Genomic DNA, 60948 nt, shown 5'->3' with positions numbered 1-60948 from the left:
GTTTCATTAATTTCTGCCCCTTAACATGCTCAGTTTGGGGTGAGTTACTCTTCGTTTTCTTGTGTCTTAAGATGAAAGGTTAGGTTAGTGACTAGAAATCATTCTTTTTAAAAATATAAGTACTTGCTGCTTGTACTTTCCTCCTAAACACATTAGCTGCATCCCACAAAGTTTTGAATGCTGTTTTCATTTTCATTCAGTTCAAAATAATTTCCAATTCTCCTCAAGTTCCTCCTTGACCCACAAATTATTTAGACGAGTGTTAATTTCTAAACAACTGAAGATTTCCCAGATTATCTTTCTAGCAATAGATTTTTTAAAAATATTTTATTTATTGATAGAGACACAGAGAGAGAGAGAGAAAGGCAGAGACACAGGCAGAGGGAGAAGCAGGCTCCATGCAGGGAGCCTGACATGGGACTCGATCCCTGGTCTCCAGGATCACACCCCAGGCTGCAGGCGGTGCTAAACCGCTGCACCACGGGGGCTGCCCTAATAATAGATTTTTTTAAAAGATTTTATTTATTTATTCATGAGAGACAGAGATTAGAGAGAATTAGAGAGAAAAATAATTAGATAAATTAGAGATAAATTAGAAAACATTGTTATTTTTATTTAAAATATTAGCTGATAGTTGTATAGATATTCAACAAAACTAAATGCAAAGCCACAATGTTTTCTTTTTTTAAATATTTTTTTAAAGATTTTATTTATTTATTTATTCATGAGAGATACAGAGAGAGAGAGGCAGAGGGAGAAGCAGGCTCCATGCAGGGAGCCCCATGTGGGACTCGATCCCGGGTCTCCAGGATCACGCCCTGGGCTGAAGGCAGGTGATAAACCACTGAGCCACCCGGGCTGCCCTAGTAATAGATTTTAATGTAAATTCCATTAGGTTCTGGAAAGAAGTGATGTAGGATATTAATTCTTTTGAATGTGTTAAGCTTTGTTTTGTAACCAAGGATACAAGCTATCTTGGCCAATAATCCATGTGCACTTGAAAAGACTGTATTTTGCTGTTGGTTGGGTGCTCTCTGTGTGTCAATTAGGTCAAGTTGGTAGATAGTGTAGTTAAGGTTTTCTATATCCTTGCTGATTTACTATCTATTTGCTCTATCGTTTACCAAGAGAGGAGTGTTAAAGTCCGTGACCATAACTGTTTACCTATTTGTCCTTTCATTTCTGACAGTTTTTGCTTTATGTATTTTGAAGCTCTGTGGTTTTGTACATACACATTTAGGAATACCATGTCTTTTTGATGAATTGACCTTTTTATTCCCAATAACTTTCTTATTCAAAAACCTACTTGATCTGGTATCTTTTACTGTATGGTCTTGGACAGTATGGCCACTGTGGTAGATGGAAAGCTGCTGCTACCTCCCAATTCCCAAAGGTGTCAATGCCCTAATCCGTGAAACCTGTGAGCATGTTACCTTACAAGCTAAGGGGACTTTGTAAATGTGACTAAAGTAAGTACCTTGAGATGGGAACATTACCCTTATTATTTGGGTGAACCCAGTGTATTCAGAGTCTTCTTATTAGAGGGGGCCAAAGGATCAGAGTCAATGGAAGGGGAGGTGAAGACAGAATCAAGAGGCTGCAGTGATGGAAGGAAGGAGTAGGGAGCCATATGCCGCATGCAGTCTCTGGAAGCTGAAAAGGCAAGGAAACACATTCTCACTGCAGAGCTACCAAAAGCAAGCAGCCTTACTGATGCCTCGGTGTCAACCCAGTGATTTTGTACTTGTGACCTCAAGAACTGTAAGACAATACATCTTTGTTGTTGAGTCACCAAGTTTATGGTAATTTGTTACACCAACCATAGGAAATTAACACAGCCACTTAAGCTTCCTTTTGATTGATGTTTGCAAAATATATTCTTTTTAAATTTTATATGAGATTTATTTTTTTTTACATTTTTAAAATGTAAATTCAATTTGCCAACATATAACACTAAGTACCTTTACCTCCTGTAGACTGCACAGAGTTGGGTCTTGGTGGTAGTAATCCAGTCCTATAATCTCTGCCATTTAATTGTGCTTTCCCTATTTACATTGTGTAATTACTGATATAAGATTGATTTTACATTTACCATCTTATTGTTTACTTTCTGTTTGTCTCCCTCTTACTTATCGTTTGTTTTTCACTTTTCCCTCTCCTGCCGTCTTTTGGATTTCTAGAATATTTCTAAGTATTCCATTTTAACTTCTTTTGGAGGGGGAGGGTGGAGGGAGGGGCAGAGGGAGAAGGAGAGAGAGCATCTGAAGCAGGCTCCATGCACAGTGCAGAGCCCAACACAGGGCTCGATCTCATGACCCTGAGATCATGACCTGGGCCAAAATCAAGAGCTGGAGGCTTAACTGACTGAGTTTCCCAGGTGCCCTTATCTATTGGTGTTTTAACTATAACTCTTTGTATATTGTTTTTAAAGTGGCCACTGTAGGTATTATACATACCTAATTTCAGAGTCTACATAGAGTTAATATTTCACCGCTTTCAGAAGAAATAGAAGCCTTACAAGTGTATAGGGCCTTCAACCTCACCCCCTTATGTTGCCGATGTCCTATGTGTTACCTCTACATACATTCAAACCCCACCAGAGCTTATTGGTTTTGCTTTCAATAGTCATACATGTTAATGAATGTAAGAGGACAGAAGTATACTATTACATTTATCTAGATATTTACCTTTTTTCTTCCCAGTTTCCCTCCAGAATTAATTCCTTTCTGCCTGAAGACTTACCTTATCATCTCTTGTACAGCAGAGCTGCTGGCAACACATTCTCCCTGTGCTTCTTCCTCTAAGAATGATTTTATTTTGCTTCCATTCCTGAACAATATATCCAGAAGAATTCTAGGTTGGTTCTCAGAACTTTAAAGTTGATGATTTCTGACATTAAATCTGTTATCACTCAAATCATTTTCCATCTTTATGTAATGTGGCATTTTCTCTACTTTCTTTTTTTTTTTTTTTTGGTTTTGACTAGTTTATGTGTGTGGGTGGCTTTTGAAAGCTTATCCTATTTTGCATTTGCTGAGCATCTTGGACATGTAAATGTATGACTTTCAACAAATCTGTGAAATGGACAGTTATTTATTTCTTCAAACTTTTTTCTTTATTGATATCATTTTCCTTTTGCTGGCAGATCAATTATATAAGTTATCTCACAAATCCCTGAATCTGTGTTCATTTTTTGAAATCTTTTTTTTCTCTACTGTTCAGATTGTATTTCCCTTGTTCTGTTTTCAAGTTCGTTGATTGCCTTTGTCATCTTCATTCTGTCATTAGACACAAGGAATTTATTTCAGTTACTGAATTTTTCAGTTCTAAAATTTTCTTTTTTTTCTCCCTCTTATTTCTTTGCTGAGAGAATTCTATTTTTTCCATTTATTTCGATAGTGTTTGCACTTATTTTATGAAGCTCGATTATAAAAATGGCTTTAGGGCCACCTGGTGGCTTGGTTGGTTCAGCATTTGACTCTTGATTTTGGCTCAGGTCATGATCTCACGGTCATGAGATAGACCCCTCATCAGGCTCTGCGCTCAGTGGGGAGTCTGCTGGAGATTCTCTCTCTCTCTCTCTCCCTCTGACCCTCACCCCGCTCTCTCTCCAATAGATAAATCAATCAATCTTTTAAAAATTGGCTTTAAATTGTTGGTTAACTCAGAGTTGGTGTCTGTTATTTTTCCTTTGAGTATCATTACTGAGACTTTCCTGTTTCTTTGAAAATTAATTACGTTAGAAGGCACTGGGTTCTGATAAAATCTTCTGGGGAATGTGGATTTTTGTTTCTTTGAGCAGGTTATCAGTCTGGCTAGGTACTGACATTTTGACCTGCTTTCGAGGATGCAGTTCCCAGTAAGTTTGGCTGTCACAGCCCATGCTGACCATTTCTCTGGTTTCATTTCCAAAATAACCCTTAACAACAATATCTGATTACTGCCACTTTATTATTCTCTCATTTCCTCCACTAAAATGAAGGACAAATGTGTCTTAGGACCTAGTTATTCTATTTTCCATGTGTCAGATTATATCCTTTTGGTTTCTATTTTTATGATATTCAGTTCCATTCTGGGATAATTCCTGAATTTCATTTTAAAAATCCATTTTTCAATTCCAATTTTATGATCAGCTATCTAATATCTATTATGGAATAGATCTTTGGAATCCTATTCAACTAATGAGTTTTTATTTATGACATTTCTTAGCATCTTTTTTCCCACTAAATCCTTCTTGTATCATGAATGTCACAACTTCCTTTAACTGCTTGAGGATTTATTTTTATTATTTTTTTTTAAATTTTATTTATTTATGATAGTCACAGAGAGAGAGAGAGAGAGGCAGAGACACAGGCAGAGGGAGAAGCAGGCTCCATGCACCGGGAGCCTGACGTGGGATTCGATCCCAGGTCTCCAGGATCGCGCCCTGGGCCAAAGGCAGGCGCCAAACCACTGCGCCACCCAGGGATCCCCTGCTTGAGGATTTAAAGCATGCTTATTTTTAAGTCTCTTCCCAATTTTCAATTTATCTCCCTTGCCTTCATTGGGAATTCCCACACTGACTGGATCTGTACTCTATTTTTCATGGCATAGTTGATCATATATACCTGGTCATTTTGCCACTGAGCTAACCCTTCACAGAAGTCATTATCCCATTTTCCTGCACTATGAAGTTCTAAACAAGTGGTCACCTTGCAACTGCTTCAGATTTATGATTTGCAGGTGTTCCAAACACAGGATTCTAGCAATGCATGGATTATTTAAAACTGAGCTCCATACTACAGTGATACCTGCCCATATTGTACTGGATATTTTTTGCTCATACCTGGAGAAAGGAGCTGAATTCTGAGCATGACCTCAGATCACTGAGTGGAGATACTGCAGCCCCCATTTAGACAGGCAGCAGAGTCAGAGCTCCCGGCTTCATACCAGGAATTCTGTTTCCTATGGGGCTTTGCCACCTGTCTCCGTAGGTACACAGCAAACCAGGTCCTAGGTCCCATCCGTGGGACCCATCACCAAGCCTATTCAGCATTGGTTTCTAGTTATGTCTAGGGATTCACTCTACATTTTGGGGGCTTTAGTTATTCTAGTTTGACTGTGGCCACATATCTTACAAACCTTTATCTGGCATTTATATGTGTTTGCAGTGAATGTTGGCTATGGCCTTCAATCTGCCCCATGATATTAACTCTGACACTGCAGTCATCTCAATGCCTACAAGTTACACATGAAACTACCCCGGCTGGAGCCCCTCCATGTCTCAGGCACCACAGCAATCCTGAGAGGAGAGGCCACTATTTCGTCACTATGAAGAACAGAAGACTCAGAAAGGGTAAGTATCTGCTAAAGATTGACAGTAGTATTTTAGCTCTAACTTTAATTAAACCTCTGAATTACCTCTAACTCGTGCTCTTACCCTGTGCCTGGAGAAGTAATTCCCAGTATGGGATGGAGAGCCCTGCCCAGGGGAAGATAGAGCCCTGAGGAGGCAGAAATGACTCAGGTTTAGGAGTGATGAAGAGAAAGATGGTGCTGACTTACAGAAATAAGGAAGTCAGTGAAGGGAAGTGTGGGGTACAAAGAAAATCCACAATCCCAGGGTAGGAGGAAGGGTCATGCTTCCTTCTGAGAAATGATGATCTGTCTTCAAATCACCTCCCAGTCCCTGCCTTTTCCTGGATCATCCTCCTGGGATGGCCCCACTGGCTCCTCCAGGCACCAGACAGAGAGTCTCTGGATACACACCACCATGCCTCTTGAGACCTTCTTAAAAATGTCCAACCCATCGCAAGACTCAAGAAGTCTGTGTGCGTCAGCAGGTCAGCCTCCCCACTGCTCCTCCAAGCAGGCCCCCCTCTCCCCATTGCATTCCTCTCACCACCTCTAGATTAGAAGACCCTACTAATCACCAGGCTGGGCTCATCCTGTGGGATGCTCAAAACCCTCCCACACTCTCCTTCAGAAAGATATAAGTTGCACTATCTCATCTTTAAGGCTGTGACCATCAGGCCAGAGCTAAACCCACTAGCCCCAGCAAACACAACTCCCCTCTCACCCAAATACCTTCCCAAGCAACACACACTGAGCTACTCAACAATTCCATGCCTTTTCTCGGGCTGTCTCCTTAGCCAATCTGAACCTGGCCAACTCCTCCCCAACCTGCCAGATGGAGAAGCCATCCTGGCTCGTTCTGCTCAACTGTACATGTGTTTTGTATGATAGGTTCATGTGAGGCTTAAATACTGATCAGCACAACCCAGAGACCACATGAATGCTGGAATTTTACTACTAATTGTCAGTATTTCTTACAGTGTTAGTCTTTTCCAGACAGAAATTTGTTTGACTCTCTGCTGGTTAAAATCTTCCCATTGCCTTAAAGTAGAAATCCCAAATGCTTACTTGGGGCTCAAAATCCTGCGTGACAAGGTCCTGGCCTCCTGATCACTCTCGGTTCTGAGAACAGCTCAAGATCTTTCTGGTTGAGGATGTCCCCTACTCTCATCTCTGCATACCCCTGGCTTGTGCTTTCCATCATTCCATCCCCTAGAAGGACCTCTCATGACCAGGACCCAGGTTGTATGACATCTACATGTTACCGAATCTCATGGTTCCCTGTTTTCTTTTTTCTTCCAACTTGGAAGACTCTTATTAGACCATAGTAGAATTGTTTTCTCCCCTAAATATTTGTATTGTCTGTTGGTCACTAATCACAGCACATGAGTCCAGGGAAGGAGTGTGTCACCTCAACAATGAATCTCCAGTGCTGGGGACCATGACTGGATGTGATGACTTCTCACTAAACATGCTTGATTGCCAGCCTCGTAGAAGGAAGGAAAAAATTTGCATTTACAGAAACTCAGGAAAGGGAAGTGTCTCAGCCCGGGTCACACAGCCTCTGTGACAGGCAGGGGCAGAACTGGAACTGACATTGGACTGGCTCCCAGGCCCTGCCCTACCTCCCCAGTCTGGAGACCTGGTACGATGGCCACTCTCTGGACATGGGATCTGTGAGGAAAAGGTAGAGGGAATGGGGTCTGGGGAGACTCACATCTGGTCTGCAAGGTCCCAGGGATTTCTGCTGTGGGGCCACCCTTCAGGGAGAGCAAAGCAAGGCCCTAGGCAGGGCTGTGAGGCTGCTCATGAGAGACCCGTGATGGGGAACACAGGGCCTAGGCCCTGTCACCCCCTGAGTATCTGTCCATCTTGTAGGCTCTGAGGACTTTATAAGCTGTCTGCACCTCTGGGGACCATGGGAAGCAGCACCAGCACCCTGAACCTCACTGTCCTTCTCTACCTCGGTAAGATCTTTGGAAAACAGAAGGGATGGGGTTGTCTTCTCCCTACTCCCAAGTCCTGGTCCCTGGGAGACCCCAGGTTGGGGAGGATCGGAGGGGGCAGAACTTCTGGAGGAGAAGTGTACTGAGCCCCAAAGTGACCCCAGTGCCCAGGGGCCCACCCAGGCCTGGAGCAACTACGTGTGGGTGGAAGGACCCATTACAGGCACTCTCTTCCAGGGCTGTGTTGGGGACCATGGGACCAGGCGCAGGCAGGTGAGTCCTCCCCAGATATCCTGCTTCTGCCCATAACCCCAGGACAGCTGGGGGCAGAGGGTCAAGAATGATGATGACCAGTGTGGGAGGGGCCTTGGGGTGGCAGGGGGGAAAATAAGGCATGAAAGGCACCTTTGCAACTATGCATCTGATTCCTTTCCAGGGACCCTCCCCAAGCCCTCTATCTGGGCTGACCCAGGCCTCATGGCCACCAAGGGGAGCTCTGTGACCCTCTGGTGTCAGACGTCTCTGCAGGCTGATGCTTACTATCTGTTTAAAGAGAGGGTCTCTGGGCATTTTTACATGGAGATCTCCCAGGATTCCAAAACCAAAGCCAGTTACTCCATTGAATCCATGAGCACACATGAGGCAGGGCGATACCAGTGTGCATATCAGAGCAGGAAGAGCTGGTCACAGCGGAGTGACCTCCTGACCCTGGTGGTGACAGGTAAGGGCAGGTGCTGACCCGACCTCTGGGGCCCCTCCTCCAGGCTGAAGAGAATGGAATGTGGTCTCAGGGGACCCCTTGCTCACAGCACAGAGTACATGGAGTACATGGGTTGACTGCCCGCTGTAACATAGCTCCCTCCTTCTCTCTCAGGAGTATTTGGGGCACCCACCCTCTCAGCTAACCCAGGCCCTGTGGTGGCCTCAGGAGTGAACATGTCCCTCTCCTGTAGTTCACGTTACCCATGGTACTCATTCCATCTGCTGAAGGAGCAGGGAGCTGATGTGCCCCAACACCTGGATTTGACGATCCTTCGTGAGAGGTACCGGGCACTCTTCCCTGTGGGCCCTGTGAACACCTCCCATGGGGGCACCTACAGATGCTACATTTCTCAACAGTCGTACCCGTATTCATGGTCACACCCCAGTGACCCCCTGCACCTTCAGGTCACAGGTGAGGCAGTCCCTGCTGCACCCCATCTTTCTCCTGGGCCCATATGACTGACCTAAGCCATATGCCCAATAGAGCCCTGGGAGTGATGCAGGGTGGGTGACACTGGCCTCCTAGGGCCAGAACTACAGGTTGGAGGCTTTGGGAGGACCCACGGTAGCTTCATGTAGCCTTGGGCCCAATGTGGGTCTGGGTCCCCTCAGTGCCACTGTGCCCTTCCATGCAGGTGCCTACAGGGAGCCTTCACTCATGGCCCAGCCGGGCTCACTGGTTCATTCTGGAGACAACCTGACCCTGCAGTGTCGCTCAGAAGCTGGCTTTGATAGATTCGCTCTGACCAAGGATGAGGAGCTCAGACCTGCCCAGCATTTGGATGGTCAACCCAGCCCCGACTTCCCCCTGGACCCTGTGAGCCGCACCCACGGGGGCCGGTACAGGTGCTACAGTGGACACAACCTCTCCTCCACGTGGTCAGCACCCAGTGCCCCTCTGGACATCCTGATCACAGGTGAGGAGCCCCCTGCCCCATGTCCTGTCTGCTGAAGACTCAGGGGCCACTGTCACCCCTGGGTGATGGGGTCCGGGGAGAGGGTCAGGAGCACAGGCTGAGATGGGGCCATGTTCTAGGGACAGGGGCTGAAAAATGGCCGGTGAGGGTCATGGGGATGAAGGACATCCACTCAGAGAGACAAGAGGAGCTGAGAGGGGGTCCCACACAGAGTCTCTGGAGAGACGAAGGTGGTCCCCCAGCTGGGTCAAGGGCGTATGTGGAGAGGCAGGCCTCTACACATCACGACCTTCCTTTTCCCCAGGAATATACCCAAAACCATCCCTCTCAGCCCAGCCTGGGCCTTCAGTATCCTGGGGAGAGAATGTGACCCTGCAGTGTCGCTCTGAGATCTGGTTCAATACCTTCCACCTGTCCAAGGAGGGGTCCCTTGCTCCTCCCCAGCACCTTCATCTGCAGGATACAGCTATACCGTATGAGGTCAACTTCACCCTGAATCCTGTGACCTCAGACCACCAGGGGACCTACAGGTGCTACAGCTCACACAACTCCTCCCCCTACCTGTTGTCAAGTCCCAGTGACTCCCTGGAGCTCTTGGTCTCAGGTGAGGGGGCCCTGACCCTCTCCCTCTGTGTCCTCATGGTCAGCTCGGGGACCTGCCCATAGGGCAGTGCTAGCCTGGGATGGGAGTGAGGGGTCACAGAATTAGGAGATCATCCAGAGGGGACCTCAGCTCTCAGGGGGATAGTTAGGACAACACCATCCCTGACTTCTCCCCTTCCCCTGAGGCCCTGTAGTGACAGGGGAGTGATGTAGACTGGAGAGGACTCAGGGCTGACAGAAGGGAAGAAGGCCAGAGGCCCTTCCCGCTCATTCTCCTCCAGTCTCCAGTCCTAGGAGCCGCTCCTCCGGAGACACCAACACCAGAGTGTGTGACCAGCAGAGGCTGGACCCCTGGAGGGACCAAGGTCACCCTCTCTGGCATGGCTTGTGTCTGGCGTGACCACAGGGCTCTGGGGTCTCTTAGCCTGGGCCAGATGGCAGGTGGAGTGAGGGCAGAGAGAGAGGATGGGGCCCAATTGGGGAGAAGCCCTGCTCCTCCCACCCTGTCCAGGTCCCCAGGAGGCTCTGAGGATGCACCCCTCTTCCCACACGGGGTAAGCCAGGTCGCTGTCAGGAGGTGGTGGGTGGGAGGAGCTCAGCCTTGGCTTGCCTCAGTCACTTCCTGAGATTACACCCCAGAGAAGTTGCTTGTCACTGGGACAATCCCTCTGATAGCAAACGTGACTGCAAAGTGCAAGAAGGTGGTTTCATCACTGTGTGGGACCAGGGGCGGGGTGGGTGAGCGGGCACACACACAGGGGGAGTCTGACTTCTCCTTCACAGATGGCAAGGGGGGCTCAGCCTGAGAGTGGCTGTGGAGTCTGGGCAAGAACAAGGCTTGGAAGTCACACCCCCAGGTTCAGCCCTCAGCTCTGCTACTTCCCAGCTGCAGGATCCTGGACAAGTCACGTCCCTCTCCCAGGCCCAGGCCCAGGCTCACAATCTGCACAACAGGGCTCTCACCACCTCCCTCAGGGCTGCTGTGAGATTTTGGTGAAAGCCATCAGCCCCCCACAGGTGCACACACTCCAGGTCCCCACAGGTTCCTCTGGGGGTGTCAGGCTGTGCAGTGCAGGAGACAGGCCTGGGCTTGGGTTTGGTGGGCAGGTCTCCACTTCAGTGTTCTGCCCAGAGGGTAAGGGGACAGCATGAAGAACCCCAAAATCCCACAAGGGAACCCTCATCCCTGGTTCCAATCCCAGCCCTGCCACCTCCACGCTGTGCAACCTGAAACATGTGATTGACCTCTCTGTGCCTGTTTCTGTGGAGCAGATGGGAGGAACAGCAATCCCCTGCTGCATTGCATGATGGTTGTCAGAGTCAGAGGGGAGTGTAGAGAGCCCAGCATGTGACTGGCACACAGTAGACGCTCAGTTAAATGGCATCACTGACTCATTCATGCTGTAGCTCCTGCTCAAGCCTCAGACCAGTACCTGTACATCCTTGTTGGGGCCTTAGTGGCCTTCGTCCTGCTGCTCTGCCTCCTCGTCCTCTTCCTGGTCCGACAGAGGCATCGAGGCAAAGGCAGGAAGCCGGGTAAGAAGGAGCTGAAGGGCCCCAGGGATAGTGGTGCCCCATGGGCTGACCGAGGGTGAGCTCAGGGCAGTGGCCAGAGGGAACCCAGAGAGGTGGGAAGGCCAGCGTAGGACTCCAGGATCTCCCAATGAGAAACCCAGAAAGAGGGGTCCATGTGAATATACTTGTGAATATTTCTTTTGCCTTTTCAAGCTTATGAAATGTTTGAACACACATACAAGCTTTGTTTATTTAGAACCCTTTCCTCTTGAATTCTACTTGGTGATGGGCAGGGAATATGTAGAGCCTCAGCTTAAGGTGGCCCCAGGGGGGTTCTGGGATGGGGGGGCCTGAGGCTGATTTCCCACTTTCTGCAGCAGCGGCAGCAGCAGTGCCTGAGGACAGAGGCCTGCCCAGGAGGTAAGACCTGTCCCAGACCCCGCTTCCGCTGGCTAGTGGCCCACTCACCGCCCCTAACACCCTCTCTCCTCCCCAGCTCCAGTCCTGCTGCCACCACCCAGGAGGAGAACTTGTGTAAGGGGAAGTGTGGAGCTGCCCGGGGCTGGGGGTAGGGGGGCCCAGAGATGTGGGGGGTGGTCAGTGGAGGCAGGGATTGGCGGGAAATGGATCTGATCTGGTGTGGTTCAGCATCTGATTCTGTGTGGCTTTGTAACATCACTGACCCTCTCTGGGCTCCTGCCATGTGAGATCTCAGGGCATCCTAGTAAGAGGGGCCACCTTGTTCTGTCCTCACCAGATGCCGTCATAAAAGACACGCAGCCTGAGGACAGCCAGCAGGACAGCCAGGTGAGCTCCCTGTGCTCCTGACCAGGGCACCCCCTGCCTCCCTGTGCATGCTCCACCCCACAGTGGGCCTTCCCTTCTGGAAGCACCGCGGTCTGTGGTGCTGCGACCCCACTCCCCCTGGCCTCCTCTGATCTCCAGCTGTTGGGACACTTGGGTGGAGTGGGCAGAACTGGAGGTGAGGACTGAACAGCCTGTGCGCTGTCCCCACAACCTATGGGCTGGCTCACACAGCTCACACTGGTCAGTGGGCTGAACCCCCTTGCCGGGGTGCCAGGGTCTGTCCATCCCTCCAACTGATGGCCTACTGCAATCCCTTCCTCCAGATTCCCACGGCCAACCACCCATGTCTGCACCACAGGCATTTCAACTTTGTACCCTGCCTCCCCAGATACCCTGACTGCAGGAGGGCAGGAGTGGGCTCAGGGCCCTCAGACCCCCAGAGAGCACATCCTCTTCTCAGCCACGTGCCTTTCCTCTCCCCCTGCTCCAGGTGGCTATATCTGAGGACCAGCAAGATGTGATCTATATCCAACTGAACCATCTGACCCTCCGACAGGAAACAAGTGCATCCTCTCCCTCCCAATCAGAGGAGCCCCCAGAGGAGCCCAGTGTGTATGCTGCTCTGGCCTTCTACTAGCCCAGAAGGACCCAGACCCCACACTCCAGAGGTCTTAAGACTCCCTACAGGGACCCCGGAAGGCACAGGAGCTGCTCACAGCAGGTACCACTCGACCCCCGCCAGCCTGGAGGCAGGACAAGGACCACCAGGAACTTCCTGGGGTCTTATGAGAGTCGATTGCTTCCAGAATTCCCATCAGTACACAGCTCATCTTAGTTTCTGTAAGATGCCAAGGAAATGCTAACATCATTTATTACCACATGGTAACCTTGTGGCGTGGGGGAACCCAGCACTAAGCTGGAAGGACTGGGGACCTCCTGCAGGCTCCATGGCAGCCTGGCAGCGTCCCAGGCCATCACTGACCTCAGAGCTCAGCAGTGCCACAGCCCATGAGGGGTTGCTCAATGCCAAGGGCTTTGTGTTTCCTGAGACCAAGCCCCTTCCTCCTCTGCCTGATCCAACTTCTCAGCAAGACAGAGAAAATGGAAGCCAGTCTTCTTCCTGACTCACTGGGTTCACAAACTCCAGATGCAGGGGGGATGGAGCAGGGTGCCTCAGCCATTTTCCCCACACCGAAATAAGCTTTGAAACTGGCCTGTCCTTCCTGTCCAATGCTCCCCAGCAAAACCCAATTAAACTGTTTCATTCCCACTTGTAACCCAAGGTTCAGCGCTCAGTTGCCAACCTGAACCCGACTTCTTTTTGCCAAGGCTAGAAGGGCTGGGTTGACCATGACAACCAACCTCCACCCACACTTCCCCTGCTCCCTCGCTCACCACCATGCAAATAGGTGGCTTGAGAACTTCCCCCTAGCACAGCTGGCATCCCCACTGAAATAAGGAAGTGGTGTGTTTGTGTTGCTCAGGAGTGTACCAGATTATACCCATGCCCCAAGGAACAAGGAACAAGGACCACCTGCTGGGAGGGTCCTGGTTGGAGGACCCAGCCATCATCTTTTCCCACCACAGGGAGCTGTATGTTCAGAACAGGGAGACACACCAATAAACCAATAAACGATTCCAAAACACTGTTTTATTATTGGCCTAGAAAACTAGATAATCCACGGGCCTGAAAGGGATGGAAGGGTGGGTTCAGTCCTCCTCTTCGTCATCACCGGCTCCAGCCCCACCCTGGCCCTTCTTGGCATTCTTCCTCTTCACGCGGCCTGGGCGGCCACCCCCATACGGAGAACGGAGGGAGAAGTCGATGTGCTTCTGGGAGTCCAGGCGGACAATGAAGGACGGGATGTTCACTACCTGCTTTCGGACCCTGGAGGGGGGATGGCAGGTGAGGGAATGAGAGGTCAGCCTCTCCCCTCTGGTGTTCTTCCCCTCTAGCACCTGTGTGTTCTGTAGAGTTTTATTTTTATTTTAAAGATTTTATTTATTTATTCATGATAGTCACACAGAGAGAGAGAGGCAGAGACATAGGCAGAGGGAGAAGCAGGCTCCATGCAGGGAGCCCGATGTGGGATTCGATCCCGGGTCTTCAGGATCGCGCCCTGGGCCAAAGGCAGGCGCCAAACCGCTGCGCCACCCAGGGATCCCAAGTTTTAGAATATCACTGAACTCAAACGTGTGGAGCTTCTGGTTTGCATTGTGGATGCATTCAGGAGGAACTCAAGACCACAAAGGAAGGAGGGGAGCCAGTGGCAGCCAGTAATTCCAGGGTCTGATTTTCAAAGTGAAGTGTGCCAGACACTGGGCTTTACTATCTATCTAAGGAGCAGCCTTACTGTCCTTCACCTCAGACTCCAGTCTACAAAATCTGACAAAGGTCAAACTGAGCACCCAGATAAAAGACCCATCTGCCCTGTCTTCTTGAGCCAGCCAGACTCCCACAGGCCCCAGCACTTGACCATCAGACCATGGACTGTGGTCAACTCACCAACACGGACAGTGTGTCAGGACACGATAACCACCAGGCTCCTGAATGATTCCACAAGTGGGCCCAACTGAACCCACACACCCACCCAAACCAGTAGAGATCCAATGACTTCTCTGTTCACCAGGCACACCAGGAACGGTTACCTGTCTGGCTGCATGCATGCCTGTAGAAGCCTTCGCAAGGTGTACGGCTTAGGCCGCAGTGACCCTTGCGCTGGGCTACGGGGCAGGGGATGAGGCTCTCCCCAGCAACCCATGAGCACTTTGCAGGTGTCAATCTGTACCCTCAAGGTGTGTTCACACCTTTGTCACCTCCGAGGGCTGCATAGGGGATAAGGACAGCAAGCTTAGTGAGGGCAACCACCAAGGAGGATGGAGAAGATAGACCCCTAGATGTGTTACCTGATATGGCGCTGGCGGATCAGCACACGGGCATGGTGGATGGACTTGGCCAAGCCCAGCTTAAAGACCTGGGTCTGCAGGCGTCTCTCTAAGAAATCCTCGATCTTCAGGCCCAGAATGTAATCCAACTTCATTTTGCCCTCATCCAGCACCCCGATGCGTACAAGTCGCCGCAGTAGGGCATTACCTGATAGGAGGGGAAGGAAGCACTGATCACTTTAGACATCTTGGATTCAAACCCACCTCTTGAGGAGCTCCATTATCATGGAGCTGTGATACGAGCAGAAGTTAAGAACCAATTCTGATAAAAGATTTTAACATAGCAGCCACTGTGTAACCTCTGCAGTCCTCACACAATCCAAAGGCAAATCATAATGATCATACCCATCTTACCAAGGAGGGCAGGTGACCACACACACCTCTGCTCTCATCTGAAAAAGGAGTAGAACCTTCCCTGGAATTGTCAGGAGAGAAATGACACAATCCCTGCAAAAGGACTTAGTAACCCCTGTAAAACTCTGCTGCTGTTGCTAAACCATTACTCACAGTGACACATAATGGTCAAGGGCTAACCCGCTGCAGTCAAGAAAGCCCTACTAGTCAGATCTGAGGCTAAACACCACCCTCCTTAGCAATAATACTAGACTGTCAGTACCTAGTTTCTAGGCCTGAGAAAAATCCCAAACTGGCCACGTGTTTGAGTATCTGTTACTCGATTTACTATTTTACCTGTGGTTTTCCACTAAAAAATTATCGTGTGGTTTTAACAATGCATGGCAAGAAGTGACCCAGCAGCCCCAGGCACAGGAGGCCCTGCTATGTGTCCATGGCTCCAGATGGCTCCATGGGGGACTGCCCTTAGGACCCTGGGGGCAAACCCTGGCCCAGAGCTCATACTCACTGGGATTACCACAGACTCATAGCAAATCAACACCTTGTCATGGGGTAAAGGCCCAACCCTTTCCCCCCTGCTTTCCCTTAAAGAGGATGTTATGAAGTAACCATTATTTCTATTCAAGCAAGCTCCATATTATTGGTCATTTCCAATATTCTCTGCATCGTGACCTCTTGCCCGCAAGGAAAGCTGCAGGACTTTATGAAGACACTGAAAGTCTTAGCACACTTAATGGAAAAGAGATAGGATCAAAATGGAGAAACACTATCTTTCCCAATACCCCAAATTGTAACATGGCATTTTTTTTGCAGTAATAAGCGTTGAACTTAAGACGATATCTCCCATTTACAAAAACAAAGATTTAAAAATAGATTTAACCAAATGAAAAGCCTGTATACCAAAAATGGTAATATTCCATAGTCATGGTTTGGAAAAATATTGTTAAAATACCCACACTACTACCCAAAATAATAAATAACTTCATTGCAATCTCTACCAGCATTCCAATGGTATTTTCCCACAGAAGCAGAAAAATCCTGAAATTTGTATGGAATCATAAAAGAGACCAAAGCAATCTTGAAAAAGAAAATGTTTGAAATCATGTATCTGACAAGGGGTTGACACCAAAAATACAAGCTATTCCTACAACTCGATAGCAAAAAACTCCACAAACGTAATTAAAAATGGGAGGGGGGGAGGGCAGAGCATCCAAATAGACATTTTCCCAAAGACCCAGAAGGCCAATGGCCAACAGGTGCTTATCATCACTGATCATCAGGGAAATTCCAATCAAAACCACAACGAGGTTGCCTCACACCTGTCAGAAAGGCTAGGATTAAATGCAAGAGACATCAGTGCTGGTTGAGGATGTGGATTAAAGGGAATCCCTGTGCAGGGTTGGTGGGAATGCAGTGGCACAATCACTATGGAAAACAGTACGGAGGTTCCTCAAAAGACAAAAACAGAATGATGACACGCAACAATCCCACTTCTGGGCATTTAAATTTTTTTTTTAAAAATATTTTATTTGTGAGAGAGAGAGAGAGAGAGAGAGGAGAGAGAGAGGCAGAGACACAGGCAGAGGGAGAAGCAGGCTCCATGCAGGGAGCCCGATGTGGGACTGGATCCCCAGTCTCCAGGATCATGCCCTGGGCCCAAAGGCAGGCACTAAACCGCTGAGCCACCCACGGATCTCATACTTCTGGGTATTTATCCAAAGGATATGAAATTGCTAACTGGAAGAGAAGCTCCCTTGCAGATTATTTCCAAGGGCCACGACACAAACAATGTGAGAGCCCACGGATGGTTGAACAAGTAACAAAGGTGGTAAGACGCACACACTGGGGTGGAGGTGTGGGGGTATTCCTCAGCCACAATAAGAACAAAATCTCACCACCTAGAACGTGGATGGACCCTGAGGACATTGTGCCAAGTGGACTAAATCAATTCCCATGATCTTGCTTATACAGAGACTAAACAAAACCATCATCACCACCAAAATACACATCAAGTCCATAAAGAATAGATTATGGTGGTTGCCAGAGGCACAGGGGGGATGGGTCAAGGTGTTCAAATGATAAACTTCCAGTTAGGATACTGAATATTGCTAAGTTGCTAAAATAACATTTTTAAAGACTGTGACAGAAATTAACTAGATTTATTGTAATCATTTCATGGCATATAGAAATACCAAATCACTGCTATACATCATACCCTAGTTAAAAAAAACCCAGTAACATTCAAATACTAATACAAAAAAGACACTCATAGGCAATTGGGATTACCTACCAGTAAGACACTTACGCCTTTTTGTTCTTATGCTAGAAAACACAAACTTGATGAGAATTCAAACTTTATAATCTCTTTAGAGACTTCTAGGGAAAATAAGACCACCATCATCAGAAACAAACGTTATTTCTTGTTTACTATTAAACCACCTACACACTGAGGAAAGCCAGCATTCCATCAACACCAGAACAGCCTTATCTACATGTAAGAACTAAAATAATTTTCAATGCACACTGAATAAACTTTGCATCTTCAACAGGAGTATGTCCAACCACTGAAAGATCACGTGGGCTCCGTTTGGCCAAAACAAGAATCAGGACATTTTACAAACGTAAAAGCAATGAGGACAATTCTCAGACGCATACGTCTTTCCCTGTCATCATGACACAAGGCAACTCAAGTACCTCAGTTTCTGATCTGAAAAACGGATGCAATACCAGTTTCTTTACGGCTGCCGTGAGAATAGGATGAAGCCCACACCTGTATGAACCCTCCGCCACACGTTGGCTGTTGGTTTACGAGTCAGTCTCTTGAACAGGCAAGCAGAGAAGTTTTCTGCCCAAAGTCATAGGCCTCGGTGGGATGGATTGGACCCCAGGCTCTATGAGTGAGACAACTCTCCAATAGACTGGCAGAGCTTCCAGGGTTCCTCCTTCTTGTCCCTTGGAGTTAAATGCCTTATTTACTTGAAAGCCTACAACCTGTGGTGCTGCCTACCTCCTGTAACTCACTCCTCTTCTGCCACAGGGAACCACAAGTACTCCTGGGTTACCTGCTGCTCAACCCCACCCAGTCCGCCACATGAATGCTTATCCAACCAAGGACCTGACCTAGCTGTATCTTCACAAAGTTCCTCCACCTTCAACTAGCTGTGGGATAAAGTCCCCTGCAAGCAACCACAGGGGAGGGAATTCCTGAATTTTCAGAATTGGGTAATGAATCTGCAATGTTAAACCGCCTTCAAGTCCTCCTCAATATAGAAAATGAAAGACCACCCACACTTAACAGTGACAACTCAAGTTAAGTTTCCTTTTTAAGTATACACTGAGAAAGAAATCAAACTAGTAACTTCGAAAATTCAGGAAAAAACCAGGCATTATTCCCAGCCCCTCCTGCCTTTCACCATAAACCAAGATTCCCTAAGCTCAGGCCCAAAGCAACATCAGGATAGCCATTGAGGCAGCCAATTTTAGGGGTTGGCGCAAAACAAGCAACCTGTGTGGTAATTTACTCCCATATAAGCACTTATAAAACACAAGCTACCTCCTTCCAAACCAGTACGTTATCAAAGTCCTTTACCTTTCACAGGTAGCATTTCAACCGTAGGCCAAGTTCCCTAAGCTTCCTCTAAAAATCACAGCCCATCCCCACCACAGTTCGCCCCCCAGTCCCACTACAGTGAGAGGCCCCTGACTGCCCCTCTACCACTGTAAGGCTTCCGTGCAGATCCAACGACTCAGAAGAAGCACTTTAAAAGAATGCAGTTAGGGATGCCTGGGTAGCTCTGGCTGAGCGTCTGCCTTTGGCTTAGGTCATGATCCTGGGATGGAATCCTGCATCAGGCTCCCTGCAAGGAACCTGCTTCGTCACGCACCCAAGGGAGAGGGGTACACCTGAATGCAGACCTGCTATCTCCACCTCATCGGAGACAGGCCCGTGCACGCTCACACACACCTTCGAACAGGCGCCGCGGGTCCTTTTCGTCCAGCGTCAGCAGCTCCCGGGCGGCCTTGCGGATCTTGGCCAGGGTAAACTTGACCCTCCAGACCTCACGTTTGTTCCGGAGCCCGTACTCGCCTGCGGAGACAGGGCACTGGCTGGCGGGGGGCCCGGCAGGTGGCGCAGAGCCAGCACGCGGCGGCCTCGCCCACCCCTCACCCGGAAGCGGAAGCCGGGTCCAGGCTACTCACCGATCAGTTTCAGTTCCTGGTCGAGGCGCGACTTCTCGAAGGGCCTCCGAGGGGTCACATAAGTCTTACGACACACCCAGCTCCGGGCCACTGGCATGTTGGCTCCGCGCGTCCGCCTGCGCGGGAGGGCAAGAAGGGCCCGTGTGGGCGTGGACGGCGCCTACGCGGCCCCCTAGCGAACCCACACTCCCGCGCTGCAGTCTCATCTGACCGTCTCCGACCTCGCAACCCACCCCCTGACCCGCGGGCACAACACACTACTCCTTACCGTGAGCTCCCAGACCGGAGAAAGAGAAGCACGCGGCCCCCGAGCACGCTTTTATAGCAACGCCGCGGCCTGGTGACGTCAGCGCGCACGCCGCACACCTGCACCAATCAGAAGAGGCGTAGGCGGACGGGAAAAAGCATTCGAGACGAGAGGTTGGGCCAGAGCGACGAGCGCGCGCAGGCAGGCACGCCGGGAAGGGTGCAGTTGACCCGTCCGGCTGGCGAGCCTCTGCGTTGGGAGCTGGTGTCGGTGCTCCCGGGGCTGCGGTCGCTCCCGCTCGGTGGAGCTGGGGCCTGGCGACCTTCCAGGAGGGGCCCCGAAAGTTCCTGAGCCCCGATGTGGCCGGCTTTCATGTCGGAGGAGGAGCGTCCTGCTGAAGCACGGCCGGAGCCAGCAGGGCGCACCCCGGCTGCACACCTGGTCGGGCAGCAGGTGCGCAGGCCCGGCCTCGGGGGCACATGGGTGCCCTGCCCGAACGCGCCCCCCGCACCCTCGCGTCCCGGCAGGACTGCAGTTCGACCTCCCTGGCGTCCTCATCCCAGGAGTTGGGCCTCACCTGAAGGCCCGCGCCTGGTGCCTTCGGCTCCCGGTCCGGGGGCGTCGCCCTCCTGCAGCGCAGGCCTCATTCACCGGAACCGCCGGGGTAGCCTGCGGTTGCCTTTGGGTTTCCAGGACAGGAGAAATGTTTTGAAACTTATTGCTATGGTTGAAGCTGTGGTCAATGTATACAATGGGATTTTCCTCAGCCATTAGAAACGACGAATACCCACCATTTGCTTCGAGGTGGATGGAACTAGACGGTATTATGCTGACTGAAATAAGTCATTCAGAGAAGGACAAACATTATATGGTTTCACTCATATGGGGAATATAAAAAGTAGTGAAAGGGATTGTAAGGGAAAGGAGAGAAAATGAGTGGGAAAAATTAGAGGGTGACAGAACATGAGAGACTCCTAACTCTGGGAAACGAACAAGGGGTAGTGGAAGGGGAGGCCGGGAGGGGGATGGGGTGACTGGGTGACGGGCGCTGAGGGGGCACTTGACGGGATGAGCACTGGGTGTTATGTTGGCAAATTGAAAGCCAATACAAATTGTAAGTTTTAACAAGATTTCTAACAGCAAAAAAAGAAAAAAGTTCTTGCTACCTGTTGGCCTCCCCCTTGGTGCCATTTATCACCTGCAGGAACTTACACCATTTCTTGACCTCCTTTCTGGACATCTTACCCTCCCAGGGGCTCTGGGATGACAGGCACACCCTGGGGACACTGGGGTCTTAGTTCTAGGCCTGCAAGAGAGCAGATGTTGCAAAAGAAAAATGAATTGTTTGGTTTCCCAGTGCATCTGTAAGTTCTGTTCATATTATATGGTGGTCTATTAGGTGTGGAATAGCAGTATGTCTAAACAACCACAATGTACACATCTTAATAAAAAAATATTTTATTGCTAACAAGTGCTAATCATCAACCGAGCTTTCAGTGGTAATCTTTCAGCTTCTGGAGGATCCTGCTGTTAGGAGTTAATTAGACACTTAGGTGTCAGGACCAGGATTCCCCACAATAAAAAGGGACCAGGGACAGTGAATATAGAACTGCACTAGCATCCTATTTGACAGTTTAGACAAGACTGCAATAGCATCCTGTCTAGCAGCCTCTGCAGAAGTGACTTTTGCAAGACATCCTGAAACAAAACAACCATGAAACACGGGTTATGATCACAAGTTCAGGCAGTTCGTCTCAGATGTCAGCCCACAAGACCGTCAACATTCGAACAATAGGTAGATGGATGCACGATCAAAACTGTGATTGGCACAACTTAGCGGCCAACTCACAGGGGCATGTTCTCAGGATACTTAAGATAGTTCCTCCAAGGAGCTTATAAAACCCCCTAAATTGGAACGCCAAAATGGCAACCCTCTCGGCTCCCCTTCCTCCCTGGGAACTTTGTGTTATTGGTCAGTAAACTACTTTGTTGTCCACCACTGTTCATCTGGTCTACCTCTTCATTCTTTGAGGCAGCATGATCAAGAGCCATGAGCATTGGGATCCCTGGGTGGCGCAGCGGTTTAGCGCCTGCCTTTGGCCCAGGGCGCGATCCTGGAGACCCGGGATCGAATCCCACGTCGGGCTCCCGGTGCATGGAGCCTGCTTCTCCCTCTGCCTATGTCTCTGCCTCTCTCTCTCTCTGTGGCTATCATAAATAAATAAAAAAAAAAAATTAAAAGAGCCATGAGCATTAAGGGAACAAAAATCCTGTAACATTTTCTCCACATTGTTGGCTGCTGACTGGTCAGGGTGGTGGGTGCTGAAGATGGGGTAGCTGGGGCAACTTCTTAAAGTAAGACAACAGTTGGGGCAGCCTGGGAGGCTCAGAGGTTTAACGCCGCCTTCAGCCCAGGGCGTGATCCTGGAGACCCAGGATCCAGTCCCACCTAGGGCTCCCTGCATGGAGCCTGCTTCTCCCTCTGCCTGTGTCTCTGCCTCTCTGTGTCTCTCATGAATAAATAAATAAAACATTAAAAAAAAAAATAAAGACAACAGTGAAGTTTGCCACATCAGTTGACTCTTCTGTCACAACTTCCCTGTGGTGGCTGATGCAGTTTGATAATGTTTTACCCTCAGTAGAACTGCTTTCCCAATTGGAGTCGATGCTCTAATACCCTGCCACTGCTTTACCAAGCTTATGTGATATTCTAAATCCACTGTTGTCGTTTCAACAATCTTCACAGCATCTTCACCAGGAGTCGATTCCATCTCCGAAAACCACGTTCTTCACTCCTCCTTCAGAGGCAGTTCCTCATCTGTTCCAGTTTGACGATGAGCTTGCAGCAATGCGATCCCATCTTTAGGCTCCACTTCTAACCCAGGTACTCTTGCTGTTCCCACCACATCTGTAGTCACTTCCTCCCCTGAAGTCTTGAACACCTCAAAGTCATCCATGAGGGCTGGAATCAGCCTCTTCCAAACTCTGGTTAACATGGATATTGGGAGCTCTTCCCATGAATCACAAGTTCTTTCTTTCTTCCTTCCTTCCTTCCTTCCTTCCTTCCTTCCTTCCTTCCTTCCTTCCTTCCTTCCTTCCTTCCTTCCTTTTTCTTTCTTTCTTTCTTTCTTTCTTTCTTTCTTTCTTTCTTTCTTTCTTTCTTTCTTTCTTCATTTTCTTTTTTTCTTTTCTTTTCTTTTCTTTTCTTTTTTTTCTTTTCTTCTTTTTTTTTCTTTCTCTTTCTTCTTTTTAAAATAGGCTCCACACCCAGCATGGAGCCCAACATGGAGCCCAACACGAGCTTGAGCTGAGATCAAGAGTTGGATGCTTGACCAACTGAGCCACCAGGCGCCCCAAATCACAAGTGTTCTTAATGGCATCAAGAATGCAGAATCTCTCCAGAAGGCTTTCAATTGACTTTGCCCAGATCCATTAGAGGAGTCAGTGTCTAAGGCAGCTACAGCCTTACAATATGTATTCCGTTAATGCTAAGACTTGAAAGTTGAAATTACTCCTTGATCCGTGGGCTGTAGGATTGGTGTTGTGTTAGCAGGCATGAACCCAGCATTAATCTTGTTAACCATCCCCATCAGAGCTCTTGGGTGACCAGGTGCATTGTCAGTGAGCAGTAGTATTTTGAAAGCATTTTTCCCCCCTCTGAGCAGTAGGTCTCAAGAGTGGGCTTAAAATATTCAGTAGTCATGTTGTAAAGAGATGTGCTGCCACCAGGCTTTGCTGTTCCATTTATGGAGCCCAGGCAGAGGAGATTTCGCATCACCCTCAAGTGCCCTGGGAGTTCAGAATGGTCACTGAGCACTAGCTCCAACTTTGAGCCAGCAGCTGCATGAGCCCTTAACAGGAGTCCACCAGTCCTCTGAAGCTCTGAGGCCAGGCATTGACTTCTCTGTAGCCATGAGAGTGGCATGGCATGGCATCCTCTGCCAGTAGGAGGCTGCTCCATCTCCACTGAAAATCTGTGTGTAGTGCAGACACCTTCACGGATCATCTTAGCTACTAGCTCTAGGTGACTTGCTGCAGCTTCTACATCAGCACTGGCTGCTTCCCCTTGCACTTGATGCTATGGAGATAGCTTCTTTCCTCCCATGTCCTGAGCCAGCCACCTCTACTAGCTTCAAACTGGTCTTCTGCAGCTTCCAGCCTCCCTCGGCCTTCACAGAATTGAAGGGAGTCAGGGCCTTGCTCTGGATGAGCACTTTCAATATCCTTCACAAACTTTTCCTCTGCATTTACAGCTGGGCTGTCTGGCACAACAGACCTGGCTTTGGGCCTGTCTTGGCCATCGACCTATCTTCCTCCCTCAGCTTAATCGCTTCTAGCTGTTGATTTATTTTTTATTTTTTTAGCTGTTGATTTAGAATGAGAAACGTGCAACTCTTCCTTTCACTTGGACACTTGTAGGCCATGTAGGGGTATTAACTGGGATAACCTCAATACTGCTGTGTGTCAGGGAACAGAGAGTCCTGAGGAAAGGGAGAGAGATGGGGAACAGTGGGTTGGAACAGGAGTGAGAACATGCACATATATTAAGTTTGTCATCTTATGCAGGTGTGGTTTGTGGTGTCCCAAGCAATGACAATAGTAACATCAAAGATCACAGATCACCATCACAATATAATAATGAGACTAAAGCTTGAAATATTGGGATTATTACCAAAATGTGACTCAGAGACAGGAGGTGATCAATGCTGTTGGGAAGCAATGTATTTGCTTGACGTAAGGTTGGCGCACACCTTGAGTCTGTAGAAAATGCAGTAATCTTGGAGCGTCATAAAGTGAAGTATGATAAGATGAAACGTGCCTCAATTGCATGGAGTTCCAACACCTCCTCACATTTCGTGAACTCTGGGATTTAAACTAACTTATCCATATATCTTAAAATATTGGTAGATTAACAGAAGGTAGCAAGCATCATCGGATGATAATTGGTGTATGTTGGCTTTCCCTTGCCTCAATGTTTAAAATAATGTGCTGTGAATGCTCTGAAGGGAAAGGAGCCTTGCAGTTTCTGCCTTTCTGCCCCCATGCTGTGCTGGTGACCCCATCTCTGCTTTCTGTTCCTGATGCTCTGAAATTCCTGGTGGTACCACTTTCTTTCCAGGTCAGGAACTCCCTCTGGCTCGTCGTCACAGCAGATCTACTTGTAATAAATCCTCTTAATTCCCTTCACCTAGAATGCCACCTCCTTCCTGCCTCTGGGTGTCTATGAGAAGCCCGCTGTGAGGTGCTGGTTCTGTCTCACTGCATTCAAGAGACTCCCTAGTCTTTTGTTTTCCTTACTTGGATTCTGATGCACCTTGACACAGGATCTTCGGCTTATCCTGTTTGGGGTTCATTGAGTTTTCATGAATCACCATTGGCACATTCGGAGAAATTAAAGAAAGACATTGTTTCTTCTTCTTCTCCTCCTCCTCGTCCTCCTCCTCCTCCTCCTCTTCTTTTTTAGATTTTATTTTTAAATAATCTTTACACCTAACATCAGGCTCAAACTCACAACCCCAAGATCAAGGATTACATGCTCTTCCAATGCAACCTGCCAGGTGCCCCTCAGACATTATTTCTTTTTTGGTTTTGTTGGAGTTCAGTTTGCCAACATATAGCATAACACCCAGTGCTCATCCCATCAAGTGCCCCCCCTCAGTGCCCGTCACCCAGTCATCTCAACCCCCCGCCCACTTCCCTTTCCACCACCCCTTGTTCGTTTCCCAGAGTTAGGAGTCTCTCATGTTCTGTCTCCCTTTCTGATATTTCTCACTCATTTTCTCTCCTTTCCCCTTTATTCCCTTTCACTATTTTTTATATTCCCCAAATGAATGAGACCGTATAATGTTTGTCCTTCTCTGATTGACTTATTTCACTCAGCGTAATACCCTCCAGTTCCATCCACGTCGAAGCAAATAGTGAGTATTTGTCATTTCTAATGGCTAATATTCCATTGTATACATATACCACAGCTTCTTTTTTTTTAAAAAGATTTATTTATTTATTTATTTATTTATTTATTTATTTATTTATTTATATATTCATGAGAGAGAGAGAGAGAGAGAATGAGAGAGAGGCAGAGACACAGGCAGAGGGAGAAGCAGGCTCCATGCCTTGAGCCCAACGCGGAACTCGATCCCGGGTCTCCAGGATCACGCCCTGGGTCAAAGGCAGGCGCCAAACCGCTGAGCCACCCAGGGATCCCATATACGACATCTTTTTCATCCATTCATCTTTCGATGGACACTGAGGCTCCATCCACAGTTTGGCTATTGTGGACATTGCTGCTATAAACATCGGGGGCAGGTGTCCTGGCGTTACACTGCATCTGTATCTTTGGGGTGACTCCCCAGCAGTGCAATTGCTGGGTTGTTGGGCAGGTCTATTTTTAACTCTTTGAGGAACCTCCACACAGTTTTCCAGAGTGGCTGCACCAGTTCACATTCCCACCAACAGTGCAAGAGGATTCCCCTTTCTCCACCTCCTCTCCAACATTTGTTGTTTCCTGTCTGGTTAATTTTCCCCATTCTCACTGGTGTGAGGTGGTATCTCATTGTGGTTTTGATTTGTATTTCCCTGATGGAAAGTGATGCAGAGCATTTTCTCATGTGCGTGTTGGCCATGTCTGTGTCTTCCTCTGTGAGATTTGTGTTCATGTCTTTTGCCCATTTCATGATTGGATTGTTTGTTTCTTTGCTGTTGAGTTTAATAATTTCTTTACAGATCTTGGGTACTAGCCCTTTATCTGATACGTCATTTGCAAATATCTTTTCCCATTCTGTAGGTTGTCTTTTAGTTTTGTTGACTGTTTCTTTTGCTGTGCAGAAGCTTCTTATCTTGATGAAGTCCCAATAATTCATTTTTGCTTTTGTTTCTCTTGCCTTCATGGATGTATCTTGCAAGTTGCTGTGGCGAAGTTCAACAAGGGTGTTGCCTATGTTCTCCTCTAGGATTTTGATGGAATCTTGTCTCACATTTATCTTTCATCCATTTTGAGTTTATCTTTGTATATGGTGTAAGAGAATGGTCTAGTTTCATTCTTCTGCATGTGGATGTCCAATTTTCCCAGCACCATTTATTGAAGAGACTGTCTTTTTTCCAGTGGATAGTCTTTCCTGCTTTGTCGAATATTAGTTGACCATAAAGTTGAGGGTCCACTTCTGGATTCTCTATTCTGTTCCATTCATCTATGTGTCTCCTTTTGTGCCAGTACCACACTGTCTTGATGACCACAGCTTTGTAGTACAACCTGAAATCTGGCATTGTGATGCCCTGAGCTATGGTTTTCTTTTTTAATATTCCCCTGGCTATTCGGGGTCTTCTCTGATTCCACACAAATCTTAAGATGGTTTGTTCCAACTCTCTGAAGAAAGTCCATGGTATTTTGATAGGGATTGCATTAAACGTGTAAATTGCCCTGGGTAACATTGACATTTTCACAATATTAATTCTTCCAGTCCATGAGCATGGAATATTTTTCCATCTTTTTGTGTCTTCCTCAATTTCTTTCAGAAGTGTTCTGTAGTTTTTAGGGTATAGATCCTTTACCTCTTTGGTTAGGTTTATTCCTAGGTATCTTATGCTTTTGGATGCAATTGTAAATGGGATTGACTCCTTAATTTCTCTTTCTTCAGTCTCATTGTTAGTGTAGAGAAATGCCACTGATTTCTGGGCATTGGTTTTGTATCCTGCCACATTGCCGAATTGCTATATAGTTCTAGCAATCTTGGGGTGGAGTCTTTTGGGTTTTCTAGGTACAGTATCATGTCGTCTGCGAAGAGGGAGAGTTTGACTTCTTCTTTGCCAATTTGAATGCCTTTTATTTCTTTTTGTTGTCTGATTGCTGAGGCTAGGACTTCTAGTACTATGTTGAATAGCAGTGGTGAGAGTGGACATCCCTGTCGTGTTCCTGATCTTAGGGGAAAGGCTCCCAGTGTTTCCCCATTGAGAATGATATTTGCTGTGGGCTTTTTGTAGATGGCTTTTAAGATGCTGAGGAATGTTCCCTCTATCCCTACACTCTGAAGAGTTTTTATCAGGGATGGATGCCGTATTTTGTCAACTGCTTTCTCTGCATCTATTGAGAGGATCATATGGTTCTTGTTTTTTCTCTTGTTGATATGATCTATCACGTTGATTGTTTTATGAGTGTTGAACCAGCCTTGCATCCCGGGGATAAATCCCACTTGGTCATGGTGAATAATCTTCTTAAAGTATTGTTGGATCCTATTGGCTAGTATCTTGTTGAGAATTTTTGCATCCATGTTCATGAGGGATATTGGCCTATAATTCTCCTTTTTGGTTGGGTCTTTGTCTGGTTTTGGAATTAAGGTGATGCTGGCCTCATAGAACGAGTTTGGAAGTATTCCATCTCTTTCTATCTTTCTGAACAGCTTTAGTAGAATAGGTATGGTTTCTTCTTTAAACGTTTGACAGAATTCCCCTGGGAAGCCATCTGGCCCTGGACTTTTGTGTCAGACATTATTTCTTGGTTTGTTTTTCAGTCCTGTCCTCTTGTCTGCTTCTAGGACTGTGATGACATGGAGGGTAGATCTCCTGTTAGTACTCCAAGGGGCCCATCTCCTTCCCTAATGTGTTCCATCCCATTGCCAGTACTTTCTATTATTCATCTTTCATCATCTCTGTGCTCTCCATGCTGTCATCAAGTCCAGCCATCCATGGAGGCTTTTATTCTGATTACTGTATTTTTTCCCATCTAAAATGTCCATTTTTGCTCTTCTTTATATATCTTCTATTTCTTTTTTTTTGCTGAGATCTTCTATTTTCCCCTCCTCCTCTTCCTTCTTTTTAGATTTATCTGAAGCACGTGTTTGTGTCTAATGGCTCCTTGCAACATTCTATTATGGCCACTTTGTAGTCCTTCTCAGGTAACAGCACCTGTGGCATCTGAGAGCTAGCATCTGTGCACAGTGCTCTTTCCTCACTCCACAGGTGATTTTCCTGGTTCTTGTTATGATGAATGATTTTTTAAAAATTGAAACCTGGGCATTAAACATTATTTATTCATTTATTTGAGATAGCGAGAGGGGATCCCTGGGTGGCTCAGCGGTTTGGCGCCTGCCTTTGGCCCAGGGTGCGATCCTGGAGTCCCGGAATCGAGTCCCACATCAGGCTCCCGGCATGGAGCCTGCTTCTCCCTCCTCCTGTGTCTCTGCCTCTCTCTCTCTCTCTCCGTCTATCATAAATAAATAAATAAATAAATAAATCCTTAAAAAAAAAGAGATAGCGAGAGAGAGCAAGAGAGAGCGAGACAGAGCTTGGGGGATGGGCAGAGGAAGAGGGAGAAACAGACTCCCCACTGAGCAGGAAGCCTGATGCAGGACTCAATCCCAGGACCCTGGATCATGACCTAAGCCAAAGGCAGATGCTTAACCAACTGAGCCACCCAAGTGCCCTGAAACCTGGGCATTTGGATATATTTTGAGGGTCTGAATCCTATTTAAATCTTCTATCACAGAAGTCTTTCTCACACATTGCTGGGGTACTGACTCATTACTGCCAGGTAGAAGGCACAGTCCAGGTCCCCATGTGCCCTCCTGTGACACCTGCTGTGTTATTCCTGGGGTCTTCATGGTTTTAGCTGGGCAGCCACCTTTGTTCTGCTTTTTTGGAGTATTCTTATGTTTCTTGTTCGTATGATGTAGGAATTTCAGCTGTGCTTTATGTAGGGAAACATACATCCACTTCCTCTTGGCCCCACATTGAACATCTGAAATGCAATAGATTTTTGTATTTTTTAAAAAAGATTTTATTTATTTATTGATGAGAGACACACAGAGAGAGGCAGAGACATAGGCAGAGGAAAAGCAGGCTCCCTGTAGGGAGCCTGATGTGGGACTCGATCCCAGGACCCCGGGATCATGACCTGAGCCAAAGGCAGACCCTCAACCACTGAGCCATCCAGGTGCCCAATCATGTTTTGTATATCGATGGTATTTCCAGTGGCATGGTGTAAATCCTTTACAGATTAGAGTAATAACAGATCTTTATATCATTTTGGATAGTTCATGCACACAATTTTGTCATCCATGAATAATCAATACCATTTTATTCTATCCATTCAGTGCTTATCACATTTTCCCCCCTTTATTTAATTGGTTGGTTCTTCTTGTCAGGTTTTCATGTCAATTTCTGTTTTTCTGGCCTGATTAAATGTACTAGGGAAGTGTTCTTTCTTTCTTTATTCTCAAGGGAAGCCTGTGAAAGTTTGGTATGTGTATGTGTGTATGTGTGTTCACATAATCATGTGTGCAGGTGTGTCTGTGTGTCTGCACATGTTCATGTGTTCGTAAGGCCTGTATGTTCATTGTGTGCTCATGTGTTCCTGTGAGTGTATTCACATGTGTTTGTATGTATATGTCAGTGTATGTCCACATGTTCACGGGTGCAAGTATGTCGTGTGTCTGCATGTGTTTGTGTGTTCATATGGGTCTCTGTGTTCACATGTGTGTTCATTTGTGCAAGTATGTCTGTGTGTCCATATGTGTTCACATGCTCATGTGTGTATACGGGTCTTGTGTTCATGTGTTCATGTGTGTTCACATGCATGTGTGTTTGTGTTCACATGTATTCATGTACTTGCATGCATGTTCAGTGTGTGCTCACATGTTCATGCATGAAGATGTGTCTCAGTGTTCACGTATGTTCATATGTTTGTGTGTATATAGATGTGTCTGTTCTTGTGTATGTAAGTGTATCCTTATGTGTTCATGTGTGTTTATGTGTGTTCCTGTGTTCTGCATATGTAGGTGTGCTCATGTGTGTGCATGTGTGTTTGCGTGTCTGTGTGTTTTCACATATTCATGTGTATGTGGCTGTGTCCATGTGTCTGTGTGTGTGTATATTTCATGAGTGCATCAGTATTTGGAGGCATTCACCAGTGGAGTTTTCTAGACTCAGTTCACTTTGTCAGAAAAACTTTAATTACATATTCACCATGTTTTTATACATACAGCAATTCTGATTTTTCATTTATTCCTGTGACCATCATTTTGGTAACGTATATTTCTTTTTATTTATTTATTTTATTAAAATTTTTTTTTATTTTTAATTTTTAATTATTTATTTTTTGGTAACGTATATTTCTGTTTCATCTACATTTTCTAATATTTTGTCATAAAATTGTTCATAATATAACAACCAATAACAAATGAACATAATACATTCTGTTATTGATTTAAAGTCTGTAGGCTGAGATGCCATACTGATAATGGTGATGTAAGCCTTCTTTCTCTATGTTCCTTGGGTGTTGTAGCTAGGATTTATACATGTGATTAATATTTGCAAAAATGAAGGTTTTAGATTTATTGATTCTTCTCTATTTTTGTTTGTCCTCATTAGTAGCTTCTTGTATCACTATAATTTCCCTCCTCTTACCTTCATTTGGAATAATTTGCTATTTTTTCCCCTAAATTCTTGGTATGATAGCTTGGGTCATTGATTTGGTTCTTAATTTTCCCATTTCATAGGTTTGATGTGTAACATTTACATTATCCCTCCGTGTAAACATTGTCTCATTTCCATTTTGGTTTTCTCATTAAATTCCTGGATTATTGAGAAGTCCACTGCTTTAATTTCCATAGTGTAGGGATATTAGCTATCTTTGAGGGCAGAATTGGGTGACTTGCAAAGGGTCCCAGGAGTTACTAGTGGTCTGTGTGAGGAGTCCAGGCTGGCTGGTAGCACCCACTATGGGCAGGTCCTGTGCCTTCCTTGGGTCCGTGGGGTCTGGGTCCTTCCTGGGCTAGTGAATGGCCAGAGCAGCATACACGCTGGGCTCTGCTGGGGGCTCCCCTGACTGGGAGGGAGAGGATGCACTTGTCTTCTGTCTGAGGGTCAAGTGGTTCAGCTGAGCGTAGGTCACATCTGGGGGGGCGTCAGATGCAGCAGCCTGCAGCAGGGGAGAGTGAGAGGGGAGGTTGGTGTTGGGGTGGGGGGAAGCCAGGGTGATCAGAGAAGACAGGGCCCACCTGACTGTCCATCCACCTATCTTCCTCTGCTTGTCTGTCCTCTGAGTCCTGTAATCCTCCTGAAAGGGAGGAAGGAGGAGTGGCCAGGACCTGCCTGGGACTTGATCATTAGTAGCTCACCTGGGCGTACATGTCTCCATGGGGTTCTTCATCCTGTGTGTTCTTCTGCAGACAGACAGTGAGGGGGAGGTTTGTCTCCTTGAATTCACTCCATCACTTCAGTCAATTTGCCACACTGTGGCCAGAGTGATGCTTTCAAACTTTCAGGCAGATTAGGTCACTTTCCTGCTGGACTCTGCAGGGACTTCCTGAGCCTTGAAGCATGTGATGTTTTCTTTCTATGGCTCTGGTTCTATTCCTGACACTGTTTCTTGCCCATTTGCCACCAGCCATATGACCCATGTTCCTGAAAAACCATGTTGTTGCCTCAGGACCTTTGCACTTGCTACTCCCATATCTTGTTTTATATTTCTTAGCCTCACTTTGTGCTTGAGGATGCTGCAGCTTCTTTGCATATTGTCTGACACCCACAAGGAGAGCTCACTGAGTATGGTTCAGTTTTGCTTACTGTTGAGCTTGCAACACTAGGTGGGGCCTGGTAATATTAGACTGCTCGTGCTCCTCTGCTGAGTGAATGAATGAAGGAGGCCTAGAGACTTGTGGGTGATTCACTTCTTCATGCACCCTGTTGAGATCTGGGTATGCATCCCAACAACAAGAAGTCAGACAGTGGATGGGTAGCCAGACATGGGGAGGAGGGCCCAGGAGGTCACAGCGGGATGACCCAGGTGCCCAAGAAGGGAGAAGGTACACGTGGGACAGAGCTGAGACAGGGTGGTGTGAGGACAGAGAAGCATGTGTCAGATTAAGTTTGGCACCAAGAGGACCCTATGGTCCAGATGGGAGTGGGGGTCTCACCCGATGGTCCAGCTCGACCCCTTCCTCAGGCCATGTGTCTTGCACAGCAGCATCTGTGGAGTAGAACGGGGTGTGTGTCTTGGCGGGTTCCCTGAGCTCTCTCAGGGGTGCAGACCCTGACCTGCTCCCAGATGAGGAGGCTGTGACCCAGGGGATCCAGGGGTGAGGTTAGGTGCTAAGATCATGCATGTGGGAATTGAGTCCTCACCCCTTACCCCAAACCTTCCCAGCCCACCCCCAAGGCAGCCCCTTCCTCTCACAGAGGGTTTCCTCCTGGGTGGTAGCAGCTGGGCTGGAGCTGGGGAGGAGACATGGTGTCAGAGGGCATGCAGGGGGTGGGTGGGTGGGAGTCTGGGGGTCTGTGGGCAGGAGTTACCTGTCCTGCAGGCCTCTGTCCTTGGGCTCTGGGTCTGCATCCCCTGCAGGACATTAGGAATCAGCATCCCTCTGGAATGGGAGGTTACAACCTCCTGCCTCCATGTGATACCAGGGAAAGGAGCCCTTCACCCGCATTGCCTGTGTGTTTCTCCATCTCCCAAGATTGAAAAGAGGGGAGCACCTTCTATTGGCACATGGGAGCCAACCTGGGTGTTTTCTGTCTAGACTCTCTGACTTGAGATTCTGTGGAAGTGTCCTACATCGGCCTTTCCCACCTCTCTGGGTTCCCTCTGGCTGCTGCCCTGAGCCCACCCTGGGTCAGCCCACAGAGCACCACCACCCCTGGGGTGCCTCAGCCCCTTCTTACTTGACTTCCTGCATTTGCCCCGACGTTGCTGTCGGACCAGGAAGAGGATGAGGAGGCAGAGCATCAGGATGAAGGCCACCGAGGACCCGATGAGGACGTACAGGTACCAGCTAGGACCTTGGGCAGGAGCTATACCATGAATGAGCCAGTGATTCCATTTTACTGAGCACCTACTGTGTGCCAGGCACCTGCTGGGCTCTGTGCTTGCACCTGTGACTCTGACAATGATCATGCAGCAGGGGATTGCTGTCCCTCCCACCTGCTCCACAGACTGTAAACTGAGGCACAGAGGGGTCAATCACGTGTCCCAGGTCGTCCAGTGTGGAGGTGGCAGGACTGGGACAGGAAGTTGGGATGAAGGTTCCCTGTGCTCTACTCATGCCTCCCCTGTGAGGTCACCACTCCGAGGCTCTGGGCTCCTCATTTGGGGCAGGATCTGTCCCAGCATCTTCATCCTGAGCTGAGGGTCCTTCCAGACCTCAACACCCCCAGCCATCAACTTCCCTCTCCTCCCCTCCTCCTACAATATCACTGTCATTGCTGCAGAGGGACAGACACCTTCCCTAGAATCATGATTTGGGTAACTTCCCCATGAGCCCTCCTCTCCCAGGAGGTCAGAGCCATGGTCAGAACCAAGGACAAATCTAATCTGGGCCATGACTCTCTCTTTTACACTTGGGGAAACTGAGGCCCACACATGGGAGGGGCATGTCCAAGACAGGGAATGTAGAGGGTCATGAAGTGAGGGTGTAAATCAGCCCTGATCCCCATGACCCACCCACCACCTCCTGACAGAGACCCTCACTTACCCTCAGAGACTCCTGGGGTCAGTAGAGGGTCAGGGGAGGGCCTGTGTGCTTCCACTGCACCTGCTGCCCCTCCCCCAGATGGGTCCCCACCCCTCCCTATCCCATGAACACCCAGCCTCCTCCACCAGCCGAGACCCCTGGTGCCCATCGGCCCCCTTTCATCTCTGAGAGACTGGAACCAAAGCCCCTGGACGGACGCCCCTGTAACTCACCAGCTGTTGGGCTGGATATTGTGGGTGGGGGACCATGGTGTCCAGAGGATCCTGTGCAAAAAGACAGGAGCGGGGGCAGGAGCTTCCCTTAGAGACCCTGTCTATGCTCACACCCCTCCTCTTCATTTACCCTGAGGTCCCCAGGTACTCCTCCTCCTCCACGTGGAAAATTCTGGTGACGGGGGCGAGGGAAGGGGCAGGAGTGGGAGGGCAGTGTGAAGGGTGGACTCCCTCAGAGCCCCTCTCTTCCATCCCAGCCCCGTGCTCTTGTGGGCACAGGGCCCTGAGGACAATGTGGCATATGAAGGAGACAGGGTCAGGGGCCCTCACCTGAGACCAGGATCTTCACGGGGACACTTGGGTGTGATAACAGGTAGGGGGAGGTGTTGAATGAGCCATAGCACCTGTAGGTGCCCCTGTGGGCTGAGGTCACAGGACTCATGGAAAATTCCGCCTGGTACAGCCCAGAAGAGTATTTTGATCTAAGACGCAGTGGGGGATTGGCTGCCCCCTCCTTGGACAGAAGGAAAATATCCACAGAGCTCAGTGACTGACACAGCAGGGTCACATTCTCTCCTGGGGCCACAGTGGGTCCTGGCTGCACCTGGAGGGAGGGCGTGTAGGGGAACTGTCCTAGAGAGAGGAAGGGTGGGTGAGGGGCTGTCCAGCCCTAGTTCTGACCTGAATCTCTCTGTGTCCTCTGAGTCTCTCCCATCCTCATCCCGTATTTCTGTCTCTTCCCTCCCTGGAGACCCCACCTCCCAGGTTGGCCACCATCAGCTGGGCTTCCCTCACAGGGACCTGTGTAGAGTCTGGGGCTTTCCCTGCACTGTGGCCCCTCACCTGCGACCAGGATGTCCAGGGGGCCACTGGAGGCTGACCACTGGGAGGAGAGGTTGTGTCCACCGTAGCATGTGTACCGGCCCCTGTGGAAGGGTCCCACTGGGCCCAGGGGGAAGTCTGCCCCAGAGAGCCCAGCCTGGGACTGCCAGCCATGACGATGAAGAAGGTCACGTGCCCCCTCCTTGGACAGAACGAATCTGTCATAGCTGACATCAGAGAGACACTGGAGGGTCAGATTCTGTCCAGAGGTCACAACAGGGCTCTGCTGGATCCGGAGGGAGGGCTTCCCCAACACACCTGGGAAAGACCAGCCGTGGATTGTAGGGGCTGATTACCTCAAACCTCCCTTCTCCTGTCCTAATCCCCAGGTCTTATGTCCCTCACCCTTGGAGTCTCTGACCTGTGACCCCTGTGGTCCCCTGACCCACCCTCACATCTGGGGCTTCCCTGGTAGGTTGGCCCCTGAAACTTGTCTGGTGCCTCAAACCATGGATGGGATGAAAACCAGGCTTTCTCACCTGAGATCAACAGCTCCAAGGGGTCACTGGGGAGTGACCACTCCTGGGGGGTGTTGCTGTAATAACCATAGCATCTGAATGTCCACATGAGGCTGGGGATCACAGGCCCCACAGGGAACAGGGCCCAGAACCCCATACTAGGTGCTTGCTGGGAGTTCCGGGTCCAGAACAGCTGGCGTTGTCCTTCTTTCATCAGGACGAACCTGTGGAATCCTGTCCATGATACACACTGGAGGGTCACATTCCCTCCTGAGGGCACGATAGAGCTGGGCAGGACTGAGAGGCTGGGTTTGCTGTGCATCCCTAGGAGAGGGGAGGGGCTGTGTTACATGGGGCTCAGATCCCCCCACATGATCCCCAGGGATGGGCTGTGAGAGGGCGACATCCTGAGAGCAGACCCTCTTCCTGAGGGCATAGCCTGGGCTGGAGACCTGAGTGGGCTCACACCTGTCACCACCAGCTCCAGGGGGTCACTGGGATTAGACCAGGCAGTGGTGCTTCTATAGTAACAGTGATATTGTCCTGCATATACATCTGTCATGTGTGTGATGGAGAACTTGGCCTTGTCCTTGAACTCCAGTTCAGGCTGTCTGTTCCAGGTCCCTGAGTATCTTTCTTTATACAGGAAGTACTCTTGGGCCTTCAGGCTCCCCTGACACCAGATGGTCACAGGTGCCTCCCAGGGGACCACAGAGCCTGGCTCAGCCCAGATGGTGGGTTTGGGGAGGGTCCCTGGAAGGAAACAGAGGCTGCGTCACAAGACCCTTCCCACCCCCAATATCCAAACCCCCAGAGGGGGACCCTCTCTCAGCCCAGAGCTGCTGATCTCCTTCCTCCCTGCCTGGTGGGTGTTCTCTGTCCCCAGTGAGGAGGTGGGAGTGGGATCCCTGGGGACAGACTCACCTGCCTGCACTTGGGTCCTGGAGCCCACACTCAGCCCTGGAAGAGAGTCCCTGTGAGAGGTTTGCCCCAAATCCTGAACAGAACCCCTCCTCTCCATGAGCCCCCTGAGCCTGGGATCTCTGACAGGCCAGGGCCTGGCTGTGGGGCAGGTCCCTCCCAGAGTAAGGCATTCCCTCCCCTCCTTGGCTCTCACCTAGACAGAGCAGAACCGTGAGGGCGGGGGTCATGGCCGTCTCCTCTCTCTGGCCCAGCTCTAAAGATGGAGGGACCTCGGTGCCTGCAGGACAGATAGACACACAGGGTGTGGCCACTCAGAGCCCAGTCCTCACTGTCACGGGGTTATCACATCATCAGCCCCACAGGAAGGGGAACAGCCAGTCCCCAGAGGCCTAGCCTGGCTCTGGTGTCTTTGAGGCCACTACAGTGGATCCCGAGGCTTCCTGAGATGTCCTGTCCTGGTGAGGAGATCAGGGCATGTCCTTCCCTCCCAGAGCCTCCCCCATGGGGTCTCCTCCATTTTCAGCACATCCCTGGGGTCCTCACCATGGACGGGGTCCTGAGGCCGAGGTGCTGCTGGGGACATGGGTTCCTGCTGTGCTGTGGAGCTCATGTCAGCACAGACAGATGTGTGACATCTCTGCGTAAGTCAGGTGAGGTCACCGAGACAATGAGCCCTGAGGAGAAATACAGGCAAATAAGGAAGGAAATACAACACCTCTCCTGTCCTTCGAGCATGGTATTTCTTTCTCTCACAGCTTCCATGGACTTCTCAATTTTCCTGTGACATCCTCCACATCCCCTTCCTCGGAACACACCTCCAAGTCTATCCAGCTCATTAATACCCCTTGTTCCTGGGGACAGAGCCATCCTTGCATAGGGGGTCCTGTATGTAGGAGTTAGGGGACATTTATTTGGGTTATGGCTCTGATTATGAAGGAAGATGGACCTTCTTTGAAACAATTCTGCATCATCCACTGCCTGCATGACTTTGGGCAGTAATATCCTTGCTCTGAGCCTCAGTTCCCCATCTGTGGGATGTTGTCCTGAACTGCAGCTCCAGTGTGGTTGTGGCAATTTGGTGTCAGGTCCCAGAAGGGATGGGTTGCAGTGAGTTTCCAGATCAGGTAAGAACAGCATGGGCTGGTTCCTGATATGCTGATGGGATCCCATGGCAGACTCTGCAGTCCGGTGGCTGTTTCGTGTGCCCACTGGAGACCTTGTCTGCTTAGAATCCCAGGACTGCCACTTACAGTATGTGTGGAGTATGCAGTCACAGACACATGCAGAGAAGCAGGAAATGAAATTTGCAGATAGAGGTGGAACCCAGCAGGAAATAGGGAACTCAGCTGAGTCCTCATTGGTTTCTGGGACCTTGGAGGAGTTGAAGGGAGGGTGTTTCTACACTTATGGATGCAAAGGGGGATCCCAGGGTCTTTTCAGTGGGGAGGGCTCCAGGAGAAGATTAGGCTGCATCCTCTTGAGAGAGAAGGAGGGCTTTGGGTAGATCCCTGAACCACCAGATGTAGCTTCCTTTCCAGGACTGGAGTCATACTCGCACAAAGAGATAAGAAAAGGTTTCTAAGCACCTTACCATAGAGAGAGACTGGGAGGAAGGCATTTGCAGAACTAAATGTTCTTAGGTTGTTGACTATGTTCACTCTCAGTAAGCAGAATGCCAAAAGTTGTAGTTCAGGTAGAACAGATACTGAGGGGGTGCCTGGGTGGGTAGTCCTTTTAAGCAACTGCCTCTTGTTATTGGCTCCGGTCATGATCTCAGGGGTTGGGATCAAGTCCCACATCAAGCTCTACGACAGACTCTGTGCTAAGCTCAGAGACTGCTTGTCCCTCTGCCTTTACTCCAGCCTATCTCTCTCTGAAAGAAGGAAAGAAAAAAAGAAAGAAGGAAAGAAAGAAGGAAAGAAGGAAAGGAAAGGAAGGAAGAAAGAAAGAAAGAAGAAAGAAAGAAAGAAAGAAAGAAAGAAAGAAAGAAAGAAAGAAAAAGAACAGTAACCCAGGATGGATAAGATGAGGTGCAGGATGAAGGACAAATGGCTAAAACATAAGCATTGGAAGATATCACAGACAGACACACCTGCACGCACATGCATACACTACACACGTGTGCACACACATGTACATAGATACACGGGTGTACACACATAGAGAGGAGCACTCAGAGTCCAGGTGATGCGTGACTAGAGCTTGGACTTACCTGAAGGGAGAAGGTAATGGGCACTTGTTCAGAAATGTAAATACACATATTAAATTTGAGTGCAATTCTCTAAAATGAGAAATGACATGACTTCCAACGTGCTTGGTGTAATTAGGTGAAACAGTATTGTCTCAGCCTTATTGAGCTAAAAAGGACAAATAGTAATGGTATAGATTTCAGGTACATAACGTGGTGTTCTGATATATGTATACGTTGTGTAGTGATTCACCACAATGAAGCTAATTAATATATCCATGACCTCACATGGTGAACATTTGTGTGTGTGTGTGTGTGTGTGTGTGTGTGTGGATGTGTGCGCATGTGTGTCTGTGTGTGTAAGCATGCATCTCTGTGTGGAAGGAACATCTTAGACACATCTTCTGAAAAATATTCCATGCTCATGGATTGGAAGAATTAATATTGTGAAAATGTCAATGCTACCCAGGGCAATTTACACATTTAATGCAATCCCTATCAAAATACCATGGACTTTCTTCAGAGAGTTTGAACAAATCATCTTAAGATTTGTGTGGAATCAGAAAACACCCCAAATAGCCAGGGGAATATTAAAAAAAGAAAACCATAGATGAGGGCATCACAATGCCAGATTTCAGGTTGTACTACAAAGTTGTGGTATTCAAGACAGTGTGGTACTGGCACAAAAATAGACACATAGATCAATGGAACAGAATAGAGAATCCAGAAGTGGACCCTCAACTCTATGGTCAACTAATATTCAACAAAGGAGGAAAGACTATCCACTGGAAAAAGGACAGTCTCTTCAATAAATGGTGCTGGAAAAATTGGACATCCACATGCAGAAAAATGAAACTAGACCACTCTCTTGCACCATACACAAAGATAAACTCAAAACAGATGAAAGATCTAAATGTGAGACAAGATTCCATCAAAATCCTAGAGGAGAACACAGGCAACACCCTTGTTGAACTTGGCCACAGCAACTTCTTGCAACATACATCCATGAAGGCAAAGGAAACAAAAGCAAAAATGAATTATTGGGACTTCATCAAGATAAAAAGCTTCTGCACAGCAAAAGAAACAGTCAACAAAACTAAAAGACAACCTACAGAATGGGAAAAGATATTTGCAAATGACATATCAGATAAAGGGCTAGTATCCAAGATCTATAAAGAACTTATGAAACTCAACAGCAAAGAAACTAACAATTGAATCATGAAATGGGCAAAAGACATGAACAGAAATCTCACAGAGGAAGACATAGACATGGCCAACAAGCACATGAGAAAATACTCTGCATCACTGGCCATCAGGGAAATACAAATCAAAACCACAATGAGATACCACCTCACACCAGTGAGAATGGGGAAAATTAACAAGGCAGGAAACAACAAATGTTGGAGAGGATGTGGAGAAAGGGGAATCCTCTTGCACCATTGGTGGGAATGTGAACTGGTGCAGCCACTCTGGAAAACTGTGTGGAAGTTCCTCAAAAAGTTAAAAATAGATCTGCCCTACGACCCAGCAATTGCACTGCTGGGGATTTACCCCAAAGATACAGACGCAGTGTAACGCCAGGACACCTGCACCCCGATGTTTATAGCAGCAATGTCCACAATAGCCAAACTGTGGAAGGAGCCTTGGTGTCCATCGAAAGATGAATGGATAAAGAAGCTGTGGTCTATGTACACAATGGAATACTCCTCAGCCATTAGAAACGACAAATACCCACCATTTGCTCAACATGAATGGAACTAGAGGGTATTATGCTGAGTGAAGTAAGTCAATCAGAGAAGGACAAACATTACATGGTCTCATCCATTTGGGGAATATAAAAATTAGTGAAAGGGAATAAAGGGGAAAGGAGAGAAAGTGAGTGGGAAATATCAGAAAGGGAAACAGAACATGAGAGATACCTAACTCAGGGAAATGAACAAGGGGTAGTGGAAAGGGAGGTGGGTGGGGGTTGGAGTGACTGGGTGATGGGCACCGAGGGGGGCACTTGATGGGATGAGCACTGGGTGTTATGCTATATGTTGGCAAATTGAACTCTAATAAAAATATACAAATAAAAAAAGACACATCTTCTAAGTGAGTGTGCAGTATACAGTCGGGTCTTGTCTGCTGCAGGCACATCCCTGTGTGTTACATCTCCAGAACTTACTCTTCTGCATGGCTAAGATTTCATATCCTTTGACTCACATCTCCCCATCTCCCCCTTGCCCAGCCCCTGAAACTACTATTTGACTCTGCATCCAGGAGTTTGCCTATTTTAGATTTCACATATCAGTGAGATCGCCCTGCCCTTGTCCTTGCTTGTTTTGCTCATGTCACTAGGCATAACGTCATCCCGGTTCACCCATGTTGTCTCAAATGACAGGACTTCCTTTTTCAAGGTGGAATAATATTCCATTCACATACATACCATATTTTCTTTATCCAGTCATCTGTAGACCGACATTGAGGTTGTTTCCATATGTTGGCTGTTGTGAATAATGCTTCAATGACCCTGGGGGTGCAGAAGTCTCTTTGAGTACTGATTTCATTTACTGTGGACATAGAATCAGACATAGGATCTCTGGAATATGGATCATAGGGTTGCTTTATGTTCCATTGTTTGAGGAGAGTCCATCTGGTCTTCCACAATGGCTGCACCAATTTTCATTCCCACCAGTTGTATACAAAGGGTCCATTTCCTCTCCATTGTTGCCAATGCTTGTTATAACTTGTAATTCCAATAAAAGCCATGCTGGCAGGTGGGAACTGGTGTCTCCCTGTGGTTCTGACTTGCATTTCCTTGATGATGTGTGATGGCTGAGCACCATTTATACATACCAGTCACTTGGATGTCTTCATCTGAGAAATTCCTGTTCAGGTGCTCTGCTCATTTTCATGTGGGTTAGGGTTAGGATTATCACTATTATTGAACTGAGTTGTGTGAGTTCCTTATATATGTGAAAGCTATCCCTTATTGCATGAGTGGTTCGCAAGTATTTTATTCCATTCTGTAAGTTGCCATTTCACCCAGTTGACGATTCCTTGGCCAAGCAGATGTTCAGTTTGATAATCCCACTTGTCTCTTTTTGCCTTTGATGCCTACGTTTCTGGTGTCATATCCAAAAAGTATCATTGCCCACATCGATGTCAAGAAGCATTGACATTGACCGTGTGTTTTCTTTTAGTAGTTTTATGGTTTCAGGCCTTACCTTTACATTTTTAATCCACGTGAGCTGATTTTTGTGATGTGGCTTGTGGACATCCAGTTTTCCCAACACAATTTATCCAAGAGCCTGTCCTTTGTCAGTCATACTCCTGGTCCCTTTGTGTTAGATGAGTTCTCAGAGGTTCTTTAAGCCAATTACTTTGAATTGTCAGGCAGACCCCTGAGTGGCTCAGTAGGTTGAACATTGGACACTTGATCTCAGGGCAGTGAGTTCCAGCCCCCTGTTGGGCTCAGTACTGGGCACAGAGCCTACATTTCAAAAAATTAAAAAAAATCAGAGCAATATGAATTGTAAGGCAGTTCACAGATCTCCACTGTTTTCATGGTCAGCTAATGCAGATGTGATTTTTCCTATGGCAGTGTCGCAGTTCCCTGGTTCTTTGTGTTTTTTGTAGCTTGGCTTTGGTGTCTATACATCAAAAGAAGTGATCACCTCTTCCAATCTTTATAGAATATTTAAGAAAAGGATGGTTGTCACCAGAAAGTTTGAGGTCATACTAGCTGCTATAGTAGATGGAAATGAGACTAAATAAAATTAAATAAGTAGATAATTAAGCACAATAATTGAAGGCAAACTGTGAGTGTTAGCTGGTATTCGAAGTGAGGTATGTGGATTTATCACAGGAAGCTCACACACCCCTCATGAGTTACCATCAGGCTTAAACAGGAGATGGAATGCAAACATTACCTTTGCCTCCACTTTCACAGGAGCTGGGGAGGAAGAGTTTCCAGAAAGCTGATCCAGGAAATCAGGGTCGTGTCCTCGGTCCCAGCATGGTTGTGTGAGTGTGTGTGCATGTACATGTGCATGAGTGTGTGTGTCCCCGGACACTGTCCCAGTCTTGTTGGAGGGAGGCTGAAGGGCAGCTGAGGTTGGACCATCACATCTGCACTGACCGGGAACAGCCTTGGGTTCAGTTGGAAGAGTGTGGAGTTCATCCTAAGGATGGCATGGACCATGGATGGACTCTGGGCAGGGAAGGGACAGATGTTGAGGGGAAGTTGCAGAGATGGGTGTGTGTGTGGTAAAGTGGAGAAGGGGGTGGCCCTGGAGCTCAGAAGCCCAGGAAGCTGGTGGATGCAGTTGCATGGGTCAGCTGTGTCCAGGTGTGCACTCAGACTGGGCTGTAGGGTAGACAGGACAGAGGCGATGGAGGCTGAGTGTTTTCTTCCAGGTGGTTGGCTGTGAGGTGTCAGACAGGGATGGAGGACAGCCTCCCTCTTCCCAAGGCTTGGCTGCCTGGAGATACCAACTGTATAGTCCCCAGAGAAATTATGAAGGTTGATGGGATGGAATGGGCTAGGGTTGTGAGTATTCCTCTGCTCCTACGGGAAGGCAGGATCCTCCTTCTGACCCGCAGATCAGCTCTCTGTTCTCACAAGCAATGCCCTGCCTGACATACTCCCTCCTATGGGTAGGAGGACCTCTGGCTCTACCATCTCAAGACAAACCATCTTGTTCAATCTTCCTCCTCGGAGCAGATGTTGTTGCTGGACATAGCTCTGCACTCAACTGTACAGATGCTCCGGGGTTCAGAGGAGAGAGTTCCTCACCAGAGCTCCCCCTTGATGACAGTGATGCATATTGGAAAGTGGACCAGGAGAGGAAGTAGTCTGCAGATCATCTCCAGTCAGCAATGGTGGTGCCACATTTTGCGTGTAAAGTGTATATATGATGAAGAGTGTTAAGGTCTCTTCCTAATTGTATAGTACCTGATTTCTCCATCATTTAAAAATTAAAAAATATTTATTTAGGGATTCCTGGGTGGCTCAGCTGGTGAAAAGTCTGTCTTTGGCTCAGGTCATGATCCCAGGGTCCTAAGATCCAGCCCCACATCTAGCTTCTTGCTCAGAGGGGAGTCTACTTGTCCCTCTGCCTCTGCTGCAGTTCGTGCCCGTGCTCTCTCCTCCTCTCTCAATGATAAATAATATCTTTAGAAACTTTATTTATTTGTTTATAAATTTTTCAAGAAGGCTCCTTGCCTAAAGGGGCTCAAACCCAGACCCAAGATCAAGAGTCTCATGCCCCACCAACTGAGCCAGCCTCAAAACCCCCTACATGTTCAAGCAGTTTTTGTCTCTTGCGTTATAAACCTATGCTTTAGGTGGGTGCACTTTGAGAAGTCTTATGCTTTCCTGCAGATGAAACCCTTTGGTCATGCACACCACTCTGTTCCTTCGATTATATTGTTTGCTGTGAGATATACCTCTTCTGATATTCATGTGACTGCTCAAGCTCTCCTATGTCCCCCACTGTAGAGTTAGTGTTTTCTTGTCCTGCACTCCATCCTTTGGATGGAGTATTTTCACTCCCCTTCCATTATGGTGGAGCCTATGTTCCTCTCTGATGTCCATCCTGTTCCTTGATTTTATAAGTAAACTAGACGTAGTTGGCTGACAGTTGAGACCCCTGTCAATGAGATGCATCATATGTGTTCTCATCCTGTTTTGTACATCTCCATCACCTGGACAGTATTCCAGAAATAGTCTCCAGGGTAGTTAGAGATTCATGATGCAAAGCCTCGTCACACCCAGAATGTCAATCAAAGACAGTGCATGATTTGTGGAAGCTAACTAAGCAGACAGCTGAATGAGACTCAGATATTTCAGCAGGTTCCTGATGCATGAGCAACATAAGCTTACTATTTCATGCCCCAATTTTGTGAATACCTAACTGATAGAGCAAGGACAAGATTCAGATTGGAATAAATCTGGACTGGTTACTCACGCTCACCAGGATGAACTCTGAATGCCTGACTCAGAAGGGAGGACCATCTCATGAGAAATAATTGGAGATCCTTGGAGGATTTTCCAAGGCCGTGGCAGAAAGTCAGCAATGACCATGAGGACATACTCTCTGGGGACAGTGCAGTGTATGTTGTGTGGATCTGCTCTGCTATATAGATCTTAGGCTATTTTGTAGGTTAGGGTTTATGTTAGTGTTTTCAGACAAGAGCCCCTGAGTGAACACCCCAGTTTGTTTTTAAGTGATATGGAGATAACATACTCTGCTCATCGTTGTGTAATTTGAACAGTGCTGGTCCCAGGGTAGAAAGGAGAAGTCCCTCTCTACATAGGATCCACATCTAGAATGAGAATACATGTCTGGTGAGGAGAGTTTTCTTAAGGATGATAACCAACCCCAGAGGTTTTAACTTTCTGCTTCTGTGCTGCTGAAACTGGCCCTCCTATTTGGATCAGGCAGTCTCAAAGGAGTGTTGCCAGAATGGAAATACAGGCAAATCCTCACTGGAAAAGAGTGGGGAGGCCAGAAGGGGGAGCTCCCACACTGCACCCTCCAGGACAAGAATGGCCAGTCACAGACCCCACAGAAGAATCATCCACAGCACAGAAGCCTCTGTTACAGGCCCCAACAGAGAATGCCCCAAGAGCTCAACAGCAGGTGGAAGGAGCATTTGCACTCCACTGGGGAATTCCTTTCAATATTCCTGTTCTGGAGCAGCCTGGGTGGCTCAGTGGTTAAGTGTCGCTTTTGGCCCAGGGCATGATCCTGGAGACCCGGGATTGAGTCCCATGTCGGGCTCCCTGCATGAAGCCTGCTTCTCCCTCTGCCTGTGTCTCTGCCTCACTCTCTATCTCTGTTTCTCATGAATGAATAAATAAAATCTTAAAAAAATTCCTATCCTGTAGGTGGTCTGCTCCATGGATTCCTCTGTAGATAGCTTCTGACATCATTCTAGTTCCTCATCCACAATGATTCAAATACCAATGTTGACTTGTAGTTTTTTCTTATGTATGTAGTCACTGATTTACCTTTTAAAGGATTGTCCTCTTGCAAAATATATGAAAGGGAAGGAGAGTTGGCTGTAAGTTGTGCACACCTGTGTCTTAGCCTACTCCCCCCACCAATAGAGAACGCAAGGACCCAAGCACAGGGTTGCCTCCCAGGTCAGCCAACACTGCAGTGCCCAGGGCAGCACACATGCATTTAATGTCTCACGGTGTGGCCTGAGTTCAACCCCACTGTGGTTCTGAGCACAAAGCAGGAAAGCAGAGAAATGTGGTAAGAAAATATGACTCTTCTCCTGGCCCCTGATGGCGGGTCTTCTTCCTACCTAAGAGCCCCCTTTATGGAGTTCTCTTTTATTCTTGCAACAGTGCCCACTCATCTAGTTGTGAGTGGACCTCAATGCCAACGTGTGACGTATTTGCTATGGTGGTTCAAGAGCAACTTCTGTGGCTACCTCAGGTCAGGGAAGACCCAGGCTTGCTCCATTCTACTGGAGTCCCATCTCACTGAAGTGTATGGGGGATAGACATAGGTTATAGGCAGATGTGTGTTCTTTTCAGGAAGAACTGTCCTTAGGAGTCACCAAAGGAGAGTCCCTGAGAGTATTGTCTGTGTTCCAGATAGTGGTTTCCACCTTGGTCAAAATCTTGCAACATTGCCTTATACCACCAACTGGATTACCTGGGATTTTTCCCTTCTTTGCCTTACAGAGTCAAACTTAATTCTGCCTCCTTAAATAATAAACACCTGTTCTTAAACTCTGTATGGACCCGAATAACCTTACACACATGTTTCTTCAGATTCCTTTACATTTATTCAATGTCATGATTGAAAATTGATCTGTATTACCTTTTGTAGTTCCAATTTGTGGATTTTTACTGCCATACCATATCCACCGCATACATATGCTACAGATATTTATTCTTTGTGGTTGTGATTTCTGTGGTTTGTTTCTAAAATGACCAGCATCCCTGTCAGTATTCTCACTAGTATATTATTGTTCATAGACACACATTGCGATATGGAATTCATAGCTGTGGGCCCCAGCTGCCTGTCTCTCCCTTTTAGCTGATGATTGTTTTCTACTCCTCAGATTGGCTGAAGCCATTTCTAGGACTCCCAGAAATGTAATGGGGCTCTGACTACACAATAAGAGCATCTGCAGCTGCTTTTTGTCATTAATTTTCTCTTTTGTCTGCACAGTGGATGTACCAGGATTGAGCATCACAGATTTCCTGACACTGGCATAACACTGAGGTAGAAGTGACCACAACCTTGAAAATAGAAGGACATAAATATACATTGGTGGGTGTTATCAGCAGGTGTACTGTAGTTGGTTCTTATTCTCTTGGGGAGACCACCCCAATCATCACCTCCTAACTCTGGATTCAGTGAATTCACACAGCCATCTAAAGTGGGCTATGAAGGGGTAGTTTCACGAAAAATCAGGAATTACAACAGGATTTTTGAACAAGTGGTAATTTCTTGGAGCCTGTTTACAAACTCAGCATCTGGCTCTCACTTCAAACACCAGTGTGTTCATTCCCAGTGATGATATTTCTGGAGAATTGATATGATTTATCATGTGATGAACCAGGAATGTCTTGAGAGGTCCAGATAGTGTTTTACAGAATGGTTTTCGATATATCTGTTCCAAATGGGACTTGGGAGGAGGGGCAAGATGGCGGAAGAGTAGGGTCCCCGAGTCACCTGTCCCCATCAAATTACCTAGATAACCTTCAAATCATCCTGAAAATCTACGAATTCGGCCTGAGATTTAAAGAGAGAACAGCTGGAATGCTACAGTGAGAAGAGTTCACGATTCTATCAAGGTAGGAAGACGGGGAAAAAAGAAATAAAGAAACAAAAGGCATCCAAGGGGGAGGGGCCCCGCGAGGAGCCAGGCTAAGGCCGGGGCGAGTGTCCCCAGGACAGGAGAGCCCCGTCCCGGAGGAGCAGGAGCTGCACCGACCTTCCGGGGGGAAAGGGGCTCGCGGGGAGTTGGAGCAGGACCCCAGGAGGGCGGGGATGCCCTCAGGCTCCCTGGGACATGAACAGACGCCTGCACCCCAGAGAGAGTGCGCCGAGCTCCTTAAAGGGCTGCAGCGCACACGGCGGGACCCGGAGCAGCTCGGAGGGGCTGGGGCGGCGGCTCCGTGGAGGGGGCTGCGCGGCCGGGAGCGCGAATCCAGCAGTGCAGGCCCCGGGAGCACAGGGCGCCGGGGACACAGCCCAGGATCCGGCCTCCCCCTGGGACAGGCAGAGGCCAGGAGGGCCCAGGACAGCAAGGACGCTCCTGCCCCGAGCTGAGCAGATCAGCGGCCCCGCCCCCGGAGGCTCCAGGCCTTGCAGACGGAGAGCTCTGTAGTTACTGCAGGAGCTGAATCCAGGGCTCCAGAGCTGGCCGCCGCCACTGTGGTTGTTCTTCCTGGGGCCTCACGGGGTAAACAACCCCCACTGAGCTCTGCACCAGGCAGGGGGCAGAGAAGCTCCCCCAAGTGCAAATGGGACTTGGTGTTCTACTATTTATTTAGTTATTTAAAACAGAATCTGTGTTCTGAGCGGAAGAGCGCACACACCAGGGAATGCAGTAAATAAAATAGAGAAAGTTATATTTCATGAAAGTGGAACAGAGCATGAAGTGGACCCAGAGATATCCTGGAGGATGTAGTCTCATGTCATAGGTTGAGGAAAGATGGAAGCCAATCCAGAAAAAGTCAAGGAAATGCCAGGAAGGAGAAATGCTGGGGAGTGAAATGACTACAGTTTATTTGCATATGAGGCACTACAGCACCAATCCAGACTTTTTCTGCACCCAAACCATGTTTATACACAGAATATTCTCAGCAGACTGTTTCTCTAGCTTATGCCCAGATTTTCTTCCAGAACCTCTTGATATCCTCAATGTCATTTCCAATGTTCTACCTCACTGAACAGTCGGTCTTGTCTCACTTACAGTTATGTCCTGGCTGCACCTTGGGGTCTTCTCTGACTATGCTGAGCTTGAAAGAGCAGCACCCCAAAAACCATCAGGATCAAGGCGGACATGCCGAACCGGATGAGATTCTGCACCGTATAATCTTGGCTGTTTGAGGCTAGAGGTTGTGGACAAGGAAGTTGTGGTGGTTAGGGAAGACTGCAAGTACCCTGGGATCCCTGCATGTCCATCCTCTTGCATTTATTGCACCATGTGACCCTGTGAGCCCATTGCCCCACACAGAAATCCTCATCACTCATCCATTTGTGAGTCTGACTTGTGATGTGAAGATCTGACAGTATCAGCTAGTCCTGAGAGTCAGAAATAGAGCTTGTGGTTGAGGAGACAGGAAGGCTTAAGAGTCCCTTCTCTCATGTCCAGGGAGTCCCTGAAACTAGCTAGTGCCATCTCAATCCCTTTAGTCAGTAACTCCAGCTTCTCACCATCCATCTAATTAGGAGGGGAAAAGAATCATCAGAGGCTACATTTCGTCCTTAGAATGAGGATCCTGGAGGATGGAGGGGTTGGGTCTATCTTTCCATTCCTGCACATCACCCAACCAACTCCTTCTGGTCCCTGGCTTGTGATTATATATTTCCACTTCACTTTCCATCTTCAACTAACTATTACATTCAGAAGAGGTAAAAGGTACCAAGAGAGAGGAATTTCCTGAAACTTCTTCCAGAGAAGTCAGGGACATCAAATTTCAGGTCTGAATTAGTCTTTTAACTCCGGGATAATTCAGAATTTAACGGGGAGAACAAAGTCTCAGATCTGAAGAGAATTTTTTCAATGTCTTAATCAAGAATGGATGATCAACTTAGCTGCAGGTATGACTTACAGAGATTCTCCAGCCTCCTGACCTGGAAATGGGAGGCACCCTTTCCTCTGGCTCTACATATCCAGGACCTATTTCCACAGGTGCCATTGTAGTCTTCCTTTCTAGATATCAGCACCAAGGACAGAGACAGAGGCCACACCTCTGTGCACCTTGATTTGGCTCCTTCATGCTTTTTCTTTTTATAAAAAAACTCATTTTATTTTATTTAAGATTTTATTCATCCATTCATGAGAGACACACACACACACAGAGGCAGAGGGAGAAGTAGTCTCCATGCAGGGAGCCTTATGTGGGACTCAATCCCTGGTCTCCAGGATCAGACCCTGGGCTGAAGGCGGCGCTAAACTGCTGAGCCACCTGGGCTGCCCTGCTTCGTGCTTTTCCTCTCCCACTGACTACCAGTGGATCCCCCATGAGCTCAGTGCTGCTGCAGATGTGATGCCCCACCCTTCAAGCGCCCTCTCCTGGCCCCAGGTCCTGTGGAACCACTGCACTATATGTTCTCATTCATTTGGGGAATATAAATAATAGTGAAAGGGAAAATAAGGGAAGGGAGAAGAAATGTGTGGGAAATATCAGAAAGGGAGACAGAACGTAAAGACTGCTAACTCTGGGAAACGAACTAGGGGTGGTAGAAGGGGAGGAGGGCGGGGGGTGGGAGTGAATGGGTGACGGGCACTGGGTGTTATTCTGTATTTTAGTAAATTGAACACCAATAAAAAAATAAATAAATAAAGTGCAGAGAATCAGCAAAGTTCAGCCTAGGCCTGGGAAGGCTGTGTTTCCTGCAGGCTAAGAAGACTCTAACCCAGCAGACATGAAGATTGTCCATGGGGTGAAGGCCTGCAGTCTCCAAATGCTGCTTAGAACAAGAAGCAGGCTGTGGGGCTGTGGTGGCTCTCTCTGTTCTCCTCACCCCACCGTACCTCCTCACAGTTCCTTTATAGTCTTCACCTCCTCCCCACTCGCCTGGTTCTGCCTCTTTTCCTCTGGTGTAGGTAAGACATGAACATGGCATGGACTCTGTTTTTTTTATTCCTGATAAGAGGGATCATCCAATGGTTGGGCTCCTTAATTCCCTCTTCCATCCCAGCCCAGATCTCTGCAAGGACAGGCCAATGACCCGAGCATCTTGGCCATCAAAGGACAAATGAGTGGACCTCTCACCTGAGACAAGGAGCTCCAGGGAGTCACTGGGACTTGACAACAGGTAGGGGGAGGAGTTGTGTGAGCTGTAGCACCTGTAGGTCCCCTGGTGGTCTGAGGTCACAGGATTCAGGGTGAAGTTGACCTCATACGGTATAGCTGTATCCTGCAGATGAAGGTGCTGGGGAGGAGCAAGGGACCCCTCCTTGGACAGGTGGAAGGTATTGAACCAGATCTCAGAGCGACACCGCAGGGTCACATTCTCTCCCCAGGATACTGAAGGCCCAGGCTGGGCTGAGAGGGATGGTTTTGGGTATATTCCTGGGGAAAAGGAAGGTCGTGATGTGTAGAGGCCTGCCTCTCCACATACGCCCTTGACCCAGCTGGGGGACCACCTTCGTCTCTCCAGAGACTCTGTGTGGGACCCCCTCTCAGCTCCTCTTGTCTCTCTGAGTGGATGTCCTTCATCCCCATGACCCTCACCGGCCATTTTTCAGCCCCTGTCCCTAGAACATGGCCCCATCTCAGCCTGTGCTCCTGACCCTCTCCCCGGACCCCATCACCCAGGGGTGACAGTGGCCCCTGAGCCTTCAGCAGACAGGACATGGGGCAGGGGGCTCCTCACCTGTGATCAAGATGTCCAGAGGGGCACTGGGTGCTGACCACGTGGAGGAGAGGTTGTGTCCACTGTAGCACCTGTACCGGCCCCCGTGGGTGCGGCTCACAGGGTCCAGGGGGAAGTCGGGGCTGGGTTGACCATCCAGATGCTGGGCAGGTCTGAGCTCCTCATCCTTGGTCAGAGCGAATCTATCAAAGCCAGCTTCTGAGCGACACTGCAGGGTCAGGTTGTCTCCAGAATGAATCAATGAGCCTGGCTGAGCTGAGAGGGAGGGCTCCCTGTAGGCACCTGCATGGAAGGGCACAGTGACACTGAGGGGACCCAGACCCACATTGGGCCCAAGGCCTACATGAAGCTATCGTGGGTCCCTCCCAAAGCCTCCAACCTGTAGTTCTGGCCCTAGGAGGCCAGTGTCACCCACCCTGCATCACTCCCAGGGCTCCATTGGGCATATGGCTTAGGTCAGTCATATGGGCCCAGGAGAAAGATGGGGTGCAGTATGGACTGCCTCACCTGTGACCTGAAGGTGCAGGGGGTCACTGGGGTGTGACCATGAATACGGGTACGACTGTTGAGAAATGTAGCATCTGTAGGTGCCCCCATGGGAGGTGTTCACAGGGCCCACAGGGAAGAGTGCCCGGTACCTCTCACGAAGGATCGTCAAATCCAGGTGTTGGGGCACATCAGCTCCCTGCTCCTTCAGCAGATGGAATGAGTACCATGGGTAACGTGAACTACAGGAGAGGGACATGTTCACTCCTGAGGCCACCACAGGGCCTGGGTTAGCTGAGAGGGTGGGTGCCCCAAGTACTCCTGAGAGAGAAGGAGGGAGCTATGTTACAGCGGGCAGTCAACCCATGTACTCCATGTACTCTGTGCTGTGAGCAAGGGGTCCCCTGAGACCACATTCCATTCTCTTCAGCCTGGAGGAGGGGCCCCAGAGGTCGGGTCAGCACCTGCCCTTACCTGTCACCACCAGGGTCAGGAGGTCACTCCGCTGTGACCAGCTCTTCCTGCTCTGATATGCACACTGGTATCGCCCTGCCTCATGTGTGCTCATGGATTCAATGAAGTAACTGGCTTTGGTTTTGGAATCCTGGGAGATCTCCATGTAAAAATACCCAGAGACCCTCTCTTTAAACAGATAGTAAGCATCAGCCTGCAGAGACGTCTGACACCAGAGGGTCACAGAGCTCCCCTTGGTGGCCATGAGGCCTGGGTCAGCCCAGATAGAGGGCTTGGGGAGGGTCCCTGGAAAGGAATCAGATGCATAGTTGCAAGGGTGCCATTCACGCCTTATTTTCCCCCCTGCTACCCCAAGGCCCCTCCCACACTGGTCATCATCATCCCTGACGCTCTGCCCCTAGCTGTCCTGGGGTTATGGGTAGAAGCAGGATATCTGGGGAGGACTCACCTGCCTGTGCCTGGTCCCATGGTCCCCAACACAGCCCTGGAAGAGAGTGCCTGTGAATGGGTCCCTCCACCCACACGTAGTTGCTCCAGGCCTGGGTGGGTCCCCGGGCACTGGGGTCACATTTGGAGCTCAGGACACTCCTCCCCCAGAAGTTCTGCCCCCCTAGCAGATCTTCCCTGACCTGGGGTCTCTCAGGAACCAGGACCTAGGGCAGGGAGAAAACAACCCCATCCCTTCTCTCTTCCAGAGATCTTACCCAGGCAAAGAAGGGCAGTGAAGTTCAGGGTTCTGGCGCTGCCTTCCATGGTCCCCAGAGGTGCAGACAGCTTATAAGATCCCCAGAGCCTGCAGGATGGACAGATGCGTGGGGTGTGACATGGCCCAGGCCCTTTTTCAGTCACAGGGCCCTCGTGACCAGCCTCACAGGAAGGGGAACAGCCCACTTAGGGTCTTGCTCTTCTCTCCCTGAAGGGTGGCCCAACAGCAGCAGGCCTTGGAGCCTTGCAGACCAGATGTGAGTTTCCCCGGATCCCACTCCCTCTGCCTCTTCCTCATGGAGCCCACGTCCAGAAGTGGCCATCGTACCAGGTCTCCAGGCTGGGGCAGTAGAGCAGAGTCTGGGAGTCAGTCCAATGTCAGTTTCAGTTCTGCCCCTGCCTATCACAGAATCTGCCTGCCCCGGGTGAAACACTTCCTTTTCCTGAGTTTCTGTAAATGCAAATTTTCTTCCTTCCTTCCATGAGGCTGGTGATCAAGCAGTGTTTAGCGAGCAGTGACCACATCTAGTCATGACCCCACGCACTGGAGATTCATTGTTGAGGTGACAGACTCTTTCCCTGAACTCCTGGGGGCTGTGATTAGTGACAACAGACAATACAAATGATTGACAATGGGAAATTGGCCATTGGTTTGGTAAGCTGTAGAGAAGGAGAGAAAGCAAAGACAGAGTGTCTCAGACACAGGTAGACATCTAGCAAGCTTAGTCACAGGATTGTGGGGACCCTCTGGGGTGAAGAGTCCAAGACAAGATGGGGCGAGCATAAGAGTGTTGAGGGGTAGTGTCTTTGGGCTGGCTGGTGAACTCTCCCAGAACTGTGTCCTCAGGGAGAGGGGGACATGCTGGTGTTCCTGGATTTTACCTTCAGGAAGCAGGAAAATTGTCAGGAAGGTCATATGTGAGCAGATTACTGCATTGAGGAGCTGACCACTGTGGAGCACAGGTTCTGTAGGAGGAAGGTGTGTACACTCTGCAGTGATCAATCTCTTATTTCCAAATGAAATCTTAACGCTCTGACTTTAATCTGATGAGTATGTGATGAGGTGGTTGGGCCCTAAGTGGTGCTTCTGGGTTCTTTTGAGACATTCATATAATCCCTGTAACACAAATACTATCACAGTTGGTGGGAAGAGCCAGTGAGAGGATTCTGTAGTTTTCATGGCCTGAGAGGTTTGAAAGGAGTCTGTCTGCTCTGTTCAGACTGGCTTTGTGAGATACATAGTTTGTATGTGTGTCTGGGGAGGGGAGGGTGTGAACTGGGATGATTTTGCTTTTGGGGAGGAGCAGGCCCTGCTGGGCTGGAGAAATTAGTTCAGTCGGGTTGTCAGCACATGGATGGGCAGGTGTAGATATTGGGAGTAATTAGAGGAAGGTGGAGAAAGGTGGGCAGGATTTGTGCAGGGAGAAGCAGTGACAGGTAGCGTTGGAGCCATGAGAGTAATCAGGTCTCAGGAACTGAGTTCCTGCAGGAGGGTCAAGGGATGAGGCTGATGTGATGGCTCCAAAAGGATGTCTCCAGTCTTCCACTGAGCCTGACTGTGGTGATGGTCGCATTAATGGAATGAGGGCTCCCGGGCAGAACTGTGTGGAGTCGTCATCGTGTGTCATGTAGAAGGGTGTGAAGCACGGAGAGCTCTCTCATGCCCTGCCTTGGTTGACCAGAGGAGCCAGTGGGGCTATCCAGGATGAGAGACCCCCTGAGACGGATGGGAAACATGTTACAGACTGTTAACTGTCTCCCAGAGAGAACTACCATCTCTGACCTCTGAGCCTGGGTTTGTGGTTTGTTTCTCTCACACACTTCCTCTCTCTGACTCTCTGTTTCTGTGACTGCAGCACCTTCTCTCCAGAAAAACCTGAGTCATTCCTGCCTCCTCTCTGCCTCTTGTCCCACAGCCATTAGCTCTTCTCGATTCTGTTTCCATGCTTTGTGCAAAGCACTAGCAGGAAGCAGTTAATGCTTGTTTATCCATCATCGTTGGTTGACCTTGATTGTTGCCGCCTTTTGTTTCTTTATTTATTTATTTATTTATTTATTTATTTATTTATTTATTTTTTTATTTTTTCGCCTTTTGTTTCTTGTTAGTTGTTCTGTGAACATACTTGCTTAAGTGTCTGCTTGATTTCCTGGGTGCAATTCTTTCCCTTGTTTTTCATTGTGATAAGAGCACTCAACATGAGATTTACCCTCTTTACAGATTCTGTGTCAGGACTGTATGTTTTGCTGTAGGCACCTAGTTGTATGTGATTCTCTAGAACTGTCTATCTTGCAGAACTACAACTTACTCCTAGCAGTGGAATATCTTGGTTATGTGGTCATTCTCGCTTTAAGTTTTTAGGATCTGTCAAACCCCTTTCCAAAGGGGAGCTGGTTCTGCCCCATGACCTCGACACAATTCCCTCTCCATGGGGTCCAAGCAAAGACCAGATCCTTGAGTATGACGTAGGGACCAATCAAGTGTAATTCTAAAGTCACCCTCTGAGAGGGTTGACCCTCCTCTCTGGAATAACTCTCAAGTCTATATTGGTGGGTTGCATCCCAGTTCTGATCCTAGCTTCATGATATGTTCAGAAACGGACATAAATCCTCCTTAAATGATTTTTTAGAAAGATTTTATTTTTTAAATTATGAGATATACACAGAGAGAGGCAGAGATGTAAGCAGAGGGAGAAACAGGCTCCCTGTGGAGAACCTGAAATGAGTATAGCTCCCAGGCCCAGGATCACAACCTGAGCCAAAGGCAGACGTTAATGACTAAGCCAGTCAGGCATCACTCTCCTTTTTATTCTTTCTTTTTATATTAGTTTTAATTTAATTTAATTTTAATTTTAATTTTTGTATTTTTTATTGGAGTTCAATTTGCTAACATATACTATAACACCCAGTGCTCATCCCATCAAGTCCTTCTTAAATTCTTAACTACATATTGTACTTACTAACTTGCATGGAAACTAGAGACATACTGTCTACCCATGAAGACAAAAGGACCCATGACTCACCCAGTGCTTGGGAGGAACAACACGCCCACATTCCAGAAGATTCTTGCACAAAACCATCCAATATGGCTTTATTTGTAACCACCAACACGGATTTCATGAAATTCTTTTCTTTCCTTTTTTTTTCTGGGTTTCCATTAGACACACATTCCTAAGTAATACATGATGTCTTTTTTACCTTTGGTGAGTGGAATAATCATAAACACATGGTTTTTCACCTACATTTTCACTATCATGTTTGAACATAAATGGACATGAGCATTTGCAATTTTTTCAGTGTGTTTTTATGACATAGTGTATATGGTATTGTATATCCTACATAGAATACATAATTTCTACTTTTCCTCTTTTATAGTTTGTGCATGTAATCTAAAAATGATTTTTGGTCAATATGCATAACTCATGTGAATGTTCTTGTGATGGATCCTGGTGCATATGCACACATTTTCTCTAAAGTTTATATTTAAAGATCACTGCTGTGTGTCTCAGTGTAACTAGAATAGTATAATCCCCTCTCTCAGTTTCATGTAACTTGCATCCTACAAGAAATGCATTAGGTGTGTGTGCTCACGCCCCCTTCCATGAATGATATTACACTTTTCTGTTTACACCGTATCTGGATGTGATGGAGCTTCACGTGTGATTTACTGATCCTGTGGCACAAGTGGAAGTAGAAAGAATCATCCCACGTAAGATGCAGGGAATCCCTGATGTACTTTGGGGCTACCAGTGTGGCATTAAAGTGTCCTATGTTGGCTTGTATTTGCACATCACTCCCCATCAGGGACCTCACAGTGGCTCCTTGTGGTTGCCAATGAAGGGAGGCGATGCACCAGAGATACTGGCCAGTGCCAAGAATCAGTGTTTTGTACAGTGGGTTTCTCAGAGGCAGTACAACCCTGTCATCTGGTGGAAGTGAAGGATAGTGGATGCATAGAGGGTGTTGGAGCATTTTGTGGATTTTTAATGCCAATTTGTGAATCATTAAAACAACCTGCATTATCTGACCTACAGAGATGGAGACCCCTTTGTGTACCTCAAGGTGTGTAGTGATTAGAAGTGGAGAAAAATGTGTTACCTGAAATTGTCCCAAAGCATACAGTGTATGGAGATGTGGACTAAAATCTGCCATATGGGTATAAGCTGGACTCACTGAAATGGGGAAAGACAAGAGCCAGTAAAGACAACTCAGCAATGGTAGAGAAGGTGCGTCCAGTTTAATGACAGAAGGGTGCATCCATTGCCCCTACACATGAGCCATGACTCCTCCACTTCACAATGACCTGCTGACAGTTTACACAGCACATGCCCTACATGCTCCTCTAGAACCTTCTGGGCACAGGAGATGTATTTCCCAGGCTCTGCGATTTTGATTGTTGCGTTGTTCACTCTTGTGTTTACCTGCTGGCTGCATCTTGGGTTCTTCTCTGACTGTACCAGGACTCAAAGAGGAGAATCCCGAGGACCACCAGCATCACAGTAGCCATGCCCATTCGGATGAGATTCTCCACTGTGTAATCCTTGGGGTCAGAGGCTAAGGATGAGGACAGAAAGATCACAGAAGTCAGGGCAGACTCAAATCATTTGGGATCTTGGATGTCCACCCAGGGTACCTGCCTCCCCTTGACAGGACTTCACCCTCCACACCGCCCTAAAACTGAGTTTTCTGCTAGTTACCACTGCTGGGATCTGACTTGGTTTGTGATGAGTTGATGTTGTCAGATGCTTCTGAGAATCATAAAACCATGAGGAAAAATGAGGTCCTGATGAGACTCAAATTTGTCCCCTGATTGAGTGTTCTTGTACCTTCCTGCATTTCTCATGATATAACTTTATAGACTGTAATGAACCCTTTCTCTGCTATAGAAATATGCCTCTGTTCTCATTGGATTCTTTCAGTCTCCCAGTGTTTTGTGAATTCAGACTTTGCTTCTGAGTCCCTTTGGACTCTTCCTGCATCCCTTAGCTCAGAATTTAGTGGTACAATCATCTCTCAGTACAGAAGTATTTGGGCTCTTCTATTCTCTGTGTTCATTCTGAGCATGAAAGCTACTTCCTTTTGATAGGAGACCTTGTATTTTTCAACACTTTAGGATCCAGTGTCCATGGATAAGGGGTTGGTCTTAAACATACAGGAAATAAATAGGTATATATGAATGTATTGAGAGAAAGAGAATTCAATGCATACATCGTAAATGTGTTAGTTATTTGACATATCATAGGTAGGAAGGAGGCAGGTCTGTTCTGAACAATGTCAGAGTGAAGGTTGCTTTTGGAGAAGACATTTAAGTTGATTCCTGAATTGGAGAAGGAGGCTGAGGGGAGTAACATGAAGACCCAGACTAGCTGCATTACAGGCTGCAGGAAGAGCAGGTTCCTAGGAAGATCTAAACATGCTTTTCAGTATGGAATGAAGTCACATCTGTGGGTACAGGAGTATCCAGAGGAAAATAGGAAACTGGGATATATGAGCCTGCTGCAATGGAGACAGGCCAGATGTGACAGGATAGATGAGGGAACTCCATTATCATCTTCATCAGCATCACCATCACCACTGTCACCATCACCACCATCACCATCATCACCACCACCACCAGATCATCATCCTCACCATCATTATCATCACCACCACCATCATTATTATCATCATTGTCCTCTTCCTCATCTCTTTTTCTCTGTCACTCACGAAGAACTCTGAAAACTGCTATAAGATTTCAAGGAAGAACACAAGTCACTTGATTTTTATCTTCAAAGACAACCTCTCTCACCTCCAATCCTTAAGGAACAGAGAAAATCGGCATTGTTATAAAAGTGATGAGCACAAACTTAGGTAATCCCACAAACAAATTTAACCCATTTTCAGATAAAAAACAAAAAGATAAAAGAGTATATATGAATTCTAATTATAAATCTCCATGTGAAAATTCAAAATAAGCTTATATATTCAGAAAGTATGAATAAAGTATAGACATTATTCATTGGGTTAATATCCAAATGTTTGATACCAAGAAGTCTTTTAAATGTATCTCACTAGGGCTACAAATTTCTTTCTTTCTTTCTTTCTTTCTTTCTTTCTTTCTTTCTTTCTTTCTTTCTTTCTTTCTTTCTTTCTTTCTCTTAAAATGTTCTAGTAGCCACATTGACAAAGTAAAAAGAAACAGGTGAATTAATCTTAATATATCTTTGATTCGACCCAATACACCCCAAACATCATTTTAACATGCAATCAATACAAAACATACTAAGAGAAATTCTGCACACATCCCTCCTCCCCCCCCAAGTCTTTACACTCCAGAGTGTGTCTTGCATTTACAATGTGGCTCAGCTCGGACTGGCTCAGTAGCAGCCTGAGGACAGGGTAGCTCTGGGCTGTCCTGGGAGAGGGGCTCACTAACATCCCCAGGAGGCAGTGGGCGGCCAACCCGAAACTAGAATCAATCTTTCTCAGCCCCAAAAAGTGGCTCCCGGGGATCCCCATCATCTTCTCACGGACTTGTTCAAAGAGGTGGGAAGGAAATGTGGTGGCGTGTGAGACTACCTGTGGGGCCACCTGGCTGAGCGGACCTGCTCCCTCAGCCCCTCCCCGCCCCTCTGGGTTCCAGGGAAGCAGGGGCCGCCCCAGATACTGGGGAAGCTTCTGGCAAATACCAGCTGAGTCACAGCTTCTGCGTGTCTGTGAGAGCCCTGGCTGCCCCAGTTCTCCAGAGAGAGGAATGTCTCCCACCTGTGACCCCAGACACCTTGCTCTGATTGGCTTTCATTTTCCTTGGTTCCTTCATCACCTTGCCCTTCCCTCCCTCTCTTACTCCTCTCCCTCCTCTCCTCTGGAGATAGTGAGCAAGGGCCCAATGACAAGGGGACGCACTAGTGCTGGGTGGCTAGAGCCTCTGGAGCCGCCCTTGGAGGGAGCTAAGGAGGATGCCACCAGCACCTAGTGGAGCCTTTGCTGGGGGCTGGGAGTCAGCTTTTCCTCCCTTGGCCATGGAAGCCCAGAGCACCGGGCAGGCGGGCTTCCACCCAGCTACCCAGAGGTGTGAGAGCCCAGCTTCCTTTGAGTTGCTGGCATTGTTTTGGTTGGGTACATACACATTTTACTTGTTTAATTTTATACCCGATGTGGGGGCTCAAGGACAGGTCCTGATGATAGAAATCCAATGACTGGATGAGCCTTCAAGAGGCAGGCAGAGCTGACCTACCGTGGTTCCTATGCCAGGCTGGGCCCTGGTGCCCAAAGTGGGGCAGTGGCTACAAATTTAAAAGAATAAGTCAGGAAATGTACAAGCCCAGAAAAAATTCCATTCCTAATTTGTATTAAGAAGAGCATATTTTTTTCCTAATAAAATCTGAACATAACAGAAAAATGGACTGAAATAGGTCAGTATTGCTATATACATAAAAATACAGAGTTTAAAAATGAGTTTAACTTAAAATAATTAAGTAATTTGGGTATCACTTTAGATGTTTTCTTAAAACAACACTTAGCTTTGTGTTAACATCTTGTCATTATTATATATATTTTTTGCCTTAAATAAGACTAGTGCATAATCTAGAAATAAACAGGTAAGTTTCAATGTTTTTGCAGTTGATATAATGATTATCAGTAAATTAAAGGAGATCAGTTGCAAAGCAATGGGAAGGTGGAGAATCAAAACTAAGTTAATAGAATAAAATGAATATAACTGGGGATCACTGGGTGGTTCAGCGGTTTAGCGTCTGCCTTTGGCTCAGAATGTGATCCTGGAATCCCGGGATCAAGTCCCACATTGGGCTCCTTGTATGGAGCCTGCTTTTCCCTCTGCCTGTGTCTCTGCCTCTCTCTCTCCCTCTCTCTGTGTCTCTCATGAATAAATAAATAAAATATTTTTTAAAAAAGAATATAACTAAATATCACTGTATTAGAACAGATTATTAGAACTTAACTGTTTTTTTTTAGAAAGTATAAA

The 60948-nt window shown here is 47.8% G+C and overlaps 4 protein-coding genes across 30 annotated transcripts; 1 reads left to right on the top strand and 3 right to left on the bottom strand.

Annotated features, from left to right (window-relative positions):
* The first annotated feature begins 5909 nt into the window (after positions 1-5909).
* Positions 5910-13528, top strand: LOC112645018 (leukocyte immunoglobulin-like receptor subfamily A member 6). 8 transcript variants are annotated; one of them, XR_004813276.2, is made up of 13 exons: positions 5976-7021; positions 7213-7301; positions 7518-7553; positions 7717-8001; positions 8155-8454; positions 8678-8959; positions 9264-9563; positions 10970-11098; positions 11455-11497; positions 11574-11611; positions 11835-11884; positions 12375-12605; positions 13369-13528. XR_004813276.2 is itself a non-coding variant. In XM_035712716.2 (12 exons), the coding sequence occupies exons 2-12, from the start codon at positions 7253-7255 to the stop codon at positions 12519-12521; spliced, it is 1659 nt and encodes a 552-aa protein (XP_035568609.1). In that variant the 5' UTR covers positions 5975-6979; positions 7213-7252; the 3' UTR covers positions 12522-13528. The 8 variants fall into 8 exon arrangements, 5 of the variants coding, with proteins under 5 accessions (XP_035568611.1, XP_035568609.1, XP_035568610.1 ...); XR_004813278.2 differs by lacking the exon at positions 13369-13528 and having other exon boundaries at positions 5910-7021; positions 9264-9489; positions 11455-11494; positions 12375-12420; XR_004813277.2 differs by lacking the exon at positions 13369-13528 and having other exon boundaries at positions 5911-7021; positions 9264-9489; positions 12375-12423.
* RPS9 (ribosomal protein S9) lies at positions 13516-19774 on the bottom strand. Of its 2 annotated transcripts, XR_003126939.3 has the most exons (6): positions 19653-19774; positions 19385-19500; positions 19149-19271; positions 14792-14978; positions 14534-14710; positions 13568-13772 (listed from the first exon to the last, which is right to left on the bottom strand). XR_003126939.3 is itself a non-coding variant. In XM_025424009.3 (5 exons), the coding sequence occupies exons 2-5, from the start codon at positions 19479-19481 to the stop codon at positions 13595-13597; spliced, it is 585 nt and encodes a 194-aa protein (XP_025279794.1). In that variant the 5' UTR covers positions 19482-19500; positions 19653-19772; the 3' UTR covers positions 13516-13594. The 2 variants fall into 2 exon arrangements, 1 of the variants encoding a protein (XP_025279794.1); XM_025424009.3 differs by lacking the exon at positions 14534-14710 and having other exon boundaries at positions 13516-13772; positions 19653-19772.
* A 10777-nt stretch (positions 19775-30551) lies between these two features.
* LOC112645017 (leukocyte immunoglobulin-like receptor subfamily A member 6) lies at positions 30552-37252 on the bottom strand. Of its 19 annotated transcripts, none has more exons than XM_025423976.3 (14): positions 37113-37249; positions 36763-36846; positions 36570-36605; positions 36114-36398; positions 35667-35969; positions 35149-35445; positions 34636-34938; positions 34306-34356; positions 33285-33413; positions 32916-32958; positions 32800-32837; positions 32540-32592; positions 31742-31786; positions 30552-31542 (listed from the first exon to the last, which is right to left on the bottom strand). In XM_025423976.3, exons 1-14 carry the CDS (start codon positions 37177-37179, stop codon positions 31396-31398), a joined length of 1881 nt encoding a protein of 626 aa, XP_025279761.2. In that variant the 5' UTR covers positions 37180-37249; the 3' UTR covers positions 30552-31395. The 19 variants fall into 19 exon arrangements, 15 of the variants coding, with proteins under 15 accessions (XP_025279761.2, XP_048960659.1, XP_025279762.2 ...); XM_049104800.1 differs by having other exon boundaries at positions 31364-31542; positions 33285-33312; positions 34710-34938; positions 37113-37250; XR_007407644.1 differs by having other exon boundaries at positions 31438-31542; positions 31742-32027; positions 37113-37250.
* Positions 37253-48479: 11227 nt separating this feature from the next.
* LOC125752103 (leukocyte immunoglobulin-like receptor subfamily A member 6) lies at positions 48480-53447 on the bottom strand. Its single transcript, XM_049105769.1, has 8 exons — positions 53317-53447; positions 52988-53076; positions 52732-52767; positions 52284-52568; positions 51831-52130; positions 51324-51605; positions 50720-51019; positions 48480-48829 (listed from the first exon to the last, which is right to left on the bottom strand). The coding sequence occupies exons 2-8, from the start codon at positions 53034-53036 to the stop codon at positions 48693-48695; spliced, it is 1389 nt and encodes a 462-aa protein (XP_048961726.1). The 5' UTR covers positions 53037-53076; positions 53317-53447; the 3' UTR covers positions 48480-48692.
* Between the last annotated feature and the right edge of the window lie 7501 nt (positions 53448-60948).

The sequence above is a fragment of the Canis lupus genome, chromosome 1, assembly GCF_003254725.2.
Source record: "Canis lupus dingo isolate Sandy chromosome 1, ASM325472v2, whole genome shotgun sequence".
Classification (NCBI taxonomy): domain Eukaryota; kingdom Metazoa; phylum Chordata; class Mammalia; order Carnivora; family Canidae; genus Canis; species Canis lupus.
This window is presented reverse-complemented; position numbering and strand designations above follow the sequence as displayed.

Bases quoted from the DNA above. Each gene is read 5' to 3' on its own strand.
- LOC112645018 (XM_035712716.2), top strand. From the start codon at position 7,253: ATGGGAAGCAGCACCAGCACCCTGAACCTCACTGTCCTTCTCTACCTC. The intron at 7,554-7,716 runs GTGAGTCCTCCC...ATTCCTTTCCAG, and splicing joins ATGGGACCAGGCGCAGGCAG to GGACCCTCCCCAAGCCCTCT. The intron at 11,498-11,573 runs GTAAGACCTGTC...TCTCCTCCCCAG, and splicing joins GACAGAGGCCTGCCCAGGAG to CTCCAGTCCTGCTGCCACCA.
- RPS9 (XM_025424009.3), bottom strand. From the start codon at position 19,481: ATGCCAGTGGCCCGGAGCTGGGTGTGTCGTAAGACTTATGTGACCCCT. The intron at 19,272-19,384 runs GTGAGTAGCCTG...CTGTCTCCGCAG, and splicing joins CCAGGAACTGAAACTGATCG to GCGAGTACGGGCTCCGGAAC. The intron at 13,773-14,791 runs GTAACACATCTA...TCCCCCCTCCAG, and splicing joins ATCCGCCAGCGCCATATCAG to GGTCCGAAAGCAGGTAGTGA.
- LOC112645017 (XM_025423976.3), bottom strand. From the start codon at position 37,179: ATGAGCTCCACAGCACAGCAGGAACCCATGTCCCCAGCAGCACCTCGG. The intron at 36,606-36,762 runs GTGAGAGCCAAG...ACTCTCTTCCAG, and splicing joins CACGGTTCTGCTCTGTCTAG to GGCTGAGTGTGGGCTCCAGG. The intron at 31,787-32,539 runs GTGAGACCCCCA...GTCTGTCTGCAG, and splicing joins GGGTCGAGCTGGACCATCGG to AAGAACACACAGGATGAAGA.
- LOC125752103 (XM_049105769.1), bottom strand. From the start codon at position 53,036: ATGGAAGGCAGCGCCAGAACCCTGAACTTCACTGCCCTTCTTTGCCTG. The intron at 52,131-52,283 runs GTAAGGGCAGGT...CTTCTCTCTCAG, and splicing joins CCTGACCCTGGTGGTGACAG to GAGTACTTGGGGCACCCACC. The intron at 48,830-50,719 runs GTGAGAGGTCCA...CACAACCTCTAG, and splicing joins CCTGGAGCTCCTTGTCTCAG to CCTCAAACAGCCAAGATTAT.